This window comes from Lissotriton helveticus, chromosome 7, assembly GCF_964261635.1.
Source record: "Lissotriton helveticus chromosome 7, aLisHel1.1, whole genome shotgun sequence".
In the NCBI taxonomy this organism is placed as follows: Eukaryota; Metazoa; Chordata; class Amphibia; order Caudata; family Salamandridae; genus Lissotriton; species Lissotriton helveticus.
In genome coordinates this window covers 657499053-657571141 of record NC_136068.1, presented here as the reverse complement: position 1 = coordinate 657571141, position 72089 = coordinate 657499053, and positions in this window count along the sequence as shown.

The window sequence follows — 72089 nt, the reverse complement described above, 5'->3', positions numbered from 1 at the left end:
CCCTGTCTCTCTATCTTCTCCCCTAAATTGATATGGTAAGTGCCTAGGTACATTCAAGATAGGATATAGGGGTACCCTTATAAGTCCCTAGTATATATACTAAGGTACCCAGGGCATAGGTAGCCCATGGGTCCCCCATGGGCTGAAGCATGCATTATGCCACCCATGATGGACCACTCAAACTGTAACTAAATGCCTGTCATTGCAGTCTGCGTAAGCTGGAGCAAGCACCAAATACGAAAGATATAGATTTCTCTATATCTAAGGTTACTGCACTTAAAACCTATAAGTCCCCCTAAAGCAGGCCTATCCAATCCTAAAGGCAGGGTGCTCAGTTTTAAGTGCGAAGGTGCCCCTGCAAGAGCAGGACAGCCCTACAGCCATCAGAGTCCATTCTCCCCTGTTGTAAGTGAGACAACCATATGGCATATAAAGGATCATCTCAAAACTGTCTGGAATGAACCCTATCATGTTTGGAATAAAACATGTTCAAATCATACCCCTACACCGTGGTGTGGGAAGTACGATTCCAAGCACTGTAAAGGCCCTTCGTTAGGTCATCAGTGCTCCTGGTACCGGTCTTCTAGACCCAGACTGCACAACATAGCTGCTGCTGAGCAGAGACACACATTTTCCCTCCTGCTGCTGAGCCAAGCTTGAGCAGGGGAAGGCAGAACAATAGATATCCTGTCACAGGGAGGTATGACCACCTCCCAGACAGGATTTAGTGTATTGTGGCCGGGTGGGAGCTCTTGCCAGAGCCACTCAGTCTGCTTGAGGAGCACATTTGGTGCCCTCCTTGCTTAGTCCAGTTCAAACCAGCTCTCGCTCTGGCGTAAAACTGATCAAAGGACATGGGGGTATCCTCCCCTCTGTCCAAACCCCTCCACTAGGAGGGAACCATAAATCATCCCAACCCTTTCCTTAGGGTACTTAAGGGCTCACCTGAACGTGGGTCCCTAGATTCATCACACGAATAATTTCAGACATCACTTCAAATTTGACCATATTAGCCCTTTGAACTTCTCTGGATTTCGCTCCCGGCATCAAGGCTACAACCGGGAAGACTCCTGCTGCTCCTGATCTCTTCACACGCTCGTCTGCTGCAATGTCTGTGCCTATGATCCATACAGGAAACCTATCAAGGCCTGTTGGCATTCAAGACACCTGAAGGAATCTCCCTTGTAATGAGGGAGCCACTTCCCTGCATCAGCAGGCACTGCAACTAGGTGGACTGGTCTGCTGATCCTGGGCTCCCATGGACCCTGAAAGGCTTAGTAACAGAGGTGGTGGTTCTGCACATCCCTCGAAGTCTGCTGTGTCCACTCACAAAGTTTTAGGCCAGTATCCATCATCGGAGCTGCAGGAACCAAACCATTGCTCACTGCATTGACTTGCTGTTGCAAAGGCTTATTGGCTTCCTTCCATCAAGAACTCCAAGCTCCAAGTAGACCCCACCTCAAGCACCTACAGTGACCAAGATCTTTGTCCTCACCACATCACTTGCACCGTGGACCTGCTTCTTTGGGGAGCTGCTAGAGGTCCTCTTGCGACTCCAGTGCCTGGGGGTCCTTTTGTGAGCCATCTTTGATTTTTTTGGGCTCCCCTGATTGCTTTATGCCTGCCCTTTCTCCCCTGCTTGTGGTGAATACCTTGGGCCTTGCTGGTCCTGACATTGCACATTCTTCAACGTCCATGTTGGTTGCAGTTGCCAAGGCTTGTTGCTGCTCCTGCCGGGCACCGACACCTCAACTCATAACTTCCAACAAAGAACAGCTCGTGTACAGATCCTGGTCTTTGACAGCACTACCTGATGCACACAGCTGCAGTTCCAAGGTCTCCTCAAGCTCTCCTGCAATACCCGACATCGATGGTCATTCGTCTTCCAGGTCACTCCTGAGTGGCATGGACTCTGTCCCCTCTGCTTGCTGGAGCTTCACATCTTGAATCCGTCTTTGGGTTGCACCAGACGCTTTCACCTTCTCCAGTAGGGCATCTTCTTTAAGTCTCCCATTGAGTTCGACTACGGTTTACGACGCCACTTCACACGTATGCACCCTGCGTCCCTAGTGCAGGTAACCTGGTTCCAAAGGTATCTACAGGGTGGCTGGCTCTACAAACTCTTGTCTTCCATGGGATTTCTTCGGTGTCCACTGGGAAGGGCCCTTCGCCTTTAAAATTGCAACTGAAACTTCTATGTTGATTTGTACGGAAAATGTGGTCATCTTCCCACACTGCACATGACTTCCGTGGGGCTCCTTGATACTCACCTTGGGTGGTTCCTTGGGTCCCCGGCACTTCTACATCCTATGAGTATATCCTTGACTCGAGTTGTGGTTCACATACCAATATTTTAGTATATGGTTTGATCTCTCCCTGGGGACCACTGCGTATTCGGTGCTACTTACGTGTTTCTATTGCAAAGTATTGTGTTCATTGTATATATCTATGGGTAGAAGATATCTGTATGTATTAGTGACTGTCTTATAATAAATACATAATTTTATAAAGAACTTGTGTGGTTCTTTTTCATTTAATCTATACCAATAAGATTGTATTCTGGTAAAACAAGCAGTTTCCACTCCTTCTGGACTAAGCCTGAAGGCAGCTCTTGACAGCTTACACTTGGAGAGCATTTTAACCCCTTGGAGGCTCATGACGAGCTCAGCTCGTCATGAGGTACACCTCTCGTACACTCATGACGAGCTGAGCTCGTCATGAACAATGGGATTCTGCTTTCTTCAGCGCACAGAGGGAAAATGCGCCGCACAGATGCGGTTAAGGTTGTCTAAAACCACTAAAATCACCATAAGGGTTGTCTGGATCACTGCAAGTTGATCCATTATCATATACTGAGTCAGCCTCTCATAGAATGTCTGTCAGCAAGGCGTCTGCAACCACCCCTCACAGTAACTGTGCCTCTGGACAGTTCCAAAATATATGCACAATTTCCGCAGCATCCCCACCATATTTAGGGCACGTACCTATTGTATGTGTGTTGTCGTAAGGTACGCGCTGTATAAAATGCTGTGTTGAATGTATTGGAATTTAGCATTATGGGAAAGTCTGCATTGATATATGAGCACCTCCTCCCACTCTTTCTGCCTAGGGTTTCGGCAAATATACCATTCTCAATGCTACCTAGTAGAATATATCAACTCCTGACGAGCAGAGGCCATTGCATGTGTGAATCACATAATAAGATGCCCACCATCACCCTTCATGTGGAGTGCATGTAACATTGGATGAGTGTCCTGCTCCATGTCCGTGCTATACCAAAGCCATTGTAACTCAGCTGTCAGTGTTTTGTGTGCAAGGGAATAATTTTCAGGCAGGCCAGGAGCTTCACAGAGTTATTCTAATGGCAGGAGGGCGCCATCCCAGAACAGAGTGCCCAGCGCGTCCATCCCCACCCTCTCCAAAAGGTTCACCACCTTCCCTTCCCATGGAGTTCCCTGAATGACCGAAGAGATTCAATACAGATTTCCAGTGTGTAAGGTGTCAAGGCCGGGGTCAGTCAGAGATTCCTAATATAGGTCTTGTAGGCAATGGTCAGAAGCTTATTAGCATGTGATGGGAGTTTACCAGATGGTAGTAGTAGCTCATGAATCCTTTGTGCAGTACGTTCCTGAGCAGGAGGACCAGGCAGCGTGAGGGCCACTGTAACTGAGTTTCCCGATGGTAATGTTCAAAATCTGGAAGATAAAGCTTCCTTAAGGCAACTCATCTGCTTCCATTATTCCAAGTGACCCCAGCATGCTATGCAGGTTACGGAACGTATAAAGTGGCATATGGAATGACAGTTTATGAAAGAAGTAAACAATTCTAAGAAGCATCACCATCTTAGCAAGAGACACAAAATGAAAGGAAAGAATGACACAAAAGAGAAAAGAAGTTAATTACCCCACATCTAGTACCAAAGCCCAACTCTATTCCAAAAATGGTTTAACAAAGAATGAAATAGGAGGAGGAGCTTCGCAGGCATCCAAGATGGTCGCGTGAGCACAGAGCTCCCCGGACCCGCGCCGCCCTTCACGGATATCCTGACTATATCCTGATTTTAAGGACGGGCTTTTGTTCGCACATCCTTGCTGATCTTCCTATCCTTTTGAAAAATCGAATTCGGACGCTGGGGTCCACTTTTACATCGCTGCTACTTTTTGCGGCCCACCCCGAAGCAGACCGGGGGCTCAGTTGCTTGGCAGACCGGGGAGTAGTTGAACAACAACGGCTGAGGGGGTCTCCCTTTGGTCGACCCCCTCTTGACTTTCAGTTTCGTTTTCTACTCCCGGCTCGGATTGACGGAAGCGCAGCCCTGCGCCACCTTCGGCTGGCCTGGTGTCTCTCTGCTGTTTAGTGCTGGCCTTATTGAGTGCCCAAACTCCGACTTTCTTGGTGCCTTTGCACATCTGATCTGGTCTTGTTGTCTGTCTGGCCACTCCACGAACGGCCATTTTTACCAGGTTGCGAGGACCCCTTTGGGGTCCCTTCTCCAATATGGCCACCGGACCTGCTCCCGAGAGGCGCAAGATCAAAACACCTCTCCGTGGGGGCCAAACCCAGACGAACATTATGGACCACTATTCTCAGATAAAGGGGTCCCCTGGCGGTTCTGGTCGCACTTCAGACGATCCTAGGACTGTCTCTTCAGCGCCTTCGGAAATATCCTTGCAGGACGTCATGGGCGCCATTACCAACATGCAGGCCTCTATGGGACAGCAGTACGAGGCCCTTGCCTCTAAGATCAACACGGTGGCCGTCGACATCACGCTGATTAGAGCGGATCTGGCGAAGACCAACGAGAGGGTGAAGTCATTGGATTTGAAGACTTCTAGTCTCACTACGGATGTCACGGAGGCCCAGACTGAGATTGGTAATCTGTGTTCCTCACACGACCTGCTTGCTCCTTGTCTCAAGGATTACGAAAACAGAGCCCGTCGCAATAACGTACGTCTTATTGGTGTCCCGGAGAATCCCGAGATGCTGGCGGTTGATCTTTTGGTGGAGGTTCTGGTTACGAATTATCTTGCTCCCGTCGGACTTAGCAAATTCTTTGCTGTTGAATGCGCTCATCGAGTCCCTGGCGAGAAGGCGAAGTCTGGTGCTCCCCCGAGGCCCATTATTGCCAGATTATTCCACTTTAGATATCGGGATGCTATTCTTCAGGCCTCTCGGGATAAGGGCCCAGTGAAATTCGAAAATGCCTCTGTTTCTTTTTATCCTGACTTTTCACCGCTTGTTCATAGACAAAGACTTGGATTTCAGGGTGTGAAGAGACGATTGCGGGACTTGGGCCTCAATTACGCCATGTTGTTCCCGACCAGGCTTCGGATTGAATATGGAGAACGTACATTTTTCTTTGATCGCCTGGAAAATGTTAGTGACTGGCTTGACTCCCTGCCTAGAAGAGACGAACGTACTGGGCACCCCGGAGGCGCCGACGGGGGCACGCGAGAGTGAAGGTTGCCCCGTGGATCCTGGCGTCTGAACTTTTCTATTTTCTCAGCTGAGTCTGGACTTTGGTCTTCTTTTTAAGCCTAGATTAGCCTGGGGGTGGCGGGGGGTGACTGGGGACTCTTCCTCCTCCTGGGTTCTTTGCATAGCTTAGTTTAATAATGGGGCGACAGGCACACTGCAAGTTGGGGTGGCTTATGAGTCATACGCAGGGGTGCAGGGTGGGGGGTGTTGTGACATGTTCAAGTTGGGGGTGGTGGGGTGAGTGTATGTGTTTCCTTTTATTCACGAGGCATCGTATTGTTTTCTTCCTTTGCTCTGATCATTGGGCCCTGTGTGGGTGCTGCTCTGCCTACTTCTCGGGGATGGGGGGTGGCGAGATGAGGCTGCTATCCTGGAATGTCAATGGATTGGGTGACAGAATTAAGTGTGGGATTGTGTTGCAGTTCCTTAGGCGTTATTCTCCCGACATTGTTCTCCTGCAGGAGACGCATCTAATAGGCAATGCATGTCAGGCTCTGAATTGGCGCGGATATCGTCTGGTGGCCCACGCTGGGTTTACTTCTGGTTCCAGGGGGGCCGGTATTCTTATCCGGTCCTCTCTCCCTTTCGAAGTTGATGAAGTAAGGCTTGATGACAGGGGGCGCTATGCGGCGCTCACTGGTAGATGGGAGGGGAAGACATTGTCCATACTCTCAGTGTATGTCCCCCCGGGCCTACAGACCTTGACCTACGCTGATCTCTGCAGGGTCCTTTTAGAACTTCCTGAGGGCCTTCTGATCATGGGTGGGGACTTTATTTCGGTTGTCTCCGGCACCTCTGATCGTCATCCTCCTAGGGATTTGCCCAGGGCTCAAATGTGGCTGAGTGATTTGCTTGAAACCTTCGGGCTGGTAGACGGCTGGAGATTACTGCACCCCACACAACTACAGTACACTTTCCACCCTGGGGCATATGGTAGTCTTTCGAGATTGGATTACTTCGTAATGCCATCGGTCCAATCCTCCTCCATTAGAGAGATTCATCAGCTCCCTAGGGGTATTTCCGATCATTCCCCCTTGTGGCTTTGTTATGAGGTCGGGGCGGGCAGTGAGGGTAGGGTCGCCCCTATCAACCCCTGGTACTTCCGCAATCCTAAAACCCGCTCTGAACTTGTGAAAGCTATTGAACATTAATTTGACGAAAATGTGGGGTCTGTTTCTTCTGCTGTTTCAGTGTGGGAGGCTTTCAAGACAGTTGTTCATGGGCAGTCCCTGTCCTTGATTGCCGCTGCTAAGAAGGCTGCAAATGTGGAGGTGGTGTGATTGGAATCTGAGATAACCGCACTTGAGGACGATCTTCAGGCAGGCGTCTCCAGTGTAAAGTTGCATTCCCTTGCCTTAAAACAAGCTGATTATAGGGCTCTCGTGACTGATGCGGCGAGAATGATGTATAGGGAGCAGCAGGGTACGCTGTATGATGTGGGAGACAAGGCGGGTAAATCGCTTGCGTGGTTGGACAAGAAAGAGATAGTGAATCGTGTTGTTCCTGTGATTGAACGGCCTGATGGAGAGTGTGTTACTGACCCAGTTGGGATCGTTCAGTGTTTCGCGGACCACTTTAGGACTGTGTACACCTCGGTTTGTGGTAGGGATGAGGAGGACTCTCGTTTGCTGCTGCGGGATATCGCTTTGCCTTGCCTTTCTGACGCTGAAAGGGACCTCATGGATGCTCCGCTCACAGTGGATGAAGTCGCTGTGGCTATTCGTTCCCTCCGTTCCGGTAAGGCGATGGGTCCCAATGGTTTTCCCATTGAATTGTACAAGCTGCGACCCGACAAAATGGCGCCCTACTTAAGGAACATGTTCCTTGAGGCTTTGGAGTCTGGTTCCCTCCCCTCGGACCAACGACTTGCTACCATCGTAGTTATCCATAAGGAGGGTAAGCCGCGGGATTGTTGTACTTCGTACAGACCCATTTCTTTGCTCAATGCCGAACCTAAAATTTTGGCTAAATTGTTGGCTAATCGCTTGATTACTGTGATCGGGGACTTGATCCATCCAGATCAATCCGGTTTTATCCCGCACCGCAATACTGCTCTGAATCTTCGCAGACTCCATGGAGTTCTCGCGAGAGCCGGGACGCTCACTGAACCGGCCATTTTGGCTTCCCTTGACGCTACCATGGCCTTCGACACCATCGAGTGGCCTTATCTTTGGGCGGCCCGCTCGAAGTTCGGGTTTGGACCGGGATTCATTGCCTGGGTGAAACTTCTTTACGAGATGCCCCTGGCTCAGGTGGTAGTTAATGGGAAAGTGTCTTGCGTTTTTATGCTTGGGCGTGGTACCCGGCAGGGCTGTCCGCTGTCTCCATTGCTTTTTGCTCTCGCTCTGGAATTGGAGTGGAGTTGGAATTGGAGTAGGTTTTTATAAAGCGCGGTAGTTACCCGCAGGCGTCCTAGCGCTAGTGGATGACAGGAGTGTATAACTGAGAAGGACCTGCGTTTATCTGCTGAACAGGAATGTCTTCAATTTTTTCCGAAAGAGGAGGAGGTTGGGCTCAGAGCGAAGGAGTAGGGGGAGAGAGTTCCAGAGTCCGGCCGAATTTACAGAGAAAGTTCGACCTCCACACCTCGCTCTTTGAAACCTTGGGTTACGTACTCGGAAGGCATGCGTCGATCTAAGCTGTCTGGTGGGATTATATGGACTAATCAAGGTGTGATTTAAAACTGCTCCTTTCCTCCAGAAGGCGCGTTGGGAAATGCACAAGCTTTTGAACTCGATTCTTTCCCTGATAGGTAGCCAGTGGAGATTTTTTAGTTCTGCCTCCACCGACTGGCGACGGGGAATGCCTAGGAGGGTACGAGCCGCGCAGTTCTGAATTACCTGGAGTTTTTTTAGGGTTGATTTGGGTGCTCCCAGGAAGAGGTCCCGAAGTCTAAACGGGACAAAATAAGCCCTTGAATCATAATCTGTTTTGCCTTTGGAGGGAGAAGCGGAAGGATCTTGCGGATAAGCCTGAGAATGCCCAGGTAGGTAGCAGAAAGTTTTACTGCTTGTTGGTTGAATGTAAATGTTTTGTCCATCCAAATTCCCAGGCTTTTAATGGTGTCTTTAGGTTCAGGAGCAGGACCCAGTGAGGATGGCCAGATGGAGTTGATGGATTTTGACGGAGAGTTGCCTAATATCATTAACTCCGTCTTATTTCCGTTTAATTTTAAATATGACTGGGTCATCCAGGCACAGACTGCTTCCATGCAGCCCCTTATGTCACTTGGCTGGGTTGATGGATGATTCAGCGTTACCACCAGCTGGGTGTCGTCAGCGTATGATATAATTTGGACACCAAAAGGGCGGATGATCTCGGCAAGGGGGCGCATGTATATATTAAACAGTGTGGGGCTCAGGGAGGAGCCCTGAGGAACCCCACAACTGAGTGGTTTGCTGGGCGATATAACGTTACCCTCACAGACTCGGAAGGATCGGTCTGACAAAAAGGATTGAATCCAGGCTTTTACCCCGGAGCCAATTCCGAGACCTGAGATCCTCTGAATAAGGATGTCATGATTTACGGTGTCAAAGGCGGCACTGAGGTCCAATAAAAGGATGGCCGCAGTGCCGCCTTGATCCGCAATCATTCTTGCTCCCTCTGTCACTGCCAGAAGCGCGGTTTCTGTCCCATGCATGGGTCGAAATCCAGTCTGCGATATGTCCAGTAAGTTGTTACTTTCTAGGAATTCTGTAAGAATGATGTTTACATATTTCTCCGCGATTTTACTTAACCAAGGCAGTAAGGAGATTGGACGGTAGTTTTCAGGATTCGTCTGGTCTAAGTTAGATTTTTTCAAGAGGGCTCTTACCGTTGCTTGTTTCCACCTTGGTGGAACAATGCCTGAAGAGAGGGAGGCGTTAATTAGATTAGAGATGGTGGGCAAGATGGAGGGAGTAACAGACCGCAAAGACTGTGCTGGGGCTGGGTCGTCAGGGGATCCAGATTTCACCTGGAGCATGATGGTTTCAGTATGTCAAAAAGTAGAGTCCCCTTTGGACAAATTATAAGCAATCAAACAAATTTACATATATCATCATACTCCTTGATACATTCATACAGCTTTGAGCAACACTAAAGATGATGCCAGAAACAGTCAGAAATCATAAAAAAGTACACAATTTATTCTAATAAAACATTATTTCCACATAAAAATAACAATATAACCTGATATCATACATGCAGGTAATAATCACATAGTGGGAACAAAAACAACACACTAGTTAAAAATGAGGAGGGATACTGTGGTCCAGTTTCAGTGAATCATATTCCAATTTTGTAATTTTTTTTGTAAATATATCTTTCAAATTGGAAACGTTGTATAGTCCACAGATTTAATGTATCCCAATACACAAGGGCATCAACGCGTTTCGGTTTTGGCAAATTAAATTCCAGGCCAACACCTTCATCAGGATAAAATTCTTAACATTCCCACAATATAAAGAAATCTTATTTGCTTGAAAATAGTAGACTGAAATTGGTCCTTCCAAATACTAGATATCAAAGTAGGGAATCAGAAAGCGTATTCCCCACTGTTCTGACCCATGAGGACGTTCGTATGGACTTCGTCTCTCAGGCTTGATCAGTATTGAAAATCTTAAAATATTTTTATAGACCGACATACGAGGGCGTTAAATCACGAGGCTTCTCCTTTCCGACGAAGCTTCCACCCAAAACGCTAGACCGCCTGCAGTCTGCTGTCACGTAGCGTGCCGTCTTAGATGTGGGGTTCTCACAAGCAGAATCAAGCTCCTCAGGCTGTAGTGTGTGCCACATAATAATGATCCCATTTTGAATGAGCAGATTGTGTCCTGCAGAGTAGTAGGAGTACGCTGGAGGGACCAATGCACAGACTATTGTGTAAGATAATCTGCCAGCACTAGTGAGGATGCCAGGGGGGTCTCTCAATCTGTGTCTCTCCAACACAATAGACATACCCATCCTCAAGCCTGGGAATATGGGTACATATTGTAAAGATGAGGTATAGGTGCAGGAGGAAGTTTGATTTGTCAACATTTGGCACTGAAACACTGTCTCACAATCTATGAAAATGTCAGAGACCTTCAACAAATACATATTGCCCTCAGGCTCTTGGCAGTGTTTAATGGGTAAAATGGGAGTCCGTATGGACCCACACAAGGGCTTCCCTTGCCAAACCAGATAATAGGTTAAAAAATGTAGACAATGCAAATATTTCTGGAACTGGGTGTACTGTTCCAGTGTCATGGGTGTTTGCTTACAGTGCAATATGTTTTCATTAGCACAACTAGAGACATCATCACAATGAGTCCATCTCCCTTGGTGTCCCATATCTCGGATATTCAAAGTCAGAATGCCATTAATACCCATGCAGGTGCACTCTACTGGAAGAGTGGGGATGCGTTTCTGGAGTAGTCTGACTCCAGGTGGCACAACAACACACATCCTTGACTTTTCACTTGAGGGGGCTTATAGCCCTCTAAGCAATGGACTGCCATCCAATGTTCTGGCATCATGGCATTTCAATATAAGCAGTCACCACCTCCATCCCAGGGCAGAATCCAAGGGCAAGAATGACAACAACTACCTGCAAAGAGTTAATCACCACTTATGCCCACAAGCAACTCAGACAAGGCTAGGTGGAGGCAACTTGTTCTGTGATGTCAATAGGTTTTGCATTAGCCAGTTCACTCAAAGCGGCCTTTAAAACAATCAGTCATATACACTCATTGGCAGGCAGCAAGTTGAAGCACACACATACTACATCTTCATATTTCCTCTTGCAACTGTTTTTGCATACTTACATAACATAATCGACAAATTTGTACATTTCAACATTCCCTCATGGCCTGCATGAACTCTACTTGTGCAAGTATGACCCCTCTCACATCTACCTCAAGTACATGCTTATCTCTCAAAACTATCCTACACACACATGCACGTTATAAACCCTCTCTGGTGCAGCTAGCCGGTAAAGCATGTCTGCTCCACAAGCACCAGCCTTGTGCTCAAACTCTTCCAACCCGAATTTTACAATCTTCTACTGGCGCTGCCCTTCTTACATCCACAACTACATTCACAGCACCACTCTTCACCACTATGTACATAATAACTCTCACAAACATGACATGTATACACTGTACTGTACTCATCACCTCCTCATCAGACAACAAACGTAACATCTTAAATGGACCACTCTCATGACCAGTTGCAGCCTCAGTAATGTCTTGGACTGCACTCATATCACAATGTGCAGCATCAAAGCCCATTGTGATATGCACCCTTAACACATCACCACTTCTCTTCACAAGACACTTACATCACTCAATGAATATGACTTCAGTCATTTGCATATCACCATACACCCATCATACTCTGCTTGAGTTCAACAGATAGTAATTTCTAAAACAAATCCATCCACAGTTTCAAGCACAATAAACATCAACTGGACAACACCTCACATTTCACCGTACAGCACCCGAAATTATACAACTGGTGAATACCCTTCACAGAAAAAAACAAATAGAGAACAAGGACTGCTAAGTGGGATCATCCCTGTCACTGAGTATATATATCAGAAACAACTTAGACGGACCCAGAACTGGTAGCTCTGTAATGCTTGTAGTGCCAGGCACGACTAGGGTTTGTTAGAAGAACCCTCACCCACCAACCTAGTTGTTGGCATGCTTCATCATCCAGTTCCCAGCTGAGTAGCCGAATGCTACCCAGCTGTGCTTTAACACCTGAGTACAGCGGAGCTGGACTTTTGGTGTGTGTGTGGTGAAGTGGTGAAAATAAAAGATACCTCTGGCAATTCGTACTGATTGATTATTCATTCCCAGTGACCCTGGGTATACTAAAAACAGAGATTTGGATAATCTATAAAGACTGGTAATTGGTCTTTAGAATCCTGTTGGTCAACATGTTTTAGCCTTGTTAAAAAATGATAAAGCTTTCTTCAGGACCACATTAACGTGAGAAGGTGATAGTGGTAGAAATTATGCCACGTGTTTTTGATTTTTCAGCACACGCTCTAAGGTGTGCTGTTCATGCTGTGGTGCGACCTTACTTACGGGTCTACTGCTAGAGATTACCTGTAAGGAGAAATAACAAGTAATAGAGACAAGCAAGAGATACAATTAGTCATAGTTCATGCTGTTAAATTTCTCTGGGAAGTTTGTCACTTGTTCATTTTGTATGGTGGTTCAAGGCACTCAGTGTCACTTACTCGTGTGTCAGCATTCTTACCAGTTCCATTCAAAACAACTGTTCAATAAGCAGTTAGACAAGCATGTGTCATTTTTGTATACAAGCATGCTTCAGGTTGTAGAGTATTAATGACCGATACTCCTCTAGTGATAGATATGCCCATAAAAGATTGCATTTGGATCTCTTTAACACAAACTATTGTTACTATGTCTTTGAACAATCACTGCAAAGCAATGATATTTAACGTTAGTCGCTGCATCACATGCCGCATTCAGCAACTCTCTCTCTCTCTTTTTTAGTGCACCTCCTATTATCATTAGACATAGAAGATAGTCCACGTAAGTCACTGTGCCACCAGACTCACGCAGCAACTGGTATTGGAGTAACAGTCACTAATACTCTACAACCTGAAGCATGCTTGTATACAAAAATGACACATACATGTCTAAGTGCTTATTGAACAATTCTTTGCATGGAACTGGTATGAATGCTGACAGACCAGTAAGTGACACTGAGTGTCATGAACCACCGCACAAAATGAACGGCCATGGACCCTGGGAGCAGCTAGGAGTGTGGAGATGGTAGTGGTGGTTGTGGACCCCGACGTAGAAGATTCAGTCCCTGGGTCATCCACCACCAGAAGGGAGTCATCACTGTAACTGGAGTTGTCTTCAGATCCTGCAGATAATACGTCTGAAAGGCCCTCAGTGTAGCTCCACACACCGTCCGTGCCACTGGGTCCCTTCTCCTCAGACTCAGAAATAGACCCAGTCTGGCAAACTGCTCCCCCTTCATTCATGGCACTGCCTCCTCCGCTGGCCGGTCCTGATGCTGTGAAAAAGAAGGAAAAAGATTCACACAAGTCATCAGTATGTACTTGACACATGGGTGTAATCACAAATCTTTACAGATCAAGCAAATACATGATTTTGCCTAGCGCTATTACCGCTTGATACATTTTGATACATGGCACTTGTTAGTCTGAAAGCTAACCATTGCTCCCTCACACGTGATGTTATCTGCAACATTGGGTGTATCAACATCAAATACCACAACCACAATGTCAATTACTTCACTATGTAGCAGGTTATGTATGGTCTTTTGCTCCTGACAGTCTTGTGTCATGACATACTTGTCTCATCTCCTGCAGGAGAGTTTAGACCTCACATTAGAAATAATATACACACAATTGAATGAAGACATGATATCCATTCTACAATCTCTAGTCACAACTTGGGAATCATTGGCTCTAATGTTACTGGTCAAATGACTCCCTTGTCAAACTTTAAACTGGCATAGTCATTGTGTGAGTCATATCACACAGATAACAGTGATTGTGCTCATTGTTCCTGTAACTTATGTTCTCCTCTGAGGGTTCACAGATATGACTCTTATTGTGGAGACACTAAGGCAGTAGGTGTAGCTAGAGTGAGAGGCATGTGGCACACTGTCTTGTGCCATCTACGCAGTGTCATGAAGATGAATTAGAATGTTGTGCACATTGTAAACAGCTCACCACTTTTAGATGTGGACAATGGTCAACACACTTCCAAGTCCGATGACTCCATCTTCACAGTGCTTCAGGTGGAACACCATGCTACTGGCTCATCTGGGTGCATTGTCTGTACAGATTATTAGTACTGAACCTCTATTCTTCATGAGTCAAGTCAACACTGTGTACCAATCCTGGCTAGACTGCCGAAGTCCCCATTTGTATGGGCCAAGTCTGAAAGTCTTTCACTTCTTTTCGACATATTGCACACTTTGTACAGCTTACATTGCTCTTGTTTTCAATCTCATTTGGTAACGTACTCCAAAATGATACACATTTGACATCTCTAAATCATGCATCATGCACATGGTTTACAAAGCCATCAAGTATGAATAGTCAAGAACATTTACACACATGTCAACCATTGTGAATGTGTATCTAACATCATACCTTACAATGTCAGAAATGTTTCCACCAGTGACACCCTGTGTTTGACAATGAATTGCATGTGTTGTCACTGTGACAGAGTCAGACACACAGACTCACTCTTTTGAATGGAGTGAACAGAATCTTCCACACATCATATGAAAGGCCAGTGTGACAAGAGACTGGAGTTAGCATACCTGCAATTGGCCCACAGGATACATCTGATTACACTGAGCACATTGGCTGGGACCTAACATTGGCACATTGAACAATACAAACTCACCAAGGTCACAACATTGACATCACCTGCTGCTGGGATGTATTGTATGGGCATTTCAGACTTGAGTGCTCCAATAACAACATATTTCACAGATTTGTTGAAACCACATTGAGAACAGGTCATACATTAGTCATTGTGCTGGCACATGTCAAGTAATTGCATTACACATGAAGATCATCTCTGTGCACATGTTGTTGTGATTTGTGCTGATAGAATGTGCTGATCGCATGAGCTTGGCACAACTGTTACTACCCTGAACATAAATTCCTCATATGTCCCTGATGAACGGGGCATAACCCTTGTGCTTGTTTCCAGTCCAGAGAGGACCTGGCTTGGCAGTTCGGGCTGGACTGTTCCCATGAGGCACAGGTTCAAGACTGATTTGCATATGGCTGGGTTCAAACTGGAATGGCATTGTGAGCAACAAAAGTATGGATTTAGGCCCAGATCTCCGTACTAGGGTGAATGTATGACATTGTTCTGCATTCTGTTCATCAACTGTTGTTTTTGCATTTGTCACCCCGAGTGAGGCGGGTATGCCCAGACGTGGGTCCCGTGCTCTCCATGCCACTGGAATCAAGCTATACTGGCTGAAGAGGGGTGAAGCCCGAAACTGGTCCTAGAATGCTTTTTTCCAGTCCAGGAAGGACCTGGCTCGGCAGTTCGGGCTGGACTGTTGCCATGAGGCACAGAGTCAAGACTGATTTGCATACGGCAGGGTTCAAACTGAAATGGCATGCTTTTTCCCCTTATCTTGCTTCCACTTGGCAACTAGAGTACTGGGGTTCTGTGCTGTGCTGTTTCCCCCTCCTTGAACCCTTACTCAATCATGCCCTCCCTCGACTCTCTTCCAGGAGTTGTATGCTCCTCTCATGGCACAGGTGATCTTGAGAAGCCTGCTGCTGTACTGTTGACAGCAGCAGTCATCCTGCCCCGGAAGGAAACTTGAGTGGCAGTCTTCCAATTACTGCGATGATCCAGACTGCCTCCGCCCACACTCCTATTGGTCTGCCGAATCCTGATGAATCCTCGCAACCCTCACAACGTCCACACTGCCCTGTCTCTTCCTCACAAGCCTTTAGCACAACATGGTACTTGATTGCCATTCTTTCATTTGTTTCATTGGCTGCCATGTTCATCTTTCATTATTTGTATACGTAGATGTCTGCTTCATTTATCAGCTTAAGCCTTAGTAGATTCTCTTTTGTAAGTGCCATAGTTTCCGCTGAGTTGGATATCCTCTTTGCATTTGTTGGTGTACATATTGCTGAGGACAGCAGTGATAAAATAGTTTGATACTTTATTCAGCTGGATATAATTCTTTGCAGGTGGAAAGTGGTTCTATAGTAGGATAGAGGTGTTTTAACTCTCCACTAATTAGCTATCCCCTTCCGGATCGGCATTCTCAGACAGTTCAGTTTACAAAACAGACCCCAGTCAGCTCTTACGTTTAAGGGGAAATCTTGCTCTAGTACCAGAAGTACAAGCCCTCATCAAAATGTGTATGTACTGTTCTACAGGGGAGCATCAGGCAGGCAAGATCTTCACCCGTGAACATATTGCATGCCATATTAAAAAAAGAACAAGAACATTAATCTATGCATAATTGTTAATGCTCACTTTAATGCATAAATAATAGGGTCTGATTATGATGGCGGGGAAACATGAGTCTGCCCGCCACACTATCGGACAACGGGAACGGCTGACATTCTGTCAGCGGTCCCGTCAACCAAATTACAATGCGACCCCCTCGAACCTGGTCGCACTGTCCATCTTTTGTATTGCGGTACAAAATGGATCAGCTCAGGGATGTCCCCCAGTTCAGCTACCTGCTCCCCTGCAGGCACCAGGGTGTCCCCCTCAAGGTAAGCCTCCTCCCGGTCTGTGGTCACTTCAGGGGACGGTTTCCCGTGCCCCCTGCCCTTGCTCTTGGCAGGGACTAGGGACACTGCTTTAGGCTCCAAGTGCTTCTGATCACCCTTTCTGGCCGACATTGACCGAGTAGACAGAAATGCCAACTCTAGCAACCCAAGCATCTTCAAGTGAGACCTGAACTCAACATCCTTCCATATGGACTGCTCCAGGTTGTTATCTAGCAGACAATCAACAGGCATGGTAGGGAATACAACCACCCTCAAGGGACTTGAGACCACTCCATTCAAAGGGAACCTGCAACCAGACACTGCATACTGTCTAGGGACTATGCGAAGATCATGGACAGTCCGTGTGTCATTTCCTAGCACACTGAATGCTGATGGCCATACTACAGTGGCTTTGGTATATCCGTACATGGATCAAAACACTTATCCACTATTATATGCACTCGACCTGATGGGTGGTGGTAGAAATCTTATCACGTGGCTCCCACATGGGATGGCCTCTGCCCCACAGGCATTGATGCATTTCACTAAGCAGCACTGGCAACAGAATATCATCCGGGAACTCACAAAGACAGAATGGGCGGGGGTGCTCATATATCCACACAGACTTTCCCACAACTAAAAATTCAAATACATTCAACACAGAACTTTACACAGAGCGTACCTTACACCAGTGTGAATACAGAAGATACATGGGAGTCAGTCCACAAGTGCTAGATGTGGTGTAGAAGCCGCGTACATAGGGCCGCGTACATTGGGCATGTGTTTTGGAAAAGCGTAGAGGTGCAGTTACTGTGGGGGGGCTGCTGCATACACCTTGCTGGCATTCATAGGAAAGGGAGACCTACATATTATAGAGGCATGAGTAATGGGCTGTATAGTAGCAGGAAGAAGGAAGGTGCCACTAATCAGTTTATTGACTTAGCCCTGATTATAACCAAAAGAACTATAGCCAAGCACAGGAAGGCTACTTTCCTTTCAGGCATGCCCTATTGATATGGGGCAATGTTCAAGTGGAGCAGGGTCGAATGGGTGCCAGCTCCCCAGGGAGGATGTTATAGGTTTGCACAGGGTTTCCATGGCATTGGAATGGTATGCCCTCTCCCAAGACCTGCAGGTCCTCTCCAAGTGGCCCTCAGGAAGAGGATACCGGTGGGGAGTTTAATTGCTCACTATGATCAAACACATATACCCCATACTATCCCCCTTATGCACTTTCCTTTCCTCTCTCTCCCTTCTCCTTGTGTTCTTCTCTTCTCTCCCCATTGTTATTACGGCCCTGAGCCTACGATCCCTCTTGTACTGTAGTGTGCCCTCGCCTACCTTGATGCTGGAGCACTGTGGCTTCATATGCTCGCTGCAAGGAGAGTGGCACTGTGGATGCTTCTCAACCGGTGCCATAGACATCTGCTCTTTGGCTATATAGATCCTGATTGAGAAACTATTTGAGTTCCATGTGTTGCTTGTTGTACATAAGAAAAGGAATAAATATCTCCTGTCACAACTGTCATTGCTGTATATCCCACTCTGACCCATTGGAAAAATATGATCTCTGTCAGTATAGGTTGTCATAAAAAGAGCATTTTGTACAATACGACCTTAAAATCAATAAAACTGGTTCAAAAATAAGAAAAGACACTTTACCCCTGCCTTTATTCCTCTATACATCCTCTCCTCACTGTCGACTCAACACACTTAATTTGGGTAGAGGGTAAATCTCTTTATAACGCCCCTTTCACATTTTCTATTAATGCTTTAGTAAAAATAGGTATAATCAGATGCCATTATGTTTCTTTTCTGAAAAAAATATAGTAAGTGGCAGCTTATAGTCTCCAGTAAAGAGCTGCAAAATGAGAAGGTGAGATGAGAAACACCTGATTTTCTGTTTTGGCTTTTTTCTGATTTAGTATTTCTGATAAAGTTTTAAATCATCTTCTGTTCTATTTTAACCTCTTGAGACATTCTAAAATACATGATTTGCTACCTACTATTGTCTCCAATATTTGTAAAGGCAGTATAATCCGAATAATCACCAAAATGCATTGTATATATGTCAGACTTTCTCCATGTTGTATCATTTATACAAAAGAATCTGTAGGAACTGCTCCCCAAGTTGCCATTTCAGTTTTACCCTTTTTTTGTTTTTATTACTTGGGCTAATTTCCACTAAAACACACGTGTGTGGATGTTCTAGCAGTAATAACAAATATATGAAGGTTTTAAGCTTTAAGACAGTTTTTCTGAGGGACATTGTTTTCTCCAGTATCAGCTACAACATCCACGTCTCAATACTGAAATCCTCTTACTCCTCCAGGAAACATTTCAGTCCAATTAATTTCTCTTGCTCGTGCATCACACCCCGTGCAAATATTTACTTTCCTGAGCTTTTGGATTGCATTGTTTGTCATTCAAAAAAAACTTGGAAATGGTAGAACAGATTTCTTAGAAGTGTAGCACATTCTGTTCTTTAACCCACATTTATAATATCAATTGCTCAGGTGATCTCCATCTAAGGGGGCCAAAGACTGCACATGGGAAACAATACAATCTGTCTTATCAAACTGCATCCTTCTTAACATACATGAATTAAAAAAAATACTTAAGTACTACATTGAAAGATTCTGTGGAGACTAATAGAAATGGATAACAAATACATTATATATGTATTTTCACCAAAGCAATAAGCTTGCAAGAGAGCTCATTTACTTGTTAAGTAGTTCTGTACCTCCACTTGGAAGCTTCATTACTGACGAAATGTAATATGTATAGGGCAAAAGGAAATATGATGGAGTGATTGAGAGAAGAGAGCCATATGGAGGGTAGAAGGCTTAACAATAGTATAATGCCAGAATTTTAAATGACAGTAAAACAATTTATAAATACACCAGAATGCAAGCAGATTCAACTATATCACCATTGGTTCAGTCTAAAAAGTATCATGCCTGAAAAACAAGTAAGGTGCACAAAATATATCATTGGTTGGGCAAATCCAACATTATTTATTTTATTAGTAAGCGATGGGTCCCTTACTAATAAAATAAATAATGTTGGATTTGTGCCTTTCTAAATGGATTCTGCTAACATAATAATATTGCCAGTGTGGTAGAATGTCTGTGTGAATATGCGAACATGGGCTGATTTGTGGGCCTTCCTGAGTTGGTTCGCCGGCTAAACCTGTTCGATATCCATACATTTGAATGTTTATTGGTCTTCACCTATAGTTGCAAGAAATTCCCTACACCAAAAACATGTTTAAATTTAAGCCAGTCAAGGGCATAGTTATTTTTATTTTGCGGTTTGAATGGAGGGAGTACCAAATCTCATATTGAAAATGGACAAAAAGAAGCTTTCTCTTTGGGGAAAATATTGCGCATATTGAAAAAGGGTCACTGGATAAATATCGACGGACACAATATAGACTACCCAAAATATCGACGCCAAAATATCGACGGACAAAATATCGAATCCCTATCTACAAACAGGTAAGTACCAAAATATCGAGTCCAAAATATCGTTTATATATATATATATATATACATTGTAATAATATCGAATTTGTTAAAAAATAATGTAAAATGGGGGCGTGGCTAGCAGCCGATGATGGCGGCAGCTAAGGGACAGGCTCCGCAGTTGAGGCGGCCTCTCCGACGATCCGGCTACCAATCCGACACTTTTTTCAATCCCTGAAGGAGGGAACCAGAGCCCAGGACCGGGCGGTGCAAGCGGCGACAAGCGGCGTCCAAATCCGACGTCTGGAGCCCAAATTCCATCGGAGCACCGGACTGGCTCGCTCAGACTGATCGGGCCGGGATCTGCCCTGATAAACTTGCCCGGCAGGAAGTGGGGCCGCTCCGGGAGACCGGCGCCGGAAGTGCCCGTACATCGTGAATGGATGCTGGGACCCGATGTGCGCACCGAGCGACTGGATACTGCCTGCAGTCGGAGGTACAGTGGCGGTGTCTGCCCACCTTAACCGCCGCCTACGGATCCGCATAGTGCACGACTGATGGCCACACACGAAGGGAATCTGCGGTACGTTGAGGTCAGCCGCCATTTTATGAACGGCGAAGGTCAGTGCGCACCAGCAGACCGTGATAGGGTGCATGCCCCGCTCCAGAGGACAGACGACACGAGGAGAACGGGCGGTGATCGCCACTGAAGCCAGCCGGGGGTCCGTGTGCGCTGCGGATAGGTGGGGGTCCCACCACACACAGCGCACTGACGGTGACGCTGGGCGACCTCGGCGATCGCCCACACCCTGCCATCCACCGCGCCGGTGGGACTGTCGACACAGAACACGTGGTGTAGGGGGGTTAGGCGCACCCCCATATGTGCGGTTGATTTGTGGACACCCAACATATACTGCACACCGGGGCCTATGACACACCACCCGGAGCTATTCTCGCACGGCGACATCGGGGAGCTACTAACACCGCAACTCGACTGGGTGCCCCGCCCGGAGGATAGATACTCCAGTGGGAGCGCAACCCGCTCTGAGGGGCGCGAGGTCGGAGCGGCGTCCCTGTGCCCGGCTGGTGGGTCGGATCACACCCTATAGAGCACACCCGGCGCATAAGGGCAGAACAGGCCTACAGACCTTGGCAGAACTTGGCTCACTGGCGCCCGTAGACAGCAACGGAGTCCCCTGATCACCCACGAACGCGGGTGAAGACGTCAGCGCACTGCAACCATCGCGGGAGGGGTGGACCGGACACGCTGGATCGGAAAGGCCTGAAAGCTACAAAGACCACAGGCATGGCTGGGAAAGGACCGAAGAGTGGCACCACGCAGACCCGCATAGACCGCTATGCTTGCGACAAGCCAGCTACCTCCCCCACAACAGGAAGAGAGATGGGCGCCAAATCCGCGGATGCCCCAGGGGGAAAGAAGGCGACACTGGACGACGTGATGCAGGCTTTGGCTCAGCTACAGACGACAGTGGGCTCGATCTCAACAGATGTAACGTTGCTCAGAGCCGACCTCCACAAAATGTCGGAGAAGGTCAACGCCATGGAAGTGGTAACAAAATCCCTTGTGGAGGATGTCTCTGAACTTCAGCAGGCGGTGGAGAAGTTGGCGACGGACAACAAGGTACTACGTGAGAAGCTCCATGAGCAGGAAGGGCGCTCCAGACGGAACAACATCCGCATAATTGGTGTGCCAGAGTCGGAAGGCACGAGAGCCATGGACTTGTACGTGGAAAGCCTGATTACGACTGAACTTAAACCAAAAGGACTGTCCACCTTCTTTTCCGTGGAGAGGGCACACCGTGTGCCGGGTGGCCAGCCGAAACCGGGGGCGTCCCCACGACCTATTGTTGCCCGACTGTTCAATTTCCGGGACCGGTATGCCGTCTTGCAGGCGGCCCGTCCTCCCCCCCCCCGTCAGACTCCAGAATTCCACTGTGGCTTTCTTCCCTGACTATACGGCGGATGTCGCACGTAGGAGACGAACCTTCTTCGAGGTGAAGAAAGAACTCAGAGCACGAGAGATCCCATATTCCATGCTCTTCCCGGCCAGGGTCTGGGTTGTAGCAGAAAATAAAACGTAGTTGTTCGACACCCCAGAATCCGTGCAAGACTGGCTGGAGGGATGGAGGCCGGGCCCACACCCTCGGCGATCCAACCGGCATCCAAAGGGCCGTAACGCCGGGCGTCATCTGGAATCCCAGGCATCAGGAGGGGGCCCGGACAGCGGCTCGCCCCTAAGAGACGACGTTGGGGTAGAGGACAACGAAGATCAATGACCTCCAGGTTTTACATTTTGCTAGACTTATAGTGCTGCAAGCCTACGGCCCGCCACTGGACACTGGGTGATGGACCTCCGGGGAAGAGACTGAGGGGCCGCTGACTTCGGAGAGTCCCTTACCCCGACGCGCAATTACACTGTTTTGGGGTTGGGGCATGCACTCTGCTCAGTTGGGGGGCGGGCAGCTTTGAGTCCATATAGCAGGGGGGCAGGGAGGGGGGTGAGTAGGGGAAGGGAGATGGTTATTGTTCGGGACCAGTTGGTCCTTAAAGTTAAGGGTTTGGCTCATGCACATGCTGATTGGTGTGACACTGCCTCTGCACAACACCACATGACACAGGGGGGGTCACAGGACGATAGGCATGCTGGCGTTGCACCTGCTTTGTTACTGCCCAGACACATTACCTTGAGCTTAGGGAGATGGGCCCACGGGATGGGCCGAATCCAGCGGCACTTCTCAGGCCCCGCTACCAACGATTGCCATGGCCAGGGTAGATAGTTTCACCCCGCCAGCCCCGCTACGAATTATGTCCTGGAACGTCAGGGGCCTGGGCGATAAAATCAAAAGGGGCCTGGTGCTACAGGGAATTAAGAGGCAGGGCCCGCCCTGATTCTTTTGCAAGAAACACACCTAGTGGGGGCGGCCACACAGGCAATGGATAGGCGGGGATACCGCATGATTGCACACGCAGAATTCACCTTGGGGTCTCGCGGTACTGGCATACTGCTGCAAAAATCCTCCCAATACATAGTGAAGTCCACAAAGATAGACGACCGGTGCATGGCTAGTGGGAGGGTAGGCCACTGAACGTGGTCTCTGTTTACATCCCGCCGGCGCTACATGCCGTGGCGCTGCCAGACCTTGGCAAGTTCCTCTTAGGACTTCCTGAAGGAGAACTACTCATAGGCGGGGACTTTAACACAGCACTACATAACACCCATGATCGGTTCCCAGTACGAACACACACAGATGGCCCTAGCAAGCTCCAGACTTTCCTGGAAGCGCAAGGGTTGGTGGATGTATGGCGTCTACTGCACCCAGAGCAACTGCAATACACTTACTACTCGGCGACGCACAATAGCCTCTCCAGGATAGATTACTTCCTCACACTAGGGAATGGTCTCCTTACCATAGACGAAGCGAAGATACAACCGAGGGGTATTTCGGATCATTCGCGATTACTTTAACCATGTCTAGTACAGGTACAAAGCGCAAGAGGATCTATCCGATCTTTCCGGGGTATCTTAAAATTCCATCTATTAGTAAAGATCTGAAGAAAGCAACCCGACATTATTTCGAGGAGAATCAGTCCTCGGTAAACTCGCCTTCAGTATTATGGGAAGCGTATAAAACAGTGTTCAGGGGGCAAGCCATTGCGGTGATAACAAACCACAAGAGAACGCACGGGAGGGAAGCTTTAGAGCTAGAATTGGGCCTAGAAAGGGCCAACGCTGCCCATATGGCTGACCCATCAGACGACACACTACATTCCTTACAGCTACACCAACGCCGCCTGACTGACCATCTGAGGCAAGTAACCGTGGCGGACATTGCTGCCACTAAACACAGAGTCTACGACATTGGGGACAAAGCCAGTAAGCTCCTAGCATGGCTGGACAGGAAGCAGGGGGGCGGCAGGAGTATACTGCAAATCACTGACACTCACGGGATAGTGCATACACAGCCGGAAGAAATTGTAGACGCATTGGCCGATCACTTTAGCGAAGTATATACCCCGACGGTAGACGTGACGGAGGAAGATGCCCGAGCTGCCCTCGGTCATGTGTCTATGCCGACGCTGACGGAGGAGGCGGCGAAGGACCTTGATGCCACCTTGACAACTGATGAAATTCAGTTGGCAATCAATTCCCTCCATTCAGGTAAGGCTTTGGGCCCTAACGGAATGCCCATTGAATGGTTTAAAGCTATGTCGGAGTTCATGAGTGAACCCCTTCTCCAGATGTATGAGGAAAGTAGGGAAAAAGGTACGCTGCCCCCGGATCAACGGATGGCGACCATAGTGGCCATCCCAAAGCCGGGTAAACCGCCTAATGACTGTAAGTCCTATAGGCCTATCTCACTCCTGAACCCTGAGTCCAAAATAATAGCGAAAGTGCTGGCGAACAGACTTATGCCGTACTTAGGCCAGCTGATCCACCCAGACCAGTCTGGCTTTATGCCACACAGAAGTACGGCATTGAATCTTCGTAGGGTGCATGGAGTGTTGGCAAGAACCCCACTTTTGACGGAACCAGCAGCGATATTGTCATTGGATGCCAAAATGGCGTTCGACATGGTGGAGTGGAGCTATCTCTTCGCAGTACTCACCCACATGGGGTTTGGACCCACCTTTATCTCCTGGATCAGGTTACTATACCGGGACCCAGTGGCAAGAGTAGTACCAAACGGTCACATATCGCGTGACATACATCTGGGACAGGGAACTAGACAGGGATCACCACTCTCACCCCTCCTCTTCGCATTGGTCCTAGAACCACTGGCAGTTACCATTCGAAATACGCCGCTCCTGAAGGTGATTAGGTGGGATCAATCCTGGGAAGATAGAGTGTCCTTTTACGCGGACGATATGTTGATTTACCTCACGGACTTGGGGAATAGCCTTCCGAAACTCCTAGCTCCATGAAACTCACAGGGGCGAGTGTCCGGCTACACTATTAATTGGTCTAAATCGATAATTTATGAGCTCAAAGGGCCGATCCCGCCCCTTCCGGAGTCTTGCCCTCAAGAGGTGGCTCGTACTTCCTTTAAATACCTGGGAATATATGTCACCCGTGATGCCACAGAATTTACTGCACTCAATCTGCAACCCCCTCTAATTCGGCTACGTAATGACGTGCAGTGCTGGGAGGAACTGCCTTTAACATTGCTGGGCAGAGCAGCATTATTTAAAATGATGGCGCTACCGCGCTTTTTGTATATACTTGAAAACACTCCAACATTGATACCCACCAGCTACTTCCAGAAAGTGACTGCACTGATATCGAGTTTATTATGGGGGAATCGACCAACCCGGATAGCCGATGCGAAACTTAACAGGAGCTGGTATTATGGCGGGATTGCACTGCCTAATATTCAACTGTACTACTGGGCGGCCCAACTTAAGATCCTCAACCAGTGGGTCCACGCCCCGCAGGACGACCCGACATTCAAGTCGGACAGGGCACAACTGGGCACCACCAGTTTACTGGCGCCTCTGTATCACAAGGGTACGGCGGCGAAACTCATAGGACCCACCAAACATACAGTGCAGCTTTGGTACAGGGCGCAAACGAAACTACACTGGGAAGGGACCATCACGAAACTCACACCACTGTGGGACACTAAGGCACTGGGACACTTGCGTCGTACTAAGGGTTTCACCCAGTGGGACAACATTGGGATATCAACAGTGGGGGACATGTGGAATAGAGAGGGAGTGGTCCCGTTTGCGTCACTTCAGGAACAGTATGAATTGGGGGACACTGAGCTGTATAGATACATACAAATTAGGCATGCCCTCCAGGCGGCAATCCCACCGACTACGATACCCCCAGAGTCCTCCCCGCTGGAAGACCGTCTGCTCACGGACTTTATGCAGGAAGGTGCAACTTCCTTAACATATCGTAAGTTGCTTAATAACCTACCTGACCCACTGGGGAAATTGAAGGACAAATGGGTGGAAGACGTCGGAGATTTTGATGAGTCCGAATGGAACGCTGCCATTGCATCCCCGCGTGAGGCTGGCATATCGGCTAAGTTCCGCCTGGTACAATTAAAAATCCTACATAGGATATACTACACGAGAGCTACTCTACATAAATTGCAGAGGGCAGATCATCCTTATTGTCTTAGGGGCTGTGGAGAGGAAGGCACTTTCATGCACACACTTTGGAGCTGCACGAGCATCGTGAGCTACTGGCAGAGGGTACTCCGCACTATCGCTCAAATACTTACCACTTCACTGACACTGGGCCCACGGGTATGCCTGCTGAACGTGTGGGGACCCACGGATCTAACGTTTTATGGGCGGGCTTGGACTACGATAGGCCTCATGACGGCCAAACGAGACATTGCACAAAAATGGGGGGCGGCAGAGCTCCCCACCTTGGCACAATGGAGCAGAAACATGGATATGCTTATGTTAACAGAGAGGGCGGTATACAAACTGAGAGCTAATCCGCGTAAATGGAATAGAGTTTGGCAGCCCTGGAACACATACAGAGGGGACATTTGCGAACCATTGCCGGAGGATGATCTTGATAGCTCTGAGGATGAGGAGGACATTGAGTAGCGGCTAGGGGTTACGGTGGGAGGCATACACGAGGGGTACGGGCTTAGTTTAATACAATGGGGCCTAGTGGTGATATGGGTAAAAAGCAGGATGTAATACTGTGCGGCTTGCAGATATGATCTTAAACAGGGTAGCGTTGATACCGGTCAGCAAAGTATATATAAAGTGTATTCATACCGAGTCATGTATTGAGTTTCTTAGTTCTACACAAAACACAAAATGCAAGTTAAATTTATGTATATGTAGACTCCGTCTCTATTGATCAAACAACCTACTTGACCGGTAAAGCAGCAACGACCTGGGAAGGCGTGAATGTATGTAAGTGGACCTTCCATATGACACCTTGTATGCCGGCCTCAGGGTTGTAGGCACAGATATGTACTGTTGTTGGAGATATCTATATGACCTTGCAATAAAAATAAAATGAAAAAAAATAATAATAATGTAAAATAAAAAATTATTAAAAATAAATAGCTAAAATATACTTAAAAATACTTAAATTACCTTAAAAATATTAAATAATTAATTTAACTAATAAAAAAAATATACAATCATATCTGTTAAAACATATATATATATATATATATAAACATAATATTAATAAAAAATACACAATATTATTAGCGTAGGATAGCGTAGGGATAAAAATTACTATTCCCACTCCTGGAAGTGCAACAGTAGGGAAAACATTGGATAGCGTAGGGGCAAAAATTACTATTCCAACTCCAGAGAGTGCAACAGTAGGGAAAGTGTTGGATAGCGTAGGGGTAAAAATTACTATTCCCACTCCAGCGAGTGCAACAGTAGGGAAAGCGTTGTATAGCGTAGGGGTAAAAATTCGTATTCCAACTCCAGTGAGTGCAACAGTAGGGACAGCGTTGGATAGCGTAGGGGTAAAAATTACTATTCCCACTCCAGAGAGTGCAACAGTAGGGAAAGCGTTGGATAGTGTAGGGGTAAAAATTACTATTCCCACTCCAGAGAGTGCAACAGTAGGGAAAGCATTGGATAGCGTAGAGGTAAACATTATTATTCCTACTCCAGCGAGTGCAACAGTAGGGAAAGCATTGGATAGCGTAGGGGTAAAAATGACTATACCAACTCCAGAGAGTGCAACAGTAGGGAAGGCGTTGGATAGCGTAGGGGTAAAAATTACTATTCCCACTCCAGTGAGTGCAACAGTAGGGAAAGCATTGGATAGTGTAGGAGTAAAAATAACTATTCCAACTCCAGCGAGTGCAAAAGTAGGGAAAGCGTTGGATAGCGTAGGGGTAAAGATTAGTATTCCAACTCCAGTGAGTGCAACAGTAGGGAAAGCGTTGGATAGCATAGGGGTAAAAATTACTATTCCCACTCCAGAGAGTGCAACAGTAGGGAAAACGTTGGATAGCGTAGGGGTAAAAATTACTATTCCCACTCCAGAGAGTGCAACAGTAGGGAAAGTGTTGGATGGCGTAGGGGTAAAAATAACTATTCCAACTCCAGTGAGTGCAACAGTAGGGAAAGCGTTGGATATCGTAGGGGTAAAAATTACTATTCCCACTCAAGCGAGTGCAACAGTAGGGAAAGCGTTGGATAGCGTAGGGGTAAAAATTACTATTCCAAACTCCAGAGAGTGCAACAGTAGGGAAGGCGTTGGATAGCATAGGGGTAAAAATTAATATTCCCACTCCAGTGAGTGCAACAGTAGGGAAAGCGTTGGATAGCGTAGGGGTAAAAATTACTATTCCCACTCCAGCGAGTGCAACAGTAGGGAAAGCGTTGGATAGCGTAGAGGTAAAAATTAGTATTCCAACTCCAGTGAATGCAACAGTAGGGACAGCGTTGGATAGTGTAGGGGTAAAAATTACTATTCCTACTCCAGAGAGTGCAACAGTAGGGAAAGCGTTGGATAGCGTAGGGGTAAAAATTACTATTCCCACTCCAGAGAGTGCAACAGTAGGGAAAGCGTTGGATAGCATAGGGGTCAATTTTAATATCCCCACTCTAGTGAAAATAAATTAATATAAATCACATAATTATAAATTAATCAATTAATACATTTTAATTACCAATTAAGAATTAATTATTTACCATTAAAAAATTAATTAACAATTTATTTTAAATAAATACCAATTACTTAATTAACATGTTTAATTAATTATATTAAATTACTTCCCACCCTATTCTCCTATAAACCCACAACCCGCTACTAAATATAAAATAATATTATTCACATAATTTTCAAATAATCAATTAATAAAAATTAATTATCAATTAACAATTAATTAATTACCAATTAAAATTAATTGAAAATGTATTCAAAATAAATACCAATTAATTAATTAAAATATTTAATTAATTATAATTAAATTACTTCCCACACTATTCCCCTATAAACCCACAACCCACTACAGAAAATAAAATAATATTATTCACATATTTGTCAAACAGTTATTAAAAATTAATTATCAACTAACAATTAATTAAGTATCAATTAAAAATTCATTAACAATGAATTCAAAATAAATACCAATTAATTAATTAACATATTGAATTAATTATAATTAAATTACTTCCCACCCTATTCCCCTATAAACCCACAACCCGCTACAGAATTAAATTACACAAAAATTAAATAACATAAAATTAATTACTTACAATAAATTACAAATAAATATACACTTTTCACACATAAACTAACATATAAAACACTTAAAAAAATTCGATATTATTAAAAAGTCGATATTTTTATTCACCTATATTTTGTACTTCGATATTTTGACTGTCTATATTTTTAAATTCGATAATACAGTACTTACCTTCAAAACAATATTTTGAATGTCTATATTCTGTCCAGTCGATATTTTGTCCATTCTATATTTTGGACTCGATATTTAGGTTACTCGATATTTTGGAATCGATATTTAGACCATTTACCATTGAAAAAGAAAGAGTTGTAAAACATGTTCTATCACATTGCTACTGAATGAAAGAACACACAAACATTACCCCATTTGAGGATACCTTTATCAAGCGAGCACTGTTGAAAATTTGAAAGTGCTACAGAATTGAAGTTTACAACTGAAATCTTTTCTGAGTTAAACAAAACCTGTAATTTGCTCAAAACTCCTGAATACCCATAAAGAAACAAACCCACAACTTTACTCAGAGAGCATTTGTGAACCTAAGACGACAGCAAAATATATTGTCTATCCCTCACGTATTCCTTGTTAGATAGATGGGCTATAACAGTGACATTATGCAACTGATGTGAACCACAGGTATAGTATTACCTTAGGATATGCAAGGCAATTGCAGTGCTCCCTGCAGACTAAGTGCCTGATTATGAATAAATCCATGGTGGGGATGCAGCAATCACCCTGTTACAACCAAACAATCCCTGTGTGATGGCTTTCTGGAAAGTATACACAAAGCTTAGCTGTCACTCTACCCGAGATGTGAATTGGAGTCAGGCTGCAAAGCACGTGGAGTTAAGCACAGAGAAAGGCCCACTTTCTAAAAGTGGCATTTCTACAATAGTAATGACAACTCCACCTACACCAATCAGCAGGGTTTATCACCACTATTTCAAACATAACAAACATGGCAGTGCTACTCCTTTCAGATAAGAAATTACCACTGAAGTACCTTTAAAGGAATTCCCAATGCTAGCCTTTGAGATGCGTAGGCTTCATAGCCGTGAAAAACCAAATAGCCTGTTTGTCAAAAATGACATGCAACACAAACAAAAGACACATGTCCTACCTTTTTCCTACACAGCATACCCATAAGGTTACCTAGGGCCTATCTTAAGGTTGAGCTATATGTAGATAAAGGGTGATTTCAGGCTTGGCAAGTAACTTTAAAGGCCAAATCAATGTAGAAGTAAAGTGCACAATCAGGTTCTATGGGTGGCACAAGCAGCCCTGCAGGCCCACCAGTTACATTTAATTTACAGGCCCCTGGTATATGGTGTACCGAAGTACAAGGGACTTACAGTTAAATGAAATATGATAAACAGATGTAAACCGATCATACCATGTTTAAATAATGTTCAGGGTCACTGACCTTTTGGGGTGCCAATTGGGAACCCTCCCACTCAGTGCCCTCTAAGTGGCTCACTCATGTATGCTTCTGTGGTTTACCTGGATTCACACATTGAGTTACCACTCATAGTTCTTCGCAATCTAGGGATCCTCCCCAGGGTTTTCCCTAAATTCAGCAATCCCTGGTTCTCTTTTAAGGCTGTCACCTTTGATTTACTTTCAAAATAGAGTAGGGTTATGAGAAGTGCCCACTCATTTAATTCCCCACTCACAGTGAACCCATCACCCGGCAGAATTCCCTCAACTCCTCCTGATTAAAATCCAATATGTCATCTTCATCATAGATTCACTCCATTTTGACGAGGTACCCGAATGCAAGTGCAGCAACAACATTCCTATGTGTAAGACCTGAAGCAGAAGTAACAATACAAAATGACCAATGAGAGAATCTGGAGAAAATAAGAACACGTAATTATTAGAGATGGGGTTTGTAGTTGGCAATGGTTTGAACCTTTGTCCAAATAGGGACCCTTCCTTCTAGTTGTAATAAGGGGGATACACTACTGAAATAACCATGGTAGCATGGCACAAGCATTCAGGCTTATCTCAGAGGCAGTGTGTAAAGCATTTACACACAACCAACAGTAATACAGTGAATACACTACAAAAGGACACCGCACCATTTTTTGACAAATTACCAATATTTATCTGTACAAACAAGATCAATAACTATAAAAGACCACTATACAGTAATTTAAAATAGGCACTTTAGAAGAATACTTCAAAAATGAGGTCCCTAGGAGTCGGTAGCTTCATCTGGGGCAAACTTGATGAACAACAGAATCAAACAGTTCCAGCTAACCACATTGGTGTGGGTCTGCTGTAGCGTCGACATGCTTGTAAACAGTACCTTATGTTGTGGCCGATTGTGTTGGTGTGGGCCTGTTTTGGCAACCGGCGCAGTTATGATGTGAAATGTAGTGGTGCTGCGTGAGGTGCCTTTGGCTTGCTGTGCAGGCAGCAAATCTGTAATGTTCATCCAGCAGCTGCGGTGTGAAGTTCGGCGGTGCTCGTTGTGGTGCTGACAGGTCACGATTAACCCTGGGCGAAGAACTACGCTCCGCTCGCGGAGCTTGCGGAGTTTCGGCAACTCCGCGTTCTACGGAGAACGCAAAGCTGTCGATTACTCCGCGATCCGGTGCGTAGCGTAGTTCTCGCGCGCTGAATAACATTATCGCGTGCGCGGCAATGGCTTACCTTCGTTCTGCGTTCGTTTTTTCCTGGTCGCGTGTGCCACCATGTTTGGAAACACTCTCGCACAATCCCGTGCGACTGTGCGAACGCGATAACGTCATTTGGATGCGCGATAGCGTCATAAGGATGCGCGAGGATGCTTGTTGGTAAGTTCGAGTTGCCGAACACGCAGAAACTGCATTCTTGCACAGAATAACTCGCGAGCATGTTAAAACCATAATAAATTACCATTTTGGTTAGGAAAAAAAAGCAAAAAAACCTTAAAGTTGTACCTTTGGCTTTATTTTTTGGGGGGTAGGAGCCCTCTTTTTGTTTCTACTCTTGTTTTGAAGAGTAAGGAGGAAGGAGGAAGGGCTCTTGAGTTTACAACTTCCTGTTCCTGTCCACCAGGCTCCTCCCAGTGCTTTGTCCATGTGGTGCTCACTTTCCTTTGGATTTTGAGCTGGAAGGATCACTTTCTGTGTGTGTTGGCTGCATTACTGATTTATCTTGGATTTATTGAGGACTTTTGGATTTGGAATTCTCTTTTTCAAGTAAGTTTGTGTAATGTATGAGTGAGTATGATGTAGACATGTGCTTGTTTGATTTGAGGTTTTTTTTTAACTACAGTATTCAATCCTGGAATTAAATTATTGATGGAGGCCTGTACTTTTATGAGGTCCCAACTTGTATTTTTTTTTAACTTTCATCCAGGCTACATAGAGAGGTACCCATGGGTCCAATCATGTTTCTGTAGTCTGTGTTTAAATTTTTATTCCAGTTTGTAAACAAACATCATGGATGGCATTGGATTATGTTCATTATGCAATAGCAATGTCTGTTGTGGAATTTCTGTTTGTGGAATTTAAAATGTTTTTATTTTTTAAGCCAATAGCTGACCCTAGTACTCCATGTAGTTAGTGTGTAGGCATGCTTGAGTTCATTGTATTAACTTTTTGTGGTTGGCCTGGCCATGTGTTGGCGGCCATTTTATGTTTCCAGCCACTTTGCTCTTGCCATAGGCCTCCAACCTTGTGGCCTACTCTGCCAGTAGGCCAGAGGTACTACTCATAGGGTCATGAAAGTTAATCAACTGTTTTTGTGGTGTACCCTTAATGTGAAAATCATGGATGGCTTGGATTGATGTAGAAAATCTTATTTTTATGTGTGGGCTATTTCAGGTTTTGGGTGTGTTTAAATACTGTGTCAATTTCTGCCATTAGGTAACCCTAGGAATACAGCTTGGGTAGTTTTGGTAACTTCGCACAGTGTGAGAACGTGACCTTACATTTTTTGTCTTGTTCGCGCACTCAATGTACTTGCTCGGGAACGCGAAAACGACATTTTATTCCATTCGCGCTGCCGAACATGCCGAAAATGTTTAATGTGTTTCTTGTGCTACAAAAAGTCCTCATTTATGTTATGTTGTCATTTGGTTGTAGTTTTCTCTTTTTGGAGCATGGACCACTTCCATTTTCTGTCCTCTATGTAACGATTTCTTGTTTTTGGGTGGGGTGACCAATTTGGGCGGTGGTGTGGTGTGTCCATTTTGTGAAGCAAAGCATTGTCCCTTTGCCATAGGCATTATTGTCTGTCTTCTCTTTCTTGTCATGTTGTTGTTGTTGGCCAGGCCATGTGGTGGCGGCCATTTTGTGTATGCTTCCTTTGTGATTTTGCCATGTTGTTGTTGGTGGCCAGGCCATGTGGTGGAGGCCATTTTGTGTATACATTAAAGTTGTCCATGTTGTTGTTGGTGGCCAGGCCCTATGGTGGCGGCCATTTTGTGTATGCTTCCTTTGTGATTTTGCCATGTTGTTGTTGGTGGCCAGGCCATGTGGTGGAGGCCATTTTGTGTATACATCCTTTGTGATTTTGCCATGTTGTTGTTGGTGGCCAGGCCCTCTGGTGGCGGCCTTTTTTGTGTCCTTCCTTTGTGCTTTTGCCATAGGCATCCAAGGTTTTTGACTATTGTATTGTGGCAGTAGGGTATAGTTACTACTACTCATAGCCATAGGTGCATTAAAGTTAATCAACTCTTGACACACGACATTACATTTTTTGTCTTGTTCGCGCGCTCAATGTACTTGCTCGGGAACGCGAAAACGACGTTTTCTTCTATTCGCGCTGCCGAACACGCCGATTTTGCATTCTCGCGGACAATATGTCCCGAGTTGCATAAAAGTTTCTCGAAAATGTTGCAGGTGTTTCTTGTGCACCCAAAAAAACAGAAGTTGAAATTTGGTTGTAGTTTTTGGAGCCTGGAACAATTCCTGTGTCTGTCTTCTTGTTTGTGGGTGGGCTGACCACGTGGGCAGCGGTGCGGCTACTTTGTGAAACAAAACAAACCATTGTCCCTTTCCCATAGGCATTTATTGTCTGTCTTCTTTTTTCTCTTTCTTTTCATGTTGCTGGTGGTGGCTAGGCCATGTGGTGGCGGCCATTTTGTAGGTACTTCCTTTGTGCATTTATCATTGGTCTCCCAGCTTTTGGTCTGATCTGACAGTAGGCCAGAGTCCCAGAGGTAGTAGTTAGCGGGGGTGCTGCCTTTATGTAGCTGTTTTAATTCGGTGTATGCAATTAACATCATTAGGGCATGTGTGTGTATGGCATTGCATTCCAAAATGTGTTGTCTGGGCAGGGGTTTGTTTGTATGTGTTTTTGCGGTGTTAGGTTTACAACCTCTGTCTTAGCCATGGGGTATTTTATTCCTTGCATTAACCTGTCATGTGCAGCAGGCATCCTCCTTTTTCTGTCCATATTGGTATATATAGGCCTGCTTGACTTTATTGGTTCTTTCTGGACTTCATGTGGCTTTGAGCTGTGGTGCTGGACTGGTATTATTAGTCTTCTGTTTTGTCTTTTATACATTGGCCTGTGTGTCTTTCAATTGTTCATGTTGCCTTACTGCTTGTTTGACTGATGTTGTTCTGCCTTCTTTACTTGTAGGTGCACAAAAAAAGACTGAGGAGGTGCTGGTTGTTTTTTCATCCATCGCTCGTTCTACTGCCAGACGGACGTCCTTCAGTTGTACGCCACGTGTGGTGTGTGACTCATCTGACCAGACATCTCTGCAATTTGTGCTGCTGTGAGCTGACTGACATCAGAAGAAGATGGGCCCTAAGAAAGCTACCAGGTCCTCCACCACGAAGAAAGTTGCTGAGACGAAGGAACAGAAGAAGGAAGTGTCACTTAAGTCTGGTATGGACCCCAAAACCTTTTTTGGGACCCCAAAAGGTACGCCTGCAGCAGCGGTGTCTGGGGTGCAAGCTGGGACCAGCACATCCGCATTAGTGGGGGCAAGCCAGCATCCCAGGGCCAAGCACATGATGAGGGTCGAAGAGGTAGCCAGCCTTCTGTTTGCGAGCAGTGATACTGAGCCTGAACTAAATGTATCGCTGTCTCAAAGTAGTACACAATCCACGCAAGATGGAAGTGCTCAACAACCACCGCCAGCAGTAGATGTTCAACAACCACAACCACCGCCCGCAATAGGAGTTGTTCACCCACAACCACTTCCCGCAACAGTTGTTGAACAACCACAACCACCGCCCGCAACAGTTGTTGTTGAAGAACCCCAGCCCGCAATAGTACTTCCTCAAGAACAACAACCACCATCTCCGCACGCAATAGTAGTAGTTGTTCCTCCCGAAGTCGGGGCAGTTCAGGAAGTAGAGCCTCCTTCCGAGCAAGAAGAAGAGGAAGCCACTTCTGGAGGTGATCTATTTCCTTTGAATTCACCAAGGGAAAGGAGGGTTAGTGCATCGAGTTCTTCGCCAAGCATCCCTTCCGATGACCTTGATACGGATTGGCAGCCACAACTATCTGCGCATTCAAAGGAGAGACATCCCAAGAAGACCAGGCTAGGAAAAAGGAAGTTTCCAGGCAGGCTTGAACTTATGGAGGTCGATGTAGGTGAGCAGGATACTGCTGGTGATAAAGACGGGTCTGACACTGTCATCATCACGAGCGTTATTCCTGGTGCAGAGGATGTGGAGACCAACATTTTCACCCTATCCAAAAATGCTGCAATTAGTGATGAGCAGGTACCACGCATAACTCCTACACACTCAACACCCAAAGTAACACCAGCTCCCATTTTTTCATCAGCGAAGGCCCGGCAGCATCCGACATCCAGCAGAAGCGCCATTTCAACAGAAGGAGGTAGTGGCAGTACTAGGACTGAGCTGTCACATAGTGAAATTCAACAATCCTCCAGTCCATCCGGCATTGGCAGTGGGTCCTCCTCTTCCTATGGCAGGAGACAAAAGTTTACCTCCCCAGTGTGGGACTTCTTTACGGTTCACCCAGTTCAGGAGAATATTGCTGTATGCACCATTTGTCATGCCAATGTTAGTCGTGGTAAGCTTGGTACAAACTATGGTACTGGAGGCCAAACGACCCATTTGAAACAAACACACTTGATCAGGTGGGAGAACCACCTTGCAAGCTTAAAAAATGTTAGCACTGGTGTTGGTGGGGATACAGTGGTACAAGGTCCACTCATGGTTGACCAGGAGGTAGAAGAAGAGGGAGACGATGACCTTCTATCTAGGAGTGGTACACAAAGGACCCCTGTCGCCAGCACTGGACTGGTAAAGTCCACATCCTCCGCATCAGCAACTTCTCAGTGGCACCAGAGTCAGCTGGAAACACCAAGGAGTGCAAAGTCTGCGATGCAAGGTGGTCCGTCTAGCATAACTCAAAGAAATGCAAAGCAGCTTACCATTCCTAGCATGTTAAGGCAGGAGGGAAAGTACGAGTGGAACCACCCAGTAGCACGTTTGTACAATGCCAAACTTGCGAAAATGTTAGCACTGGACCTTCTCCCATTTTCATTTGTTGAGGCTGTTGGATTTCTGGAATTAGTGGCAACCCTCTCCCCAAAATGGAACGTTCCCAGTCGCTACTATTTTGCCCGAGTTGCTGTTCCAGCACTACACCACGACGTGCTGGAATTGATTGGGAAAGCCTTACAACAGAGTGTTGTCCATTGTATCCACCTGACAACAGACATGTGGAGCAGTTGCGATGCTACAGATTTCATGTGCATCACCGCACACTGGATCTCTTTTGCAGGTGTTAAAGACAAGTTAACTTCAGGCCTCCGTGACGTTGCTGGAATTTTTAATGATACGCGCAGACATGCAACTATAGCCATGTTTGGTATGGACAAAAGTCATACTGCTGAAAACATTTTGTCTGACTTTAACACCAAGGTCTTTGAATGGCTGAAACGAAGAGGCCTTAAGATTGGTTTTGTTGCCACCGACAATGGCAGTAATGTAGTGAAGGCAATGAGAGAAGGACATTATTTCAGGGTACCCTGTTTGGCACACTGCATTAACTTAGTCGTGCAAGACTTTCTGAAAACTGAAGCCAAAGTCAGCAACATACTGGCCATCTGCAGAAGAATATGCACGCACTTTAACCATTCTTTTAAAGGACGGATCTGCTACGGGTCATTCAGCATGAGCATAGGTTGCCAGTCAAAGCACTGATCCAGGAGGTCCCAACACGTTGGAACTCAACTTATTTCATGCTTGAGCGTCTCTTTGAGCAGTACATCCCACTGAATGCTTATGTCATGTCAAGAAGATTAGGGGATCCTACTGTTAATCTTAAAGCCCTGACCATTGAGATGTGGCAGTGGGACATCATTAAATGCATCACAGAGATGCTACAACCCTTTGAGGTCTTCACACGTGCAGTTAGCAGGGAGGACTGTACTATGGGCCAAGCCATCCCATTGTTGTACATGCTTGAGCAACAGGTGAAGGAGGTCTGTCAAACATACGAAGGTGACGAACAAAAAGTTGATGCATATACCTTGGCCAAGGGCTTAACCAACCGCTTGTGTGCAAACGTAAGGCTCAACAATATTGTGTCAGGTGAACATTACATAACTGCAACAATCTTGGATCCACGGTACAAATTATTTGTCAGCAGTAGCGCAGTAATTCCTTTTTCAGATGAGGATGTTGACAAGTACAAAACTTCCATAGCTGCGGAAGCTAATGAGTTAGAAACTGAACGGCTGTTACTTAAAGGCCTGCCACTGCCAGCCCAGGCCAGTCCAAGTACTCCTGACGCAAGTTCTTCACAGCATGAGAGCAGTGCGTCTGCTTTCCAGCAGGCACCAACAGTACCAAAAGCAGCACCTACACGATCTGATTCAGCAGACCCAACCAAAAGCATAACTGCTTTTTTTCTACAGAAAGGGATGGGTAAGTCCGTTGCTGTTGCAAAGGGAAAAGAGGACCAGCAAAGCCGAGCCCCAATGAACATTGAGCGGATGGTTCAGGCCTATCTGGATGACACAACAGAGGTGTTCATGGAGCAAAGCCCATTGGTCTATTGGTATGAAAGAAGGAGACAGTGGCCAGTGCTGAGCAGGCTGGTGATAAAGTATCTGGCTTGTCCTGTAGCCAGTGTCTCTTCTGAGCGGGTTTTCAGTGCTGCTGGTGCCATTGTCACATCGAAAAGGACTAGTCTCTCCCCCCAAAGTGTGGAGCGGCTGACAATGATAAAAATGAATCAACGCTTCATACCACCAGACTATCAAGTACGTGAATCAGCGCCGGATGAAGAAAGCGAGTCCGAAGACCTCCTCACTACTGGGTTACATGACCTACTTCTGTCCGAACGCACAGAGTTTGAGGACGAGCTCCTCTTCCCTGACAACTAGGCTTTTAAATTGTTACTTTCTCCCTTCCTTTATTTGTGTTATTTTTTTATTAACAATGGCTTTCTGGTGCTAAACTGCAAATAAAAAAAAAACACAACCTAATCCATCCCCACAACTGATTCTTTTTATGTACCTACTGGAGTTGCACGACTGCTTTTATTTTCACTGTATCTTTTTATTTACCTACTGGAGTTGCCCGCCTGTGCATTTGTTGACTGCAGCACTCCTCAGAGTCTTGCTCCATCTTCTTGCCTCCCACTCAAGTCAATACAATTCCATCTTGCCAGCCATACATTGGATGTTGTATGTAGATGGAGTATAGTACAATAATGTAGCCTCTAACAGTCCCTCCATAACAAGTGAACCATACAGTCATGACTACAGCCATCCTCTATATCATTTGAAATCTGCAACTCATCACTGTCTTACTCTTAAGGCTACCACCTCTGTCTGCAGGCATTCATAGAGACTCTTCAGTGTCAATACTTGAGCAGGCATCCACAACTGAAGTCAACTTGATGTGCTTTTTGAAAAGGCTCGGCAGCATCTGTGATCAATCATCTGATAGTGAAAGACAAGAGCAAGACAGGTATATTAAATGAATGATGCAATGCATTGCATAGGATGTTTAGCGGACTTTGAGCAAATGTGCATGGAATTAAAGTATACTAGTAAGTTCAGACTCACGTGATGGGCAATTTTCCCATGTTATTTAGTAATATAAATTATTTACGCACTTGTGATCCTACTACTACAGGTGCAGTCAGTACTTAATTTATCGTTCGTAGTCACTCACTGCAGAGTAGACTGAGTTGCTGGTGCTGTTGGACTAGACGTGCCAGACCTGATAATGATGGTGACCCCACACATATCATTGCACGCGGCCAGTCAGTTCGATCTGCGCTGATTGATGTACGATGTTTCTTGGAGTGGAATACAAGGTAAATACAAATAAGAGGCACAGCACAGTAGAGTAGACCCAGGCTACTTCATGTGTGTGCACTGCACTGTGCAGTGGTACAGTACAATAGTGGTATTATTGATGACTGAGAATGACGCATTGATTTGGTTGATTAATTTTGCAAACGCTAGGTTGCTTTTTTTAATTTTTATGCCCCGTTCTCTGGCTCAGGCAAATTGTTAGGTACATGCAGTTTGTGTTACTGCGACCCTGTGTCGTGGCCCGTGGGTCTGTTCTGTGCTGGCTCCTATAATTTCTTGTACTTCTAGATTAATAATGATGTGCAACTAGTAGACTTATACATAACATACTGTATCGAAGCCGCCTCAGTCTGAAAGTCCTCTCTCTCTTTACGACTATTCCGCTTGTATTATTTTGTTGATCTGCACTGTACTTCAAATACACTTTGTTTAGGTCATTCACATTCTTTTGTATTTGCCTTTTCTTTTTCAATCCACACAGGCTGGACGTTGTTCACCCACTGCTATTATACTATGAGCGTCTACTCACTGTCCATTACCACTAATCATCATCATCAAGCAATTGGATGGCGGGAAACAAAGAATGATATTCTGCGTATCCTGGTTCTACATTTTATTCCTTACATTCATTGGCTAGTGGATCAAATTCAACATCATAAATCAACGTCTTCATTGTTTTCCTTTTGTTGTCTACATGCGTACTGTTTTTATTTCTCAAACCTTTCCGCAACCCCCCGTACCCATCCATTCAACAAACCCTAACCCTCTTCCCCCGGGCTGCGTGGTTTCATTGAGGTGCGATGTTTGTTACATTAAATATACACCAACAATTTGATCACGCGCTTGCTGGGGCAGATGTGGTGAAAAGCAACAATAGTGTCAGACTCATTTTCAACAAGGCCGGCATCTTCTTCTGCTTCCCAACTCAAGCTCTGTGTATAATGCCAATTAATTTACCATTACCATCAAACAAGCAATACGTAATGAATTGGCGTCATTGTTTGTGTTTAAGTTTACAGCATTATGATTTAGAAAAGTTTGACGTTGACGTGAGTACTACAACTACAGTTGAACTTCTTATCTTCTCTTGCACTTACTTTCCAGTCCCCAAAACCATTGTTTTGTTTCAGTTTAGCAGTTGCAAAATGGTATTGGCTCAGTCGTGTAATCTACTGTACTTAATACTTATACTACCCCCACATTGTCTATCACGAAAATGACTGTCTCTTTCTTTTTGTCTCAAAATGCTACTGGCAGGGTCTGTCTACTACTATCTACTATCACAGAAGTTCAGAACAACAGAGTCTTATCCATTGTCTTGGGAAACAAATGCAGCCCACGTCATCATCAGCAATCACAGGTAAGATAAGTTTGCTGTGAGGTATAACGCAAGACTTACTGGTAGTTCTTCTAATACTACAAATAGAACTCGGTGAGGGTTTAGCGCATCTACCTGTCTGCATGTTAAAGATGTGGACAATATATTTTTTAATTCGAAAGCACTGTCCCACCTGACCTGCATGCCCCATTAAACGTTGTGATGTTGCACAACGTACATTATTTGGTGAAACAGTCCCCCCTCCACCCCCCCAACAAACACAAATGAACTTCAAATGTTTTCTTTTGAAAATATCTTTGTCTGATTTTTATTTTATCATAACAATGATAGAAAAATAAAATATATATCAAATGTTACCCCCAGGCCCAGAGCTGTCCCTACCCTCCCCTAACCCCAACCAAATTTCAACGTTAAATGTACACCCCAACACCCACATCCCACCCACCAACAAAATGATTTAAAAAGGGGCAAAAAACAGGGTCCATTTCAAAGCCGGCGGGCTTTCAGGTGTTTGTCCACCATGATCTTTACACGCTCCTCTATACCGTCCTCCAGCTTCTTCCGCTCCTCCTCAAACTTAGTCGCTACCCGGCGGAGAATCTTTTCTTGGAATTCCCGGCACCTACATTTGCACGCATGTTGTTGTGGGGGGGCCGCCGAAGATGTAACAACTCGGCGGCGGGCGGCTGCCTGACCACGGCGACGTAGTCCTGCAGGCTTGGGGGCCGGGGCATTGGAAGAGGCAGCAGCTGCTGCCGCCGCCTCCTCCTCCTCCTCCTCGGCCTGATCCACCAGCCGGCGGTAGGCATCTACGATAGCCTGCAGTTTCCGCTGCCGGGCCCGGTCTGCCAACTCTTTCCTTGTTGGTTTTTTGGAAGGAGTAACTATAAAGAAAGAAACAGAATTGTTGTAATCCAAAATCCCCGCAAATCAAGAACACAACATTGATTCAACACATAGTGGGCGGCACAGTAGCACTAGCAAGCAAGCTGAGTACAAAAAATTGTGTTGCATCTATCTTGAACATTCTACAGCCTCTATTAATTTATTGGACTTTTTGGCACGGCATTATGCCTGCCCTATTAGCATGGGTGTACTTCAACGGTCACACACATTAGAACGAACACCTGTCTTTTTCATATCTCGTTTTATATTATATACTCTGATTCCGGGAAGGCGGGAACAGTCTCAAAGTAACATTAATTAACAGGGGGCAGCTAGTAGTACATGTCTAGTAGAGACTATCATTCTTTATATCGCGCAACAAACCTTATTTGGTTTGTGTTTCACCAGCAACGACCCATGCACCCAGTCGTCCCCTCCTTCCCTTGCCTTTGGGTTTGCCCAAAACACCGCTGCTGCTGAGACTATCCACTAACCACCGGTATTGGGTGTGTCTCCCAACCACGCTGGCAGCTGTGTTTTCCCCTTTCCATGCTTTAACAACAACCCATGCATCCGACTGCTATCAGCCACTTGCATTACTGTAGTGGTAATGCTAAGCATGGTAATGACAAGTAAAGGTAACATCATATATTGTCCAGTAGAGTACAGTGAGGAAGTTTTCCTCTCCCACCAAGTAATGCGGATCACTATTGAATGTAACTTACCATCGCCCGCCGCTGTTGGCTCCCCCCCCACTGCTGCTGGTGTAGGTGTAGGTGCCTCTGGTCCTCCTGTCCCCGCCGGGATCGCTGAAGCTGCGCCGCTGTCCCCGTCGGCACTGGTGGATGGTAAGGGTTCTGCACCTATAAAAATAAGTACACCTTTTTAGATGGATGCACAGCCCCCTTTGTACTTGTTCACCAAGAATGGAGTTCTTCGAAACAGTTAAGTACAACGTACGTAATCAGTAGGAGTCCACATTGCATAGTACAGCAGAGTCACTCACTACACATATTAGCATTCATTGTTATAGTATGGTACCCAAGCTCATCTCATCTGTCCTGCTACTCTAGTCCTTGGAAATTGGAAGTGAACTATGTAACCTTTGTACATCAATGTATCCAGTTTTGCGCATGCTAACTCACAGCTTGTTGCGCAGTACGAGAAGACGCTTTGAGGCAACACATCATTGTTCAATGCATACACCTGAAGAGGTTGGAAAATAAAAGGGCCCGTATTTAAGTTTTCTATGTGGATTGTGGAATAGAGTTTGCTTACAGGTTACAACTTCTTTTTAGCATGGCTGCATAAAACTGGCATAAATGTATTTCATACTGTCTAACGTGCACCACTTTTGTCATTAATTTTCGGCAGATGAGAAGATTTCCTTCTACGAAGCGGACATTTCCAGAGCTTACAAAAAAAGAGGAATATCTAACCAGTATACGTTAAATGGTGAGAGGTCTCCGATATTTCCCACATTTCCCTATTGTGCACTAGTAGCTGTACAAATGTTGATTACTTTATTCTGCCTTTTTTAACTCTGGATTTTTTCTGGTGGGCCCTTCGACGTATTTCACGGAACAACTTAAAAACATTGATGTTACTTACTTACTTCTAACAAAATAAAGCTTTTGAAGTACCACTTTGACTCTGAAGTTTATTTTCAGTGTCTGTTGTCTTGTAGACTCACACGAGTGAGTGAGCAAAAGGGGGTTTCTTAGGTAATGGTTTGTGTACTAAAAGCATTCGGCATCTTGGTATTGGGGTTCAGGAGTGTGATCATTGAATAATTGACCAATGACTGAGCCCATATACGTTGTCGTTCAGTGAATTGTGCGTTCCTCAGAGTTCTGTGACTGAGGTGTAAGTAAGGTCCAACCTGCCTATCAGTACCAACATCCAATTTTCTGGTGCTTACATAGTTATGTAATATGTATATGACTCCATAGAAGATAGAATACCCACAAGACTAGTAGTGGTATACTAACGTTTACAAAATACTAGACAAACATCATTCTGGATGCATACTTGGTTGGTGTCAATTGCCAAAGCAGACACATTACAGAGGAAAAAACAAGCACTGTTGGACTTACTGGGGACAGCAGCAGGATCCTCAGTAGAGGAGCTCTGTGTCCGAGGTTGTTCACCCGCCGACTCGGTCCCTGCATTCTGCTTGCCCCTGGGTTCTGTGGTTCATGTAAAAAATAATAAACAAAGAGAAAAACATTGAGTGCTGTGAAACATAGACATCATTGCAAAAAACACTGCTAGAACATTAAAAGAAACAAACATTGATCTAACAAATGACTACTGCCTTGCAGGATTCACTGACTGTATACTTGTAGGAAACAAATCACATGTTCCATAAACATTCTGATTGCAGATTAATAAGTAACACAGAGGCAGTAACACCTGAACAACACCACCGATTCAAGAGATTCAAGAATGGGGTAATCAATTATCTGTGAGTAGTCATTTCTTTTTCATTTTTGCCAGCAAAATGACATAGATCATAAGGAGAAGACATGCAGAAATTTTGTGCATACACGAAATTGTACGTTCGTTGCATCATATTTTGTTCTGCTACTGACTGAATGCTACTGCTGCCAAGCCTACCACTCATTAAACAAACTACATCAGTTCTATTGAGGGCTGAGGCAGGGGTGGCTCTAGGCTCATGGTGGTCCTCCTGGGCAGGGAGCGTAGGTAGGGGGCCCCAGAAGAGGAGGTCGGGGCGGAGGACGGAGGACAGTGAAGAGGGGGAGTCAGTCAGGGTGTTTGGAAGTGGAACAGAGCCGGAGGCAACAAATCCATGCCAGGGGCCGCAACGCAAATATGTATCCATCCTCAGAGTATTATTAAATTAAGGATATATATTGGTGCGGTGGCCCCTGAAGTTTGGTGGCCCTGTGCAGCTGCACAGCTTGCACATGCCTAGAGCCGGCCCTGGCTGAGGTAAGATGAACAAAGTAACGTTAGCATTCATTGCCAGAGGAGGATTCGATTCATGCAGAAGAGAAGGCCGTGAAAAAAATGCTACAATATGCAAACTACGTACAATTATCCATCCACCGCTATTTCACTGACGGACAAAGGAAGGACAAGACTCTATTAATAGCATTAACTAACTTCAGTTCTCTACAATAAAGAAAATCTCACATCAATAAACAGCAACAGCTAGCGCCAAGTTTAAACAACACGCAAGAGTCAGTGAAGAAGAACACTGTCATACAATTACAGTAGATATACCGGAATACATAGGAAATGTAACTAGGAGCAACAGTCATCGCGTTACTTATTCAGCCAATATTTACAAAGATACAATAACAATATTTATACTACTATATATATATATATATATATTCACTGAAAAAACCATAGGTTATAGACCATATATAGTTAGGAATTAGCATTTAAAAAACCTTATTTTACTCACACAAAACCATTGAAATTCCATATATAGTTAGTTGCACTAACTATATATCGCGCACCCGCAATCCACTGCTGATCATGTCACATATTACATCATTCATGACATGGTCAGTGACATCACTGATGACATCACTGATGACATCTCAAATGACATCACTGATGAGATCACTGATGACGTCATCCAGTGACTGTATAATTCTGTAAAGTTCAAATATGTCTTACATATTGAAGAATGAATGGATGTATAAGTGTCTTGATGAAGGATTTAGTAGGGGCATGGCTGACTGTATGAGTGACTGATTAAATGTGTCTCACTGAGTGCATGGGTTAGTGACTAAACTGTCTTAATTTGTGCATCATTATGTCTGTTGTTCTGTAAATTGCTGCATGTGTTGATCATTAGCTTTATGATTAACTGTATGGGTTATTGATTGGTTGCCCAAGCATTTGTATGGGAGACTGAGTGTGTGTGTGGGTGGCTGGGAGGTGTATGACTCTCTGCATAGATGTGTGAGCAGTTGATTGACTGGATGTATGGGTTCAAAAGTGCATGTGGAAACAGCTGTATGGGCGGTTGACTGTGTGCATGAGTGTATGGGTGAGTGAATGGATATCTCAGTGCTACATGTCAAAGTAAGTACATATGTAAAACACAGTACATGTGAGAGTTACCATATATAAATAACTGTGCATAAGAGCCAGTGAATGTGTGAGTGGCTGTATGGATCATTGTGAACTTGTATCCAGGATTGTATAAGTGAGTAAATATGTTTTAGTATATGTTTGAATAAGTAAGGTGTGTATAACTGTATAGTTGAGGAAATGGAGGTGTGATTGATTCTTTGCATGACTGACTAAGTGTCTGAGTAACTCCATGGATGAGTGACAGTCTATGAGTGTCTGTTTACACTGAGTGTATCTAAGGTTATATTAGAGTCTGAAGAGGTTTATCGTATTATCACATGAATGATGTCATCAGTGATGTCATCAGTGATGTCATTTGAGATGTCATCAGTGATGTCATCAGTGATGTCATTTGAGATGTCATCAGTGATGTCATCAGTGATGTCATTTGAGATGTCATCAGTGATGTAATCAGTGATGTCACTGACCATGTCATGAATGATGTAATATGTGACATGATCAGCAGTGGATTGCGGGTGCGCGATATATAGTTAGTGCAACTAACTATATATGGAATTTCAATGGTTTTGTGTGAGTAAAATAAGGTTTTTTAAATGCTAATTCCTAACTATATATGGTCTATAACCTATGGTTTTTTCAGTGAATTTTCAAGGTTTTGTAAATGCTAATTCCTAACTATATATGGTCTATAACCTATGGTTTTTTCAGTGAATTTTCAAGGTTTTGTAAATGCTAATTCCTAACTATATATGGTCTATAACCTATGGTTTTTTCTGTGAATTTCATTGGTTTTTTAACAGCTAATATCTGTAGCTGTAAAATGTATTCTTCTTTAAATCCCAAAATATATTTTATATGTTTATGAATAATTTTTTTTTAAAATATTTTTTTTTCTTCGTTCCCGCTTCGCAAATCGGGAAGCTTCCCGTTAGCTGACCTTGATGCCGCGAAATAGACCGCGAGCCGGTAAACGTTTCTTTACCGCAAGTGCCGCGTTACAAAACAACATCGTGACGCCTCCCGCCCGCATGACGTTTCACGTTGTCGCGTGATACGTCATATGACGTACTACGTTAGCGAACTGGTACTTGAAGCGAGTCGCAAAGCACAGGTTTCTGGAAGCAAACCGGGAGGCCCTGCAAAGCGCTTAACGTAAACACAGCAAGTCATGTGACTTGGTAATAACACTTTTCATTGGTTCATTTCACTTTTGGTTTCCTAATGATGTAAGACTAGGTCATATAATCTAAAATGAACACTTTTGATTGGTTGAGAACTCTTGTTTTTCCCAAATGATGAAAATCCCTCCTTCTTTCCTCACTCTGACTTTCATCATTGTGAGAGAAAGACCCTTTGTGATCACTGAGCAATGGCTTCTTTAGTAGCTTCAGCTGGTGCTTCCCCACCACCTCCACCACATCCAAGGAAGAGTGGACCACCTGCTCAAGTTATAATTCAACAAGAAGAAGAAGAAGAGGAACAGGAGGACGAGCACGAAGAGAGGCAGTTTTTGCCTGAGCAGCCCAGGACGTCTCACCGGAAAGAAAACTTCATTTGGCAATTTTTTTAAATTCCCAAAGGTCAGAAAAAAGTAAATGCAAGATACGTAACTTGCCTTATATGTCAAGATAGACTGTCCAGAGGGACCGACAAAAAATACAGTTTCGGAAACTACACAATGCATCGCCATATGACTAGGTGGCATCCTAACAACTACAGTGCTGCACAGTTTCTGAACGACCTAGATAATCTCCCTATTATGGCCAGAAGATCTGTTGTACCGGAAGTAACGGGACCAGAGGGCAGGGAGATGGTGCCAAATATACAAATGAGATTTGGTGATGTAAAACACATCTGCGTATTTTGCGATGGATTCATTTCCTACGGAGAAAAAAGCATCACTCTGATCAACAGAGCTATTGACTATCATATGCAAGTTTGTACGAAACGCCCAAAATAATAAATACTTCTTTTTTTTGTTTTGTTGCTCCTGTTGAGCCCTTTACAATGAATCGTTTTCATTGCCCCCTCCAAGAAAAACCCAAAAAAATATAAAACTGTTCCAAAAAATTCAAAAACAGTAAAAAAAGTTCAGAAAAATAAAAAAAAAAGTTCTTTTCAGAACTACCTCCCCGTTATTAAAAAATTGGTACAATATTTGGAACTGTGCCAACCTCTATTTCTCTTAGTTCGCTTCCCAGTTCGCTCGCCGGTACGCGAACCGGAAGCGAACCAAAAACAGTAAGTATAAGGGAAGGAAACAGACACTTATGTTAAAAGAAAGACAGCTATAGGGGAGTAAACCAGAGATACTATTACCCGTAATCCACTGCTGATGATGTCACATATTACATCATTCATGACATGCTCAGTGACATCATCAGCAGAGGATTGCGGGTTTTTTGGCAACATGCCTTATCCACGGTTTAATAACGCTGCCTTTTGCTTTATATAAGTTTTCAAATTGTATGAAATATATACCAATAGGTCGTTATGAACCTTTAGGTAGTGCTTTTCTTCATGAGGTCTGGTCGCTTCCATACACATACAGATGTTTCAAAGATGATCAAGAAGTTTATCTGAATGGAGAGGAATGCACTGAGACGCCAGATCATTCACTAATGTGTAGGCACATACAGTTACACGGTTCATGCAACAAACACCGACCAAATATGGCTTGCGTGTTGCAAGGCACGCCAGTTCCTGCTATCATCCCCACGTTCAAGTTGTTGGAAAATGGTAGTTATTTGATGCTCAATAATGAAGATTGTTCTGAGTTAATTAAAAGTATTCCTTTTATCGTAACAGTAAGTGAACGGGTTATTTGCTGCAGAAATGTTCTATTTCCTCCCACACATGAACATAGGGAGTTTTCAATCTGGCCACAAATACCAACCTTGGGACACGTTTCAACGGCATGGCAAGAATAAGAGCTCTTTTGTCTCAGAGAGAGGTGGCCTTGAGTTCGGCCCGTGAAACTTTCGTACTTCACATAGCGAACACCCGTACAGAGGTGCACACCCTTTTCAATTAAGATTTGCCTTTCAATTTCAGCAACATGTTTCCGACTATCTTTAACGCATCCTCCACAAAGTCCCTGGCGCACTTTTTTAAAGTTGTTACCAGTGGTCTCGTGACTTCATTTGAGAAAATCTTTGGAGTCATCCCTGCTTCCTTTCATTCTATTTTCTGCACTCTGGTTCGTGGATTGGCATTTTTACTTGCATTACCAGCGGACGCTCTTGTGCTTTTTTACATTTTTAAATATGGATGTCCCTCCTATGCAACCTCCCACCCTGCAGCTGCTGACACTGTTCCGCAATCGCATGCTAGAATATTATGGCACAATGCCGTTGGCGATATTAAGCACGGCATATGGATTATCTTTTCGATTCTCCTACTTCACCTGTGTCCAGCCTGTATTTCACTGCCTGACCTGTGATTTCGATTGGGCCATTGATTTGTGTCTCTGCGGACCGGTTTCTCCTGACGTCGACTTTAATCAGCTGATGACTCCTATCATTACTCACGAGTTGGTTTGTCCTGGCGAAAGGATTATGGCTGTGGCATTGATGCATGGACTACTTGGTCCCTGGAATTTACTGGCGGCAGCACAGTCTTTCTTGGAACAGAGCTTTCTTGAAAACCCACCGAGCTGTCCTCTGATGGTGATAGAGGATCCGGTGCTGGGAGAGCACGTATGTTCTTTTCCGCTTTTAAATTGGATGGCTGAACTGTTTTCGGATGAAGACGGTGACTTCCTATTGGAGGCTGTTGCAGCTTATTTTGCATACACAGTTATGTCATAGACCTTTTTCATGTTTGATATGCTGAGTACTAGCATTTCATTGACAATTCATTGACTTATTTGTCAAGTTTTTATTATTTACCTTGCCTATTGGCTTAAGACTCGATAAAGTACTTGGCTGTTTTATTTTTCTTTAGCATTAAATTTTCCTAGTTTTTAATGCTTTACCTTGCGGACCGTCCACATATAAACTTGCAATCTGCTCTCATGAGATGGCACTTCTATTATCTTATTCAGTTCGTTTCCGGATCATGAGGAGGTGTCATCTAGGTCCTGGATATCTTTACACCGTGTTAAGTTAGCATGGGCTCATTACCGGTTTAAACGCCATTTTTCCTTTTTTGCAACTTCTGCACACGACACTTAGTTGTTGCTTTAGCTTTCCACCTAGTAGTTCATCGTGGTTTACATGAGAATAATATGTTATTGGTCTACTATCTGCTTTACTTGTTAAACTATATCTGTACAGCGAGTGCTAAAGTTTCAAGAACAACACGATACAGAATTGTTATGAGGTCTGATCTCCACGACTTCATACTCATAACATAAGTGCAACTTCTGCCAATTCTGGGCATGAGGCGGGTTTTATATTGCTTTGCCGAACACACATACACAACAGTTGATGCGGTTCACATGAAGAGAGAGCTGGTGTATGCTGATGTGATTCCTTCAAATCTAAGACACTAAAGTATGGGCACGCCCTAAACCAACACAAAGAGACCTTCTTAGCAAATAATATAATATGTGTATTAGGGAGGGTGAGATATAAGCAGCCGCGGGCCGTGGAGGGAGTTACGATGGGGCAGGGAGGCGGGGAGGGGGAGAAGCAGGGTGGAGCCCTCTCTACCTTGCCCCTCCCCCTCCCCGCCTCCCTGCCCCACCGTAACTCCCTCCACGGCCCGCGGCTGCTTATAAGTGTTGCTAACTCTTATTCATTTACAGCATGTTAACATACTGTCACCATTCGCTTTTTATGTACTAGTAACTATGCTGGTAATTTTGCTACTGATAATATGTGTACTTGTATTCTCCACCCTGCTTCTCCCCCTCCCCGCCTCCCTGCCTCACCGTAACTCCCTCCACGGCCCGCGGCTGCTTATAAGTGTTGCTAACTCTTATTCATTTACAGCATGTTAACATACTATCACCATTCACTTTTTATGTACTAGTAACTATGCTGGTAATTTTGCTACTGATAATATGTGTACTTTTATTATCTAAGGTACTACGCCTGAGAAGACGGCATTAGTAAATAAACATTTCAAATACACATCTGTTCTTCTTAACTCCATGTTCTGGTTTCTAAGAAATATATAACGACCGACTGTTCATGAGTTCCACGTATCCTGAGGTACTATAAGTTCATATTCTGGATTGTCTAAACATTGAGAGTTTGTTATATCCAATGTGACACTGTACCTAGCTTGCTAAGGAGTTTTTGATTACTAACGTGAGTTTTGGGACACCCTAATTCGCCGAGGTTCCAATCCTCTGTCCACAGTTCTGTGTGAGAACAGAAACCCTGCGACAGGGGCACCCCCGACCCTTGCTGGAGCTTCATCACACTTGCGATACAACTCCAGCAATGCATTCGCCGAGGTTCCAATCCTCTGTCCACAGTTCTGTGTGAGAACAGAAACCCTGCGACAGGGGCACCCCCGACCCTTGCTGGAGCTTCATCACACTTGCGATACAACTCCAGCAATGCGCCACCTTTACGGCACAGATACATCACGCATCTGTGCTGTTTTTGCCCCATGATGCGCCGCATTGTAAATGCAGCACACCATAGGTGACGGAACAGCGGCACAGAATGACTAACACATCCCTGGTGATGCGCCAGTCATCATAAATGTATCCCTATGCTTCTTATCTTGTTAGAGATGAACCGCCATATGTATCATCAAAGCTTTTTGCATTTCCTAAATAGCGAACTTTAAGGAATAAATAGCGATTCTTTACCATTCCTAGTTTGCGATGAGCTATTTGCTAATTAGCCGAATGTAGCCCAATGAAGCCCAATGTAGCCCAATGTAGCCCAAAGATGGCCGCCAGACACACAAAAAAACAAATGTAGCCCAAATATCAGCCAGATGTAGTCCAACTATAGCCCAGTGACAGAATGACCAATCAGCTTCGCAAACCTCCGTTACGCGAAGCGGAGCGCTGTTACAGATATATATCTTTTTTTGAACGTTAATTTCTCAAAATCCACTGGAGCACATATATTGAGACCTAGCAAAGGCACATCGGGCTACCAGTCCCTAATATTTTGCCAAGTTTCGTGCAAATCCATTCAGCCGTTCGATTATTATTATTATTATTTTTTTTTGACCCGCGGGGCCCTTTTAAAACCTCCACATCAAACCTAGGGGGTCAGCGAGGATCTACTATGCCCCCTTATAGTTATTTCCCCCTTTGTTTTGACCTCCTCTTGTCTCTCGATCCTACCGAGAGACAAAATGGCGGCCGCTACGGACTGTTTGGAATGTTGACAGACGCCGGAGAACCAATCAGCTTCGCTTCACAAAGCTCCGTTGCGCGACAAGTACGCGTCCTGGGCCGCTGCCCAGTCCGCTGTTACAGATATATATCTTTTTTTAAACGTTAATTTCTCAAAATCCACTGGAGCACATATATTGAGACCTACAAAAGGCACATCGGGCTACCAGTCCCTACAATTTTGCCAAGTTTCGTGCAAACCCATTCAGCCGTTCGGGCTAAAAGTGAGGCCAACCGCCCTATGGAAATTAACATGGGAAAAACGCGTTTTGGGACCCCCCTTTTTTCTCGGCCCCCCCTTGACGAACCCCCCCAAAATTTTCAGGGGCTGCTCAGAAACAAAATGTGCCATTTTCCTGAAAATTTCAGCCAATTCCGTCCACAAACGCCAAAGTTATTAGACATAGAATTTTCAAAAAACCCATAGAGAAAAAATCCTAACTATATATACCTACTGGCGACCGCCAGTAGGTAATATAAAACTATATATATATATATATATATATATATATACACACACTTTATTTTTGGGGTAGCCACTCACCAAGACCCACAACCTCGACACCAAGCAGGTCCAACAGGTCCTGCTCCCGGTCCAAAATGTCGGCCCAGTGGTGGGACAGCTGATGGTGGGTACGCCGGATACCGGAGCAGCGGAAGACTGCACGGCGCACCTTCGCCCACCGCCGGAGACGCTCTTCAATGCGCTGATAGCCGGAGCCGGGCCTGCCGCCTGCTGCCAAAGTCAAGGGGAGGTGGCGCTGGATAAAAAAGACCAGGGCAGCCACCTCCTCCTCCCCAAAAAGTTGGCGGGGCGTCACTCCTGCGGGGCGCATTCTGCCGCAAGGCAGACGGGTTTTTTTCGGCACAGTCGCCTTGCCCTTTGAGCCGCCGATGCTGCTGGCACCCTTCACCATGGTTCTGGGTGGAGGGGAGAAGGAAAGTTTAAGACAAAAAGGTAGGGGAAGGAAGAAGCAAGGTAAAAGAAGGAAGTAATATAAAACAAGAGAAAAGTTGCAAAAAAAGTTGTAAAAGTAAAAATAAAATGAAAAAAATAAAGCTAGGCACAGAGAGAGATAGGTAATAAGTAAAGAAAGTTAGAAAAAGTGAGTGAAAAGACCAGGATGGAAGAGATAGGAGTTAGATGCTAAAGTAGGCCCAAAACCATAGCCAGAGTGTGAAATCCAAGATGGCTCCGCCCGTCGCGACCGCCGGGGTAAGTTTGCGCGATATTTGACGCGATCACGCACTTTGGCAGTGCGAACGAGAAGATGAGTTCCCGAACATGTCTAACACAACGCGAACACGTTACTTGTGACCCGGAACAGGAAATAAGGGAACGCAAGCGGGCGGGACAAACCTCTTGAGTAACTTAGCGCGCTAGCTATCTCGAGCATGCAGGCAGCGCCCCGAACACGCGCACCGCGCTCCCGAAGACGAAAAACGGCGCGCGAACGGGTCTAGCAAGCAACTACGCATGTCCGCGGAGCTACGCGTAGCTCGCGGAGTGCAAGTGCGTCTTTGCGTAGCTTCACAGAGTGCGGCTACGCGAACTACGCCCAGGGTTAGTCACGATGCAAGAGAAAGAGCCAGTTGATGAGAGCTGGTGTTGGTCGGCTCAGACTGCAGTCTCTGATGGGGATTTTCACTGTAGGACTCACAAGCAGTGCCCTCAAGCCCTGGTGAGAACACTGGTGTCGAAGTCAGCGTGCAGTGATGTCACTGGTGAGACCAGGGTGGCAGAGTGAGGCAAGGTTGTGCGGAGTGCGGTACCCACAGGTCACAGTGCAAGCAGTGGCTCTGTGGCGGTGGTGGTTGTCATCATTTGGGAGACCAGGGTTGCTGTATGAAGTGCAGCAGTAACCTCTGCAGTGCCTTCAGGACATGGAGCCAGCAGCAGAGTCGGTGACAGAGTCGGGGGCTCTCCCCCTCTGTGGCAACTCAACCCAAAGTTGCAGAGGTGGTACCCAAAGGTAAGTGATGTATTTGCTGTCCCCAAGACTTCGTGAACAGGAGGCAAGCTCTACTTCAAGCCCTGCATACTCAGCTATGGCATCCTAAGATTTTGTCCTTGTTGCCAGATGCTTCAGAATGTAATGATGTAAAATGCACCTGGCAGTAGTTGGAGCTGGGCTTTCTCCTGTATAACAGTCTTTGTGTGGATGGGATCCTTATCCTGGAATGAATCTATTTCTGAACTCAAATCAAGCAGCGTTCTCACTTCATTACACTTGGTAACTGAGGATGGCTCTACTCTCCTGTAAAGGATCTCAACATTACTAAACTTAAGCTAATTTTGAAGCTTAGATATCTTTCTCAAACAAGTAATTCTCAACATTCAATGGATTACAAGGTACTGTCCTTTAATGTTATGTTCAGTGGCACCCTCATTTTGCCTACTTGCTACCTGCGTCTTGCTGTGGATGACCAGGAGGTTCCTGAATGGACAAGTTTTATGTGCAAAATGTCCTTTTATCTATTTAGGCTTGTGTCCTCTTTTGTTCAACTGGGAAATCTATGCACATGTTTTATTTCCCAAAGTAGGTTTTACCTTTGACGAGCGAGTGCGGCTCGCGCCTTCTCTAGAGCCTCTTGTGAATCTTGTTTTCTTTTGAAGAGAAGCATTTACCTTCCAAGAGTGTGGGTCGTGTTTTCTAACACCACATGCCATAGAACTCCAGCTCCTTTGTTGCCTGCTTGTGTTTCCAAGTCTTCAACGTCATCCTGCCTACGTTTTCACGCTACTGTGCACATCGCATAAGTTTGCGTGGCAGCTGTCTTGGGAGGATTATCATTGCTCATTTTTGTTCTTGCTAAGAAATCAAGAAGCGTTTTCTGCATGCGGTTTCAGTGACATGCACACTGCATTTCAATCTGGTATTCATTTATCTTTCTCTAAAGTGTCTTAATTAATCAAGCATTTTCCCTACAATTATCACTGCATGCCATGACACACACATGCTGTATACACATGCAATGATTCAGACAAGGGGGTGGTGATGAACAGAGTGCCTGAATTAAGCAGACCACTCTTACCCAGTCCAAAGATCAGGGCTTGATCCATCACCGTTTTTTAGCTCACTGAACCATCCCAGCTCAGAACTTGGCTATATGCAAATTAGTCTGTTCCTGTCCCAGTGCATGATGGGAACAGGGCAAACCAAACTACCAAGCCAATTCTTGTACTGGGAAGGAAACAAGCTTCCGGGGACCGGTTTCTGCCATTTCAGGCGTCTTCGGCCCGGCTTGCTTGAATCTGGACTGGGTAAGAGTGGTCTGCTTAATTCAGACACTCTGTTCATCACCACCCCCTTTTCTGTATCGTTTTTGGCCACTATAGGTGTGGCAGGGTATACTCAGACATGAGTCCCTTTCTCACTGCTCCATCAGGATTCAAGCAAGCCGGGCCGAAGAGGCTGAAATGCCAGAAACCGGTCCCCGGTAGCTTGTCTCCTTTCTGGTGAAGAATTGGCTTGGTAGTTTGGTCTGCCCTGTTCCCATGATGCACTGGGCCAGGGACAGACTAATTTGCATATAGCCAGGTTCTGAGCTGGGATGGGGCAGTGAGATAAATAACGGTGATGGATCAAGCCCTGATCTTTGGACTGGGTAAGAGTGGTCTGCTTAATTCAGACACTCTGTTCATCACCACCCCCTTTTCTGTATCGTTTTTGGCCACTATAGGTGTGGCAGGGTATACTCAGACATGAGTCCCTTTCTCACTGCTCCATCAGGATTCAAGCAAGCCGGGCCGAAGAGGCTGAAATGCCAGAAACCGGTCCCCGGTAGCTTGTCTCCTTTCTGGTGAAGAATTGGCTTGGTAGTTTGGTCTGCCCTGTTCCCATGATGCACTGGGCCAGGGACAGACTAATTTGCATATAGCCAGGTTCTGAGCTGGGATGGGGCAGTGAGATAAATAACGGTGATGGATCAAGCCCTGATCTTTGGACTGGGTAAGAGTGGTCTGCTTAATTCAGACACTCTGTTCATCACCACCCCCTTTTCTGTATCGTTTTTGGCCACTATAGGTGTGGCAGGGTATACTCAGACATGAGTCCCTTTCTCACTGCTCCATCAGGATTCAAGCAAGCCGGGCCGAAGAGGCTGAAATGCCAGAAACCGGTCCCCGGTAGCTTGTCTCCTTTCTGGTGAAGAATTGGCTTGGTAGTTTGGTCTGCCCTGTTCCCATGATGCACTGGGCCAGGGACAGACTAATTTGCATATAGCCAGGTTCTGAGCTGGGATGGGGCAGTGAGATAAATAACGGTGATGGATCAAGCCCTGATCTTTGGACTGGGTAAGAGTGGTCTGCTTAATTCAGACACTCTGTTCATCACCACCCCCTTTTCTGTATCGTTTTTGGCCACTATAGGTGTGGCAGGGTATACTCAGACATGAGTCCCTTTCTCACTGCTCCATCAGGATTCAAGCAAGCCGGGCCGAAGAGGCTGAAATGCCAGAAACCGGTCCCCGGTAGCTTGTCTCCTTTCTGGTGAAGAATTGGCTTGGTAGTTTGGTCTGCCCTGTTCCCATGATGCACTGGGCCAGGGACAGACTAATTTGCATATAGCCAGGTTCTGAGCTGGGATGGGGAAGTGAGATAAATAACGGTGATGGATCAAGCCCTGATCTTTGGACTGGGTAAGAGTGGTCTGCTTAATTCAGACACTCTGTTCATCACCACCCCCTTTTCTGTATCGTATACACATGCAGACAATTTTCCTTTAAAAAAAGGGAGAAGTGACATTCTTGGTTGCCTGCACCTCCTCCGTGACATGCACACACAACTTGTTGGTCCAGACATCTTCACACAACAATTTGAAGCCCTTATCAAATCTTCTTTTTTTTTTCTATGCTGTGACACGCCATCGCCTTAAGGATTTGGAATGTTTCGCAATTCTGCAACTTTGCTGCGTTTCACATCTGTGATATGCACACTTATATTTCTTTTCACAAAAAGAAAGGAAGGAAGGGAAGAATTTCACACCACATTGTGACTTGTTTTACTGCTATTTTCTAATTTGAGATTGCTTTCTCTTCAATTACATTTACTTGGTTAATATAGTAATGTGCTAAAGGGCCAGGTGCATCAATGGGTTTTGCCCATTCTGTGTCAATGGGAAAATGTGTTGATGCATATGGCCCTTAGTCATTTTGATGAATGCATTTGCCTTTTAAGGGAATTTTCCTTTAAAGGTAATTAAGTCTATGTTTCTTACTGCCGTTCAGTGTATGAAGGAAGGTATTTTGCTAAACTTATATATTCTTTATTTTCAGCAAAATGACAATTTTTTGATTTTCAAGTGTTTTATCCACTATAAAATGTATTTATTGTAAAACAAAATATGCACCAAGTAACTGCACCTCTTTTATTTGTGTCATCTCCTGGGAATCCACGGTATTGGAAAGACAAGCAAGGATTAGTGGCTCTTCATTGAGTGCCGAGAGGAAAACAGCTTTGTTGCTACATTGTCTGGGATCTGAAGGCCAAGAAGTGTTCGATCATCTTCCTGAGGTTCATGACTCCGATCTTAACGAATATGAAATTTGTATAGCAAAATGAGATAAACATTACCTACCCAAAGATATTACCATTCTTAAAAGATACCATTTTGGTCACAAAACTCAAATGGATGATGAATCAATAGAAAATAATATTACTTCTTTGAGGAAGTTGGCTTCGCCATGTAAATTTGGATCCAACTCTTGATGAGAGGATTAGGGATCAATTTATATTGGGCTGTAGCATAGAACATGTTAGGGAAGAATTATGGTAAAAAGACGAACCTTCTTTAAAAGATGTAATTGTTATTGCGAAAAGAATTGAAAACTCTCTCAAATGTGTTGAAGTGAAGTAATAAAGAAAAGGATGGTGAAAGGAACGACAAAAGCTCTGTTAAAGTTCAACCGCATAAGGATCTAAAAGAACATGTAAAAAAAAAGATAACTTTTGAGAAAACTGGTAGATTCATCACCTTCCAAACTAAATGTTATTGTTGTGGGAAGGTAGGTAATTCGGCTAATAACAAACAATGTCCAGGTTGGAAAGTCATCTGCAGCAATTGCAGGAGGAAGGGTCATTTTGCTGCTGTGTGTAAAGGTAAAACATATAGAGGGAAGGTTAATGAAATATATGATGATGAAGGCAACTCATATGATTCATTTGACCAAGTAGACTGTGGACACATCTTGCTACAGGTTACTGGAAATGAAGAAAACAGGAACTGTCCAATGGATAAAATCTTGGTGGAAGGTGCAGCAACAAATGTACTTTTTGACTCAGGTGCCAAGATCACCATAATTTTAAAAGGATTTTATCAAAAAAAATATTAAGGATAAAATTAAGGTTTTTGATCCTGATATTAGACCCTGTGCGTATGGGGGAATGCCCTTTGGGTTGTTTGTGGAACTACATTCACCACATTTGATTTTTAGTGTAGTTCCTATTTCCTTATAGGCTCTGTGCATTGGAATAATATACACCATAGTTTTGGCAGAGGACTGAGGTCAGTATGCTTCTATTGTGTACATTAAACTTAATTAATTGTGTGCCAGCTAACTCAGACGTCACTAGAAACTTCTCAAAAAAACAAGAAGGGAGTAGTTTCTGGCAACCACATAAACATGACAACTTTGTTTCCCTTAGAATCAGAACAGTGGATCAATAGAACGTGGAAACAATAGATAACAGTTTCACTCAGTCAATCGTGCATGCTTAGTTTCTTCAGAGTTAAACAGAAATAGATAGACGGGCGTTTCAATGAAAAGAATTTATTGAACAGTCTTGTTTCTCGTCTAAGAGATTTGAGCTGTTACAATCGTTAGACAGTAAGCGAGATATAATATGCACAGCGTAAGCAGTAATAAGAAATAATACTGCAATAGCATTGGCTTTTAGATATGACCTATATTCATGGGGTCTTTCTCACCCCATCACTCTTGCTCTGGGCTACTATTATATAGGCCACCGGGCCAGGCTGGCTCCTTTCACGAGGAACTTCACATGGCTGTCTCCTCATTAATTATGAAGTTTAAACACTGCTTGCCTCTGGGGGATTTCAACATCCACATGGATGTGCCAGACGCAGTAGATACCATTAACCTCCTCGACGTCACAAATCCACTCGGGTTGATCCCTTATCTTAGTTCAGCCACCCACAATAAAGGCCACACATTGGACAAATCTTTTCCACTATTCCAATTGCCTCTGCTCCACCTTTACCTGTGGTGTGGTCTGATCACTATTTAATGAATGTTGATATCCTGCGCGTGCTCAAAACGGCCAACAGCGGTCTTAGTCCGCAGTCATCTGCCTCCCGCTCCTACCATCGTGTGTCGTCTGACATGCTAGCTCAATCTCTGGCCTTGCACCCGTGCCAGCTCACAGGTGATGTGGAGGCTGATTTAGATATTTTTCAGACCTGGCTTACGCACCGCCTTGATGAGCTGGCACCTCTTTCCATCAGCCGCAAAAACAACTCCCGTGCCTTGGCTCCTTGGTTCACTCCGGCGCTACATGAAAGTAGAAGGCTCTGTAAGAAAGCTGAGAGAGCGTTGCGCAGAAATTACGATGTGCCACTAAAGGAGGCATATAAGGCCCGCATTAAAATCTATCATAAGGATATCATCCTTGTGGAAAAACATTATTACGCTAAAAGATTGAAGCAGCGGCTAACACTAGCAAGGAAATCTTTATTATAGTCAAGGAATTCACCTCCCCTTCAACCTCAATATCCAAATATTCTCCATCGGAACTTTGGATTAAACAATTGGCCAATTTTTTTGCTAGTAAAATTAAAAACATCCATGCTTCATTTAGGTTGACATGCCCACCGGGTGATCCCAGCTCCATCTCCCACGCCCCTTCTTTTCTCCCTGAGCGTAATTTGTTCACAAATTTTCCTCCTCTTTCCCCACAAGTATCGCTGGATTTTTTATCCAAATTAAAATCTGGTTCGCCGACGGAACCTTGCCCTCCAAAATTCCTTGCCAAGATAGCGCACGTCATCAATCCCATAATTAATCCGGTCCTTAATTACTCTCTCAACTCAGGCATTGTCCCTTGCTCCTGGAGAAAGGCGTATATCCTCCCTTTATTGAAAAAACCCAACCTTGACCCCCTCGCCCATGATAATTATAGACCAATTTCGCTACTTCCGGCCTTTGCTAAGGTCGTTTAAAAACATGTCCACTCCTCCCTTTCCAATTTTCTTGAGGCTCATGATATCCTCCACCACACTCAGTCCGGGTTCCGTTCTAATATGAGTACGGAAACGGCGTTGCTGGAGATTACTGAGTCTATTAAGGAGGTTCTGGACAAAAAAGGGAAGGCGTTGCTGGTCCTGCTCGACCTGTTGGCGGCTTTTGATACCGTCCCTCACAACCATCTTCTTCTAAGACTCCAGGAGATTGGTTTGAGAGGGACGGTATTCAGTTGGTTTGTGTCTTTTCTATCTGACCGCCAACAAGCAATCTGGGCCCCTCCATTTTTAGCTCCGGTCCCACCTCTTGAGGTGGGAGTCCTACAGGGATCAATTTTGAGTCCTACTCTTTTTAATATATATATGTCCCCCTTGGCAGCACTGGTTGAGTCCTTTGGAGACCAGATTGTGTCATATGCTGACGACACGCAGCTTCTTTTTACTTGTAATAAAACACTGCTTTTAATGGCGATAACATCAAGAGCTGCCTCGAGGCCGTTTTCGCTTGGTTCCAAGTGAATCAACTAAAGTGTAACTCTGACAAATCAGAGGTTCTCTTTTTTGGCTGCCCCCGGATGCCAACTGGAAATCCTGGTGGCCCGCTGATATGTTCCCTCCATGAGCTGCCACCTCCATGGCAAAAAATCTGGGTGTGAAGGTGGACAATGGGCTCACTCTCAAACCCCAGATCTTGGGTCTAGTGGGACAATGTTTTGGCCTGCTAAAAATTCTCAGGAAATTTCTTCCCTTCCTGTCACTGGCTCATAGGAGGATTACGGTACAGGCCTTGATCGGATCTCGGCCAGACTATGCCAATGTTTTATATCTAGGCCTCCCGGAGTATCTCCTCACCCGTCTACAAACTGTTCAAAATTCAGCCACGCGAGCAATCTTTGGCCTCAGTCGCAGGTCCAACACTTCTGTTCTTTTAAACTCGCTCCATTGGCTGCCAGTGCGTAAACACATTCTTTTTAAGACTCTTACCATGGCATTTAAAGCTCTTCATGACACTGGTGCCTTTTATTGAAGAAAAAGAATATGCTTTTACCATCCCTCTAGATCCCTACACTCTGCCTCCTTAGCGATGACTACTGTCCCGGCTATTAGACGAGTGCGCATTGGGGGACGCTCTTACAGACTTTTGGCACCCCAATTGTGGAACAAACTGCCTCTGTCTCTCAGGAAGTCAGATAACCTGCTCTCTTTTAGGAAGGAGCTCAAAACTTGGTTGTTTTAGACAGTAGCCTTCCGCGATTTACAGTCTTTGTGGCCCGACAGGTCTGATAGCGCCGGGACACTCTGCCCGAGTAGCTGAGCTCTTTATAAGACTCCCTCTAACATAACATATACATATACATATACATAAATAACAAAGGCTGAAAGTGGATACTTATCTGATGCTTCTAAATAGTTCTACCCCAGTGTACCTAACCTAAGTGGAGCACGAGGTAAGAAGTAGGTGCTGTTTAAGGGTGGGCGTAAAATCCTTTTCGCGGGCGAATTTGCGGATTTTCCGCAATTTCGCGATCCGCGAATCTCACGAAATCGCGGTAAAATCCGCGAACCAGCGGGGACGAATTTTCAGCCAAGCAAGGGTTACAGCAGCAGGTGCAAAAGTTGAACCTAATTTCTTTGTAACCTTTTACAAAAGGGTTACAAAGAAATTAACTTCAACTAGGGCACCTGCTGCTAAGTGCTTCCTGGCGCCTCGTTGCCTACTTGCAACTATTCTCTGACCCTGCTCTGACCCTTGAAACAGGGTCAGAGAATACTTACAAGTAGGCAACAAGGGACCTGTCCCAGGAATTAAACCTCATCAGGAAGCACTTACAGATATAAAAAAACAGGAAGAAGGGAGAGGATGGCAAATACACCCATTTTGAGTTGTCAGGAGGGGTTAAACTAAAAGAGACCTTTACAGCACAATTTTCATATGTATTTTGCTAAAAATAAAAAGCTGTATGTTCTGTAGGGGCAACTCAGGAATCTGGCCCTTCAGAGTTCCGGCCTCTCTTTCTTTCTCTCGTTCTCTCTCTCCCTCTCTTTCCCTCTCTTTCTCTCTATCTATCTCTCTCTTCCTCTCCTTTCTTGCTCTATTTATCTCTTTCTCTCTCTCTCTGTCAAGTTCTTCCTCTTTCTCTGCTTATCTCTTTCTTTCTCCGTTGTTCTCTCTCTCTTTCTCTCTATCTCCCTCTCTTTCTCTCTCTCTCTCACATCCTCTTTCTCACTCTCTCTTTCTCTCTCTTTCTTTCTCTCTCACTCTCCCTCTTTCTTTCTCTCTTTCTCTTTCTCTCTCTCATCCTCTCTCTCTCTCTCCATCTCTGTGTGTCTTTCTCTCTTTCTCTCTCTCTTACCATGTCTCTCTCTCTCTCTTTTACTTTCTTGCTCTTTCTCTGTCTCTTTCTTTCTTTCTCTCTCGTTCTCTCTTTCTCTCTCCCTCTCTCCTCTTCTCTCTCCCTCTCTTTCTCTCCCTTTCTCTCTCTCACATCCTCTCTTTCTCGCTCTCTCTTTCCCTTTCTTTCTCTCTCACTCTCCCGCTTTCTCTCTCTCTTTCTCTTTCTCTTTCTCTCTCTCATCCTCTCTCTCTCTCCCTCTCTGTGTGTCTTTCTCTCTTTCTCTCTCTCTTTCCATGTCTCTCTCTCTTTTTCTCTCCCTCTTTCACTTTCTTGCTCTTTCGCTGTCTCTCTCTTTCTTTCTCTCTCATTCTCTCTCTCCCTGTTTCTTTCTTTCTTTCTTTCTTTCTTTCTTTCTTTCTTTCTTTCTTTCTTTCTTTCTTTCTTTCTTTCTTTCTTTCTTTCTTTCTTTCTTTCTTTCTCTCCCCTCTCTCTCTTACTCTCTCTTTCTCTTTCTCTCCCTCTCTTTCCCACTATCCCTTTCACCTTCACTTTCTTGCTCTTTCTCTGTCTGTCTCTCTCTTTCTTTCTTTCTCTCTCTCTTTTCTTTCTTTTTTCTTTCTTTCTTTCGTTCTTTCTTTCTTTCTTTCTTTCTATCTTTCACTCTCTCTCTTGCTCCCTCTCTATCTCTATCTCTCTCTCTCTCTTTTTTGAAACATTGCAAAGATCTCGTAGATGACAAAGTACAAACAAGCATTTGCAATGCAATAGGTCTCGCATGTTTTGTATTTACGTGACTTAGCTGTATTGATATTACAAATTACAATGGCTTTTAATTTTTAAATAATTAATACTTAAATAAAAGTGATTTTAATTTATAAAGGCAATAGCTTAAACTTTTGTAAATAACTTTTGTGAAGATTATGTTCAGTGTATTTTATTGTGATGAAATTCCAAGAACAGAAGTGAAATATTAACATCTTTTTGTGACATTTGTAATAAAGTTTGAAACATTGAGAGAACATATTTGAACCAGTTGTCATTGAATGGTTGCGCCGATTGATGCTGGGGTAGTGCTGAGTGGTGCTGTGGTGGTGCTGAGTGGTGCTGTGGTGATGCTGAGTGGTGCTGTGGTGGTGCTGAGTGATACTGGGATAGTGCTGAGTGATGCTGGGGTGGTGCTGTGGTGGTGTTGAGTGATGCTGTGGTGGTGCTGAGCGGTGCTGTGGTGTTGCTGAGGGATAATGTGGTGGTGCTGAGTGATGCTTTGGTGGTGATGAGTGATGCTGTGGTGGCACTGAGTGGTGCTGTGGTGGTGCTGATTGGTGCTGTGGTGGTGCTGAGTGATGCTGTGGTAGTGCTGAGTGATGCTGTGGTGGTGCTGAGTGGTGCTGTGGTGGTGCTGAGTGATAATGTGGTGGCGCAGAGTGATGCTGTGGTGGCGCTGAGTGGTGCTGTGGTGGTGATGAGTGTTAATGTGGTGGTGCTTAGTGATAATGTGGTGGAGCTGAGTGATGCTGGGATAGCGCTGAGTGATGATGTGGTGATGCAGAGGGCAGAAAGGCACAAAAAGCAGTCCAACAAAGGGCAGAAGGGCAGAAAAAGAAGGGAAAAACGAGTCTAACAGAGGGCAGAAGGGCACAAAAAACCAGTCTAACAGAGGACAGAAGGGCAGAAAAACCTGGGAAAAACGAGTCTAACAGAGGGCAGAAGGGCACAAAAAAACGAGTCTAACGGGGCAGAAAGGCTTAAAAATGAGTCTAACAGAGGGCAGAAGGGCACAAAAACAAGGGAATAACAGAGGGCAGAAGGGCACAAAAAAACGAGTCTAACAGGGGGCAGAATGAATCCCGCCCTGCATGTTTGTCCACGAAGATGCCAACTTTTTGTGCAATACCTCTACTCAACTAGAGTACTTTCTACTGTCTAATCAGTAAGTGCTCCCTCGTTGGCTAAATGTATTGGGGCAGATTTACAATAACTGGCGCATCCCCAGGGATGCTACAGTTATTGTGCACCGCAGCTCCGCCACCCATGGTGTGCCGCATTTACAATGCGGCGCACCATGTGGCAAAACGGCACAGATGCGTCACGCATCTGTGCCGTAAAAGCAGCGCATTGCTGGAGCTGCGTCGCGCTTGCAACGCAGCTCCAGGAATGCTCTGGGGGTGCCCTATCTACTCAATGCTGCATCAAACCTTGCGCCTGCTTCAAGCAGGCTAAGGGTTTTGACGCAACATTGGCCAAAAAGTGACTGAGTGAAATCTTGTAGATTTCACTCAGCCACCTTTAGGAGGCTGAGTCGGCACGCCTCCTGATGGCGCAGGGCTTTAGAACGTGACGCATCTCACAGAGAGATGCGTCACGTTGTTAATACCCAGCACAATGGCGCATCTTTTGTGCTGCCGCTGCGTCACAAAAGGTCTCGGTAGAGGGTGGCAGTGGTGAACCAGAGGGTGGAAGTGATGAACCAGAGGGTGACAGTGATAAACCAGAGGGTGGCAGGGGTAAACCAGAGGGTGACAATGCTGAACCAGAGGGTGGCATTGCTGAACCAGAGGGTGGCAGGGGTGAACCAAAGGGTGGCAGGGGTGACTCAGAGGGTGACAGTGCTGAACCAGAGGGTGGCAGTGCTGAACCAGAGGGTGGCAGGGGTGAACCAGAGGGTGGCAGGATGAACCAGAGGGTGGTAGTGGGGAACCAGAGGGTGGCATGGGTGAACCGGAGGGTGGCAGTGGTGAACCAGAGAGTGGCAGTGGTGAATCAGAGGTGCTGTGATGAAACAGAGGGTGGCAGTTGTGAACCAGAGGGTGGCAGTGGTGAACCAGAGGGTGACAGTGCTGAACCAGAGGGTGGCAGGGGTGAACCAGAGGGTGCTGTGATGAACCAGAGGGTGGCAGTGGTGAACCAGAGGGTGGCAGGGGTGAACCAGAGGGTGGCAGGGGTGAACCAGAGGGTGGCAGTGGGGAACCAGAGGGTGGCATGGGTGAACCAGAGGGTGGCAGTGGTGAACCAGAGAATGGCAGTGGTGAACCAGAGGGTGGCAGTGCTGAACCAGAGGGTGACAGTGGTGAACCAGAGGGTGGCAGTGCTGAACCAGAGGGTGACAGTGGTTAACCAGAGGGTGGAAGTGGTGAACCAGATGTGCTGTGATGAACCAGAGTGTGGCAGTCGTGAACCAGAGGGAGGCAGTGGTGAACCGGAGGGTGACAGTGCTGAACCAGAGGGTGGCAGGGGTGAACCGGAGGGTGCTGTGATGAACCAGAGGGTGGCTGTGGTGAACCAGAGGGTGGCAGGGGTGAACCAGAGGGTGGCAGTGGTGAACCAGAGGGTGGCAGTGCTGAACCTTAGGGTGACAGTGGTTAACCAGAGGGTGGAAGTGGTGAACCAGAGGGGCTGTGATGAACCAGAGTGTGGCAGTCGTGAACCAGAGGGTGGCAGTGGTAAACCAGAGGGTGACAGTGCTGAACCAGAGGGTGGCAGGGGTGAACCAGAGGGTGCTGTGATGAACCAGAGGGTGGCAGTGGTGAAGCAGAGGGTGGCAGTGGTGAAGCAGAGGGTGACAGTGTTGAACCAGAGGGTGGCAGGGTTGAACCAGAGAGTGGCATTGCTGAACCAGAGGGTGGCAGTGGTGAACCAGAGGGTGGCAGGGGTGAACCAGAGGGTGGCAGAGGTGAACCAGAGGGTGGCAGTGGTGAACCAGAGGGTGGCGGTGATGAACCAGAGGGTCGCAGTGGTGAACTAGAGGGTGCTGTGCCCATACACGACTGCATGGGTAACTTCGAAATGCAAGCGGCCCGTGAACACGCAAAAAGCCCCGCGAACACGCAAAAACCCCCGCAAACACACAAAAAAACCCGCGAACGCGCAAAAAACAAAATTCCGCAAATTTGCACGAATTTGCGGATTTTGCGGATTGCAAATTCGTTTTCGCGCGAATTCGCGGAACGCAAATTCGCAAATTTCACCCATATCTATAGTATGGTATATACTAAGTTAGTATTGCAAGAGTCCCTCTAAGTTCTAGTCAGCTCCATGCCTTAGAATGAGAGAGGTGGGAATCTCTTTCCAGATCTCAAACTCTAACACCCCGCGAAGGGAGTCAGAACACTGGAAGCTGGAGCTGGATTCTCTGTGAGCAGGGATGACAGCGTCTGGTCAGTGCATCAGGCGGGGACTCAAATTCCTTCTGAACTTGCTGTGGCAAGCTGCATCGAGCTGTGTTGCCGAGCCGTGGTTTGCCATGGTAAGTTATGGTATATTTATTCCTGGAAGGTGTGTCGGAATGCTAGCATTGACGTACAGTCGGGCAGAGGAAAATGTTGTGAATGAACCCCTAAGGAATAGTAGTTCATGCATAAAAATGAGTTCTTGGAGAAATCAATAATCCAAGCAGGGAAAGTCCCAATGGCTTAAGGGGTACATATGTAGAAGGGTCCCCGTAAGGATAGTGTATTGTAAGTAACAAACACTGGAATAGAATTAAAAGCAATCAAACAAAAAATAGAAAAACAATTCCAGATTGGTATTTATGATTTATTACCAAACGATGCGTGATTGCCAATGGCAATATATGAATTAAATTTGTAAATAGCAAGCCCCAAAGGGGGGAGAGGAAAGGGAGGGGGGAAAAGTAGTGCTCAAGGGAGTGATGAGGACATGGAAAATTAACACAATATAGAAGGGTAACAAATGTATTACAAATTTAGTGACAGTATAAAAACAATTACAATACAGATGCCAAAATATAAGGCAAAATTCGAAACATTGTCAATAAATCACATTCAACGGTCACATCAGAATACTAGATGGATCGGGGGTGTGCCGGAATATCAACAAAGAAAAAACAGTCGACGTTTCGACCCCTATCAGCAGGCTAATTAAAGTCCTTTCACGGGGTCTTCATCAGGACGTCACACAGGGAGGGGGAGGGGCAATTCTGTATGAAAAGATAATTAAACTTTAGTACATAGTAAGGACGACGATTACTCATCCTATCTAATATATAGACCAAGGAGTGGATTAAAAACAACAAACAAAATTACCATGGGGTATGGCCCGAATGGGCTCTGTACATGAAAGGGACGCCACGCTGGGAAGTCGTGGTCAATCGAATGTGGTGGGGGCCTCAACTAAAGAGGAGACAAACAATCAGTGAGATTAAAAAGAATCAACCGGCTATTCAAAACAAAGTGAGTGTACTTCGACCCTGTGGTGGAAGGTGAGGCATCAACAATAATGATGGCCGAACCTTGTTCCCAACATTAACAAGTCCCACTTAGGGATTAATCACAAAAAAAAAAAAAAATGAAAAAATGGCCATATAGAGATGTACCTCTAAGTTCTCGAAAGTGAATCCTGCCAAGGATCCACGAGTATGGCACAATGCAGGGAAATTAGCTGCTTTGGTCTCCTGTGGTCAGCTGAAAGGAGAAGATAGTATACTAAATGTACCGGACAAGCGAATCTCGTAGTCTGAGAAATTCGCTGCGGAGTGGCAGATACTCACAGGAAAATTTGAGCGGACAATGCCGTCTACGTAGGACATTCAGCCAACCTCCGTCACGTCGATAGCGCGGAGTGAGAAATTCATAGGTCTAACTCGAAACGGGATAAAACTTCCAGCGCTCGTGTGTCTGTTGGACCTGCGATAGATGAGGTAATTGTTTACCTAAGGTCCGGGACTCTACTTTTAAGAACAAATATCTGAATTCAGAATTACTTACAGAGAAAAAGCGAGCAGCGCCGTCTACATCGGTACTGCCATGAAATCCGCAGCAACTGCAATGCGGAGTTTTGGGAGGAGCAAACTGGTATGGTAATTCAAAGAAATGGAAGAGTTACTCACGATCGCCGAGTTGGGCATCTGAGTAGGATTTGATGGCCAAAGTCAGAATTTGGGTATAAATTCGGGTATAAATTCATAGAGCGAGTATACAGACCATGAAGATTAAAACAGTTGTATTCAGAAATTTTTTTTTGAAAAGAAATCACATAAGAATTTAAGGCACACGGTCACTGGTGCATCTCTCACACAGGAGGATGTAAACCAGTAAGCAAGATATTAAAGAACAATTATTACGAAGAAAGTAAACAATCCAAAAGATATACTGTAACAAAACCACGCGACTCTCGTCACACGAGGTCATAGGTCGGAAACATTTGATGATCAAAAGAGCATGCTCGTGCACTTCTCTAACATGAGAGTGTAACGAGTTTGATGAGTAATTGAGGAGCATTTAATGATGTAAGTTTAAAGATGTAGTTTTTAACCCAGTGCTGCCAGTTGTGCTATGCTACTATCCTGCTCATTCAACCCATTCTTAATGGAGTCCAGAAGGGACATCCATTTGGACTCACGTGTGTTCAGTATTGTTAAAAGATTACCTCCTCTTCTACCAAGGGTAACTTTTTCAATAACAAACCATCGTATGTCTGTGACCACATGTCCCGCTGTTAGCCAATGGTCTACCAAAGGTGCCCCTGCCACTTTGCATCTTAACCTACTGCAATGAGAAGAAATCCTAGACTTGATTTTTTGTTGAGTTTGGCCTACGTATAACTGGCTGCATGGGCACCGAATGATATAAATGACTCCAGTTGAGTTACAGTTCGTGTAGTGTTTTAGATTATACGTTCTTCCCTCGTGGGCAAATGTTTTGGTCTGAATAGTCGTGTCACAGGCGGTGCATGTGCCACACCTGTAATGGCCAACTACAGGGGGCAGGTTCCAAAGTGATGTTAAGGTGGGTTGACTCGCTGGCTCCAGATAAGAATGGACCACCATGTCCCTTATGTTTTTAGCTCTCTTGAAGGAGTGGAGAGGCAGTTCTGTTTGTTTAATGACATCCGCAACCAAAGGCCAGTTTTGATTAATAATCTTTTTTATGTCATTGCTACGCGTTGAAAAAGTCGTGACACAAATGACGCGGTCAGCCGAGGCACGTGGTACGTTCTCTGGATTAAGTAGAGAGTCGCAGGGGTTGTACCATGCCCGTTTTCTAGCTCGTTTTACCATCCTGGAAGGGTACCCCCGTGATATGAGGCGTTCGCTTAAGACCTCGGACTCTTTGAAATAGTCGGCTCTTGTGGAACAATTCCTCCTGATTCGGAGGAATTGCCCAACCGGAAGGTTATCCTTGAGGCCCCTTGGGTGATGACTCTGATATTGTAGTAATGAGTTGCGTTCTGTCGGCTTCCTAAACAGCGTTGTTTGCAAGTGGTCTGTTTCCACATAGATCGAGATGTCTAAAAAGGGTATGGTTTTGTTGCTGGATTCCATCGTGAACTGGATATGAGGGTTCCGGGAGTTCAGCCAGTCGTGGAAAACTTGAAGTTGGTCCCCGTTTCCTTCCCAAATGCAAAGAACGTCATCAATATATCTGACCCATAGGGGCAGGTTGGCCTTGAAGGGATTGGTTGCTGGGGCTTGAGTTGAGTGGAGCTGGGGAGCGGAGCAGAGCACCGGACCACAGGGTGCAGATCCCCGACGCCGCTGGGCAACGCGGCCGCCAGCGAAACTACACCTCCCAGGATCCTCTGGGACGCCGACTTCCTGCTTTTCCGGTTTTCCGCGCCAGGAGGCGCATAAGTAACAGCTGCCCCTCCGGCAGAGCGGGGCTTGAGTTGAGTGGAGCTGGGGAGCGGAGCAGAGCACCGGACCACAGGGTGCAGATCCCCGACGCCGCTGGGCAACGCGGCCGCCAGCGAAACTACACCTCCCAGGATCCTCTGGGACGCCGACTTCCTGCTTTTCCGGTTTTCCGCGCCAGGAGGCGCATAAGTAACAGCTGCCCCTCCGGCAGAGCGGGGCTTGAGTTGAGTGGAGCTGGGGAGCGGAGCAGAGCACCGGACCACAGGGTGCAGATCCCCGACGCCGCTGGGCAACGCGGCCGCCAGCGAAACTACACCTCCCAGGATCCTCTGGGACGCCGACTTCCTGCTTTTCCGGTTTTCCGCGCCAGGAGGCGCATAAGTAACAGCTGCCCCTCCCGCGTCGCGGGAAGCGCGCGGGCAGCGCCGGGAGAAGCCCGGGACAAGGGCGGGGCCGTCTGTGGCCGTCCGAGGACGACCTGGGACGGGACGGGCCATCTCCCCTGGCTTGGACTTAGCTATTTAAGGTACTGTGGACTAATACGGACTTTAAAACTGTCCTCCTCTGGTCGAGATCGGGGGGCCTATTCTAACGTTGGTAACTCCCCATTGCTGGTATTATACACCGTTTCTTTAAAGTGTCTAGCCACACGGGATGTACCAACTGTTTGATTAACTGAGGGGAAAGCTTCTATTATTTTTTTGTTGTTGGGGTGGTGAAAAAGGCGGTAGTGCCACACAAGATCCTCATGGCTAGCCAACCTAAAACGCGTTCGGCAACCAGTAAACTAACGCGGGGGGAGACTCTTAACCAATCAATGGATGTCGTTAACAATGGGGTGTTAACTACAACTAAAAAGCCTACCGCAATAGACTTGATGTTAAGGTCGGTTACGGGGCAAATTGAGCGAATGGAAAGGAGTCTCTCCGCCTCACCTATTCCCGTACTCTCGAGCCCCCTACAATTAACAGCCCTTTCAGTAACAGATAGTTTAAATACATCAGTTAATGCATCTGTTTTGAGTAACCCGATTGAGGGGGTCCCCTGTGCCCAACCCCCTGCCCGAGCAGGGCAAGAAAGAATAGACATCCAAGGGAACAAGGCTGGTATCAGCCATGACAAATCTACAAAGCAAGGGAGGACCAAGGGCCCGAATAAGAAGAGGAAGGCTGTGAGGGTGGAGGTTAGTGAAAAAAATGGGCAAACTCCTAGGGGGAAAGTGGTGAATGCTGAACCGAAACTAAGCCCGCCAAGATGGTTTGAGGATGTCATGGGGGACCTTAAGAGTTTCTTTGAACAATCTATTGCCTCTCACTTAAAGCCTGTGATCAGCAGGGTAGATAAGTTGGCAAATGAAGTAGCGAAGCAAAGTAAATCGCTAGAGTTGCTGTTAAAGAATAGTACACATGTTGGGCTCACTGATTCCCGAGGTGTTGTACCTAACCCCAGCACCAACGATAGTCGAACAAACAACTGTGTGGCTCATACCTTGGCCCAGATACATAATGCCCCAGTAACCCCCCAGGGACGCAATACGGGTCTAGCCCAGCAAGCATCCGCTACAACTACCAATCCGATTCCTCCCCAGCTACCGACGCAAGGCCGAGTGGAGAACAAGCAGCTAAACTCGAACCTCCCTAGCGTATTTAATGAATCCCGAGACCCTGCCCCG